General features: G+C 38.9%; 6 protein-coding genes across 7 annotated transcripts; 1 reads left to right on the forward strand and 5 right to left on the reverse strand.

Moving 5' to 3' along the window:
• Positions 1 to 6,427: 6,427 nt before the first annotated feature.
• Positions 6,428 to 6,949, reverse strand: LOC130461658 (uncharacterized). Its single transcript, XM_056829818.1, has one exon. It carries the CDS (start codon positions 6,947 to 6,949, stop codon positions 6,428 to 6,430), a length of 522 nt encoding a protein of 173 aa, XP_056685796.1.
• Positions 6,950 to 15,528: 8,579 nt separating this feature from the next.
• LOC110804081 (uncharacterized) lies at positions 15,529 to 16,455 on the reverse strand. The gene is made up of 2 exons (XM_022009644.2): positions 15,757 to 16,455; positions 15,529 to 15,636 (listed from the first exon to the last, which is right to left on the reverse strand). Exons 1-2 carry the CDS (start codon positions 16,453 to 16,455, stop codon positions 15,529 to 15,531), a joined length of 807 nt encoding a protein of 268 aa, XP_021865336.2.
• A 1,773-nt stretch (positions 16,456 to 18,228) lies between these two features.
• Positions 18,229 to 25,011, forward strand: LOC110804086 (accelerated cell death 11). 2 transcript variants are annotated; one of them, XM_022009649.2, is made up of 5 exons: positions 18,229 to 18,398; positions 19,773 to 19,999; positions 20,125 to 20,297; positions 23,786 to 23,931; positions 24,638 to 25,011. In XM_022009649.2, exons 2-5 carry the CDS (start codon positions 19,808 to 19,810, stop codon positions 24,742 to 24,744), a joined length of 618 nt encoding a protein of 205 aa, XP_021865341.1. In that variant the 5' UTR covers positions 18,229 to 18,398; positions 19,773 to 19,807; the 3' UTR covers positions 24,745 to 25,011. The 2 variants fall into 2 exon arrangements, with proteins under 2 accessions (XP_021865341.1, XP_021865340.1); XM_022009648.2 differs by having other exon boundaries at positions 18,230 to 18,398; positions 19,803 to 19,999.
• Positions 25,012 to 25,034: 23 nt separating this feature from the next.
• Positions 25,035 to 26,382, reverse strand: LOC130461080 (glucan endo-1,3-beta-glucosidase 4-like). The gene is made up of 3 exons (XM_056829005.1): positions 26,271 to 26,382; positions 25,274 to 25,534; positions 25,035 to 25,174 (listed from the first exon to the last, which is right to left on the reverse strand). Exons 1-3 carry the CDS (start codon positions 26,335 to 26,337, stop codon positions 25,140 to 25,142), a joined length of 363 nt encoding a protein of 120 aa, XP_056684983.1. The 5' UTR covers positions 26,338 to 26,382; the 3' UTR covers positions 25,035 to 25,139.
• Positions 26,383 to 26,819: 437 nt separating this feature from the next.
• On the reverse strand, positions 26,820 to 28,039 carry LOC110804084 (glucan endo-1,3-beta-glucosidase 1). Its single transcript, XM_022009647.2, has 4 exons — positions 27,817 to 28,039; positions 27,603 to 27,724; positions 27,223 to 27,486; positions 26,820 to 27,130 (listed from the first exon to the last, which is right to left on the reverse strand). Exons 2-4 carry the CDS (start codon positions 27,664 to 27,666, stop codon positions 27,096 to 27,098), a joined length of 363 nt encoding a protein of 120 aa, XP_021865339.2. The 5' UTR covers positions 27,667 to 27,724; positions 27,817 to 28,039; the 3' UTR covers positions 26,820 to 27,095.
• Positions 28,040 to 62,327: 34,288 nt separating this feature from the next.
• Positions 62,328 to 62,957, reverse strand: LOC110804082 (uncharacterized). The gene has a single exon (XM_022009645.1). It carries the CDS (start codon positions 62,955 to 62,957, stop codon positions 62,328 to 62,330), a length of 630 nt encoding a protein of 209 aa, XP_021865337.1.
• Positions 62,958 to 71,570: the final 8,613 nt, after the last annotated feature.

The raw sequence follows: 71,570 nt of genomic DNA on the forward strand, positions 1-71,570 counted from the left end.
ACCGATTCTATGTATAAGACAACTAAGACTTAGGATTTAGATTGTACTTTGGCATAGCCTAGTCTAGACTCGGATTTATTTATTTTTTATTCGAACATTATTTTTCCTTGAAAACTTTATTTGAACATCATTTTTTGAATACTTTTCCCATGTGACATTCAAGGTCATTTAATCAGCGTGCTCGGTTTAGTGCCGAACATAGTCGTCATAGGAGGCCTAGTGACGACACAAGGAGTTATTTATTTTATAAGTCGTTCTTAGAATCGAGCGCCTTTTTTCATACGTCCTCGTAGAAAATTTGTTACGAATTTTTTATTGCTACGTATACTTTATGCGCGGGTACCGAGGCTGCTGTGCCTGACCAAAAGGCCAGGCAGCAACTTCGGCGCCCAGCTCTGGGCGTTGAAAAAGATTGGTGCCCAGCCAGGGGCGCTGAAAATGCGTCCCTGACTGGTACTCGTATTCTGTTCGCGTATCCTTTTTTGTATATACGACTTAATTTTGTGTGCTTGCCTAATAACGTCCTTTACGCGTTGTGCAGCGTTGTGGAATCCGTTACAGGCCGTCCTGGGCGTCGCTTATTTTTGTGGCGATCGCCCGGGGTTGCGAAACACGTATTTTGGTATAACTCTTTGGCCAATTGGTGTTTATGAATGTTTGGGCAATTTTTAGGGTCGTTGGTTTTCCTGTATTATTTGTCACACACAATCTCAACAAAATCACATAATTCTCTACACATAACTAGCATTACAACATGAAGCAAGAATAATATGTCACGTAGGCTTCTATGGGTAATATTTGCGCCGGCTTGGTACCGCTTCTATCGTAGATCCAACACATGCCCCGGTCGAGGTAGTGCATTCAACAGACGAATTTCGTCCCAAGAGGCCAATCACGATGTAAGCCAAGGGGGCATGCACCAATGAGAGAGACCTAGTGGGCGAGCGATTGGGTTTGGGACAGGTGTACTACTAGCGAAAGTGCCGAGTGGACAAAATTCGAAGCGTATGCACCCCCCGAGTGGCAATGGGTATCCTTAGTCCCAACTCCCGAGATGAAACACACCAAGGGAGCCAAGATTCGTTATGCGGTTCTTTCCGTTCACATTAATATGCTGATTTTCAGGTCGTCCCAACTTGATAAGGAAATAAACGCGGAGTAGGATTGTTTCACCCTTCGGCTATTTTGATTACCTACGAGCACGAGTATTTCATTAACGTTCCCCAGTGGAGTCGCCACTGTGAGGGGGTCGAAAAAGCACGAGGCTAATGCGTGACCTCGTCCCTCGTGGGCGTGACGTTGTCAGATCAAGTGTAATTGGATTTCCTGTGAGTTTACACCCAATCGACTAGTAATATAGGAGTCGCCATTCAGTTTTTAACGACAATGAGAAAAACTGACAAAACCCGGTTATCGTGACATAAAGGGAGTGCAATTATGTTCGACCACGACGGCCATAGGTTCCCTTGTGATCCCTGGTGTGGGGATCGCTCAACGTACACCCGCAGGGCAGAGATTGAGAGTTCGGGGGACTGTAACTACCGAGAGGAGTGCTCATCGATAACTCCAGAGGCAGGTTATCCTTACTAGCTCAGCATAAATAATTGAAGGGACATGCGTTTAAACTATTAAACTATTCTGAATTGATTTTAGCAATATGCAACACATAACACTAAATCGATCGTGATTATCTTATTTAGATTGATTTAAGGTACCTAGCATGATAATTCAATTGTCCAGGGTATTATCTTATTAGGCGTGATAGATCAATCAAGTTAATAGTTCGACATTTTTATAAAAGGGTGATCAAAGCGATTAAATCATATGAGGGACACATTACAACGCACCCTTGAGAGGTGCGTTACGGTTCTCAGAAAACTAACCACTTGGCTTTGCTATTTCTCCTTTTATTTAACGAATCTCGGGTTTCCAAGCAATGTTCCAGTATTTAGGCTTAATTCATCAGCTACAAGGGGCAGGATGCGTTCTGTTCGACTTTTGGGTCGATTGCGACAGAACGCCGGATCAATTTCGCAGCGTGAGGCTAGGCCTAAGGCTAGAGTCAATACTCAGGTTATGGAATTGTGTGCTCTTCACGTCGATTTTGAGGCTGTATTTATAGGAAAAGGGTGTGTGGAAAGATAGATTTTAAGATACGAATCCAAAAAGAATCCAGAAATAAAACAACCCTAGGCATTTTTAGCGCCCAGGGCTGGGCGCCAAAGATTTCGGCGCCCAAGGCTGGGCGTTGAAAATGTGATCTGGGCCGAGTTCTTTGTCAGATTTGGACTCTTAGAATACAGAGCTTTTGAGATTTATCCGAGTCTTTTAATGCGTATTAACTTATGACGGAATCCGTCTGGGCCCGTTACGAACTCTAGGTTCGTTAGGATTTTAATTAATACGTAACTCTTATTTTCGAATTACACTAGGAATGCAAATTCTATCTCTTTTAGGATTTATGTTGGAGTGCAACACCTAATTCTGACAGGTTTCTATCTTTTATGACTTTGCCACTTTTAACAACAACCTTTTACGGCAGTTACTATTTTTAGCGGGTTTCCATAAATAGCAGTTTTGGCTGAAATGAAAAGGGTGATTGAGATTCGTTATTTTATAGGAGATGCGTTGCCAAGTGGAGATTTGTGTTCTCATCATCGAACCTTCCTTTTCGGGAATGGGGACAAAAGTAGGTGTCTACAGTTAGCCCCCACGCATGCCTTGCGGCCCACGCCGAGCGCACAGCGCAAGGACCACTGTCGCAGCCCTATCCGTGCGCGCGCCCAAGCTTCGGCTGGGCCTGGCTTTTGCGCTGGGCCTGGTCGTTTGCTTGGCGTGTGGTTGTTGCGCTTGGCTTGCTGGGCGATGGCCCGGCTTCGTGCTGGGCCTTCTTCTAGCGAGCCTCATCCGATGCTAATTCGTACGATACGCTTCCGATTAAATTCTCGATTCCGGAATTCTTTTCCGATACGAACAATATTTAATATTTCAGATTCCGGAATTAATTCCCGTTTCGAACAAATATTTAATATTTCCGTTTCCGGAATTATTTTCCGATTTCGATAATATTTCCGATTCTGACAATATTTCCGTTTCCGGCAATATTTCCGATTCCGGCAATATTTCCATTTCCAATAATATTTTCCGATACGTACCATGTTTTCGTTTCCGGCAACATCTACGACTTGGATAATATTTATATTTCCGATACGATCCATATTTCCGTTTTCGGCAATATCATCGTTTCCGGAGTATTCATTTCTTGCCTTTGACGATCTCAGCTCCCACTGAAACCAAGATCCTTCGATTCCGAATATCCATAGATGGAGTATTTAATTCCATTTAATGCTTGATCCGTTTACGTACTATTTTTGTGACCCTACGGGTTCAGTCAAGAGTAAGCTGTGGATTTAATATAATTAATTCCACTTGAACTGAAGCGGCTTCTAGCTAGGCATTCAGCTCACTTGATCTCACTGAATTATTAACTTGTTAATTAATACTGAACTGCATTTATTAGACTTAACATTATATGCATACTTGGACCAAGGGCATTATTTCCTTCAGCTTTTAGATTGGGTCTTAGGTTTCCCTTGCATCCGTTTGTGATGGACGTCCTGGAGGGATATGATATTGGCCCTGCTCAGCTGACCCCTAACTCTTGGGCAAACGTCTTTGGGTTTATTGCCAAGTATGCTCTGAGCGGCATCACTCCTTCTTTTCCCGCTTTCCTCAGACTTGTAGATATTTCCCCTTCGTCTCGTTCTCCCCAGGGATGGTTTACCCTCTATAGCCATCGAGGATATAAGACGGTAGTGGGTAAGACCTCTAGCTGGGTTTGGTGGAGGAAAAGGTGGTCTGTTATCCAAATGGAGGACCTCACCCTTTCAAGGCGCCTTTCTAGGTGGAATCAGAGTCCCCACTATTTGTCTAGGGGTGACGCCTACCCCCGCCTTTTGTCAAGGGAGTGGAGGCTCATAAAGCCCTTATTTCAGGCCGAGATGTATCGGCTGTCTTCGAAGAGCCATGCATGGGTGCCTAATGCTAAGCTTCCCCATGTGGGTCAATTTAGCAACATAGTTTTCCTCGCGGCCGTTGGTCTCTTCCGCTATTTGAGTAGAGGCAGTTCATAGTCTTTTTACCAAAGCCTTGTTCTCTTTTCTTTTACTAACTCTCTCGGTTTCGTGTAGATTCTGTCATGGATCGTTTATCCCCCGAGGACAAGGGCTTGGTGGATGTACCTACTTGGTTATCCCAGGTGTATACTGAGGACATTCTCAAGGCCGTGGAGGCCAAGAAGAAGGAGTCCTCCAAAAAGTCTGACGAGGGTGCCTCTGGTGATGTTGCCAAGGTATGTTCTTGTTTACTTTTAATATGCTTCTGCATTCTTCTAAGGTCTAAGCTTGGCTGCCTACTTGTTGCATTTTTTAGGAGCTCGCTTCGTCAGCTTCAAAGAAGCGTCCTGCGTCTTCGACGGTGGTTCCCAAGCCTAAATGACCCTTTTTCAAGAAGCTGAGTACCACTGACGCTGCAACGAAGCCGTCGCTGGTGAAACCGTATGCTTCTCTGACTGGGGGAGAAGTTCCCCCTTCTCAGGCGTCCACTCCTCTTCCTGAGCACAGGGAAGCCTCTCCCCAGGTAGGCACCGAAGGAGATTTCGCAGCCAGGGCGGCCGTTGACGAGGTAGCTGCCGACCAGGCTGATGCTGCTGGAGCTACAACTTCGTCCAGGGAGAGTAAGGGTAAGGGCAAGGAGGCCAAAGATCCTCCTGTTGGTGATGCTTCCATGCCTCCTCCGGCTCCGTCAAGTGGTTAGTGTCTCTGTACCTTTAGGTTGTCATGACCACTTGGTATTGTTGTATGGTATTTGATATTTTGACATTGATTCAGTTAATATGTTCAAACGGATGCGGCATGTTGAAGTAGCGAACATCCCCCCGTTAGGCGGTTTCAGCTCAGAGGAAAAGAATAAGATCCTTTCGGACGTCTATGCTGCCATTCCTGAGGAATATGTGAGGTCGCTTCCCGGGATTGACCTGGGGTACTTTGGGTCTATTCAGTCCCTCGTACTTGATGTGAGATACTTTATTCATTGTCATTATTATTATTATTATTATTATTATTATTCTTATTATTATTATTATTATTATTATTTTAACTAAATCTATTTTGGTCTCGGCAGCTCTTCATCCGTTGTGCCGAGAGTAGGCACTACCGCTTTGATATGCATAAAGAGATGCTCGAGCACAAGGACCAGATTGAGAATCATGTGAAGTATGATGAGAGGACAGCCAGGTTGATCAATGTGGACGCAGACAAGAAGATTAAGTCTGAGACAGACGCCCTGAGGAAGGCTGAGGAGGACGCTCAGAACTATGAAAAAAAGTTGCTGTAGCACGAGGAGAGGTTAGCCGTGCTGAGAAAGGAGTATTCCTCGATCTCGGAGCGGGTGAACAATTTTTCCTCCAAAGTGGACGCCTTGGAGAAGAAGCTCAAGGCTACCCATGATGAGATTGAGGCCGTGCGCGGAGAGGCCGCTAGCTCCTTCAAGCTTGGCGAAGAATCCATTTTGGAGAATGCTCGGCGGGCGTGGGATCAGTCTATGGATGGGAAAGACTTTTGCTGGTTTAAGCGCCGTATCTCCTACCAGATGGATGTCTCAACAGCTAGACGTCTTGGCCTGGATCCCCCTGAGTTCTTTAGCGAGGGGGAAGATGAGGACGTGGAGGAGGAAGAGGTGAATTCCCTCGAAGACCAAGATGTTCAGGACGGGAGCTCCACCGCCCCTCATCCATAAATGGTCTTTGTTTAACTAGTTTAGATGGCGCCGTGGGCGCCTTGTAATAACTTTGGTGCCTTTTGGCAATTATTTGTTTTGGGTTTGTTTGCGCCTTGTGCGCATGTATGAATATTTTGTCCCTCCTGTGCACTTGTTTTTTTTATTCCATTTCCGTTTATTTGCTGATTTCTTAGGAACATTCTTTTTGGTCCATTGATGGACGGTTACCCCAGTGTTTTAGGTGATCAGCCTAATTTGAGGCGCTAATCTAGGCCACTTCTCAGGCCATCAATCGATTAGTCTTTTTAAGACGCCTTCCAAGGAGGAGACTTCATATTGAGTGTCTTCTCTTGTTGAGTCTTACTTTTGCGTTTTTGTTAGTACATGGTACTTTTAGGGCCGTCATGTATAGTGACGCCACCGTTTGGGGGTTGTTTATTGTGGAGTTCTCCACCCCTTAGCGTCTTAAGGGGCTTTATTGAGCCTTGTATTCGTCAGATAAGAAAACATTCATTATTTTACTAAGTAGCAAACCTAAATTCACCGCTTCGTAGGCGGGCATTTACAGGCCGTTTTGTGGGCTCTAGTACGATAGTCAGGCCGTTTTGTAGGCTCAAGTTACATAAGTTATCCTAATGACATTCTATTTTCAGCCACTTTTCTCTATCTTGACTGGTTCTAGTTTGGCTGGTTTACTCTCATTGGCGGCTGGCAGTTCTTCTTCATGCTTTCTTTTGCTTCTGGCTTCGGCCGAATCTTTCTTCCATGCTGACGGGTTGAGGGTTGTGAGGTAACAGTCTCTTGCTTGCTGTTGGTCTCCATGTATGGTTCCTATCGCCCCATCATCGCATACAAACTTCAAAAGCATCAGATGGGTGACGACTACTATTTTAATCTTGTTCAGGGTGGGTCGTCCCAAGATGACGTTGTATGCTGTCAATTCCTTAACAATTAGGAAGTTCACTTCCATCTTCCGTCCATTTTTTCTATCCCCAATTCGAACCGGCAAAGTGATGACGCCTACAGGGTGTATAATGCTTCCTCCAAAACCAATGATGGGATAGTGTATGCTCTCCATGGTTTTGGGGTCATGTGCTAGGCGGTTGAGGCATTCCATGCTCATTATGTCAGACGAGCTCCCCGTGTCAATTAGGATGCGCTTCACCCTCATATTGGATATTTTGAACTCGACCACAAGAGGTGAAGGAAATAATGCCCTTGGTCCAAGTATGCATTCTATGTTAAGTCTAATAAGTGCGGTTCAGTATTAATTAACAAGTTAATAATTCAGTGAGATCAAGTGAGCTGAATGCCTAGCTAGAGGCCGCTTCAGTTCAAGTAAAATTAATGATATTAATCCACAGCTTACTCTTGACTGAACCCGTAGGGTCACACAAATAGTACGTAAACGGATCAAGTATTTAATGGCATTAAATACTCCATCTATGGATATTCGGAATCGACGGATCTTGGTTTCAGTGGGAGCTGAGATCGTCACATGCAAGAAATGAATACTCCGGAAACGATGATATTGCAGGAAACGGAAATATGGATCGTATCGGAAATATAAATATTATCCAAGTCGTAGATGTTGCCGGAAACGGAAACATGGTACGTATCGGAAAATATTATCGGAAATGGAAATATTGCCGGAATCGGAAATATTGCCGGAAACGGAAATATTGTCAGAATCGGAAATATTATCGGAATCGGAAAATAATTCCGGAAACGGAAATTTTAAATATTTGTTCGAAACGGAAATTAATTCCGGAATCGGAAATATTAAATATTGTTCGTATCGGAAATGAATTCCGGAATCGGGAAATTAATCGGAAGCGTATCGTACGAATTAGCATCGGACGAGGCCTGCCAGACGAAGGCCCAGCACGAAGCCGGGCCATCGCCCAGCAAGCCAGCGCGCCACAACGCACCAGCCAAGGCTACGCCAGGCCCACCGCAAGGCAGGCCCAGCGCGCGCCAAGGCTGCGGCAGCGTGTGGGCCTCGTGGCAATGGGCTGCGAGCTCGCGGGCTGCGCGCGCGCGCATGGCGCCCCTCGTGGGCTGCTGTGCGTGCGTGTGTGTGCTTGTGTGCTATACGAATCCTAAAGCTATCAGGTTTCGACATATGATTAAATTCCTAAACCTAAAAGGATGAATTAATTAAATAAGAATTCTATTAAGATTCTAGTTTAATTGATTCGTATCCTAATAGGATTCCAGTTCCTTTTCCATACCTCTATAAATAGGTGCCTAGGGTCATAATTTATATATACAATCGAGTATTCAAGTATTCAAAGTGATTTTTGAGAGCAAAAATTCAGTCATATAATTGCCTACAATAGCCGAAAATTCTAAGTACCTTAAGGGCGATCCTAGTTGGTCAAGCTTAAGGCGGATCCGGACGTGCTGTGGACTATCTACGGAGGGACGACACTTGGAGTCCTAAAGACTTGTTCTTGTTCGGTTCGGGCGCAGCTATGGAGGGCACGCAACAAAGTGTATGCATCTAAACTATGCTAAATGATTATGTGTAAATAATATGCTTTCCTGGCTTTATGGTTTTTCCGCATTTTTCGGCCGAACCCAGAATTCTCAAATTCGAAGCCTAACTATGACTTTTCGGAGTTTTTAGTTTTTCGAATGCAAAATTTCGTAAATTTAAGATGTTAAATTAAATATTTGCGATTCTTGTTGATAAATCTTGAATTTTTTATTGACCTACTGTATATGTTTAACAAGTTTGAATGCCTAGCCTTGTTAATTATGCAATCTAATTTGTAATTATGATTAATTTGTTGAAAATTGGAATAATTTAGAATTAATTTGATTTTCATAATTAGTTATAATTTAATTAGATACCTATGATTAAAAACCACCATAAAAATTGTAAATTTATGTTAAATTTTAAATTTTTATGACCTAGACTTGAATCCATGTTAATCGGAAATCAATTAAATAATAAATTTTTGATTTTTCGCCCTAAAATTATGAAATTAATATTATTTATTAATTTGTCATTAATTTTGAATATAAATTTTTAATTTTTATGCGACTCACTCATATAACTTGCACGCACAAAGCAATGGACGCTACGTGTTACCCTTAAGGGGTGTTGTATAGTGCGGGCATGCGACGACGAGCAAGGGAGCTCGTCGCCCATGCGGTACGAATGCAGCGAGCAAGGGCATGGTGCACGAGCACAAGGCAGCAGCCCTGCCTTGTGTCGTGGGCTGTGAGCAATGGGCGTGTGGGCAGGGGCGAGAGCAAGGCACAGCAGTCGCGTGTAGGCAGCAAGCGTGCTGCGCCACAGCGCGCACTGCCTCGCGCAAGCATGCGGAGCCTCGCGCGCAGCGAGCGCAAGCTCGCGTGCCACGAGCGCTACGCACAGCGAGCGATGGCTCGCATGGATCGAGCGCTGGCGAGCGAGCGCAGCGAGCGATGGCTCGCGTGCATCGAGCGCTGGCGCGCGCAGCGAGCACCAGCTCGCGTGATGCCTTGCGATGGTGAGCAGCAGCGATGCGACGCAGCGCATGGGCTACGCGCACATGGCCAGCGATGGCTGTGTGCGTGTGGCCCTTGGGCGTGCGTTGCGTGGGATTGTTGCGTTGCGATTAGATCGTTTTGAAATTTTAATTTGAAATTTTCAGTTTACGTAATTTTAATTAATTTTAAAATTAATAATTTAAATTATTTTCTTGGATTTTAATTTTGAATATTGTAATTATAATAAATTTTATTTATTCTAATTATTTTACTAAAATTAAAATCATGAATTAATTTAAATACGACTGAAATTAAATTAAACTTTTTTGGATTCATTTATAAATTTATATGAGCTTTAAATTTTAAATAAATTTGTATGTTTCCGGTTAGACTAGAAATACATTTTTATGTTTAAAATTAGTAAAGCATATGAATTTATTGGTTTAAGTGGGAGCCCTTTTTAGTCATAAACTCTTGATTAGGTCTACAAATCCTTAAGGTTAAAACAACTTGATTAGAATTAATAAGGACTGAATAATTTGTAGATTATTGGTGCCTTTGATTAATTGCTGCAAATGTTTATGTGATGCATAATGTGTTTTACTAACCGGCTATGTGGGCCATTCATGATAATGAATGGGTGAATGGTATATATTGTATATGTACTGTTTTGCAGGTTATGAAGTGACTAGTATGGCCCAAATAGGATAGAAAATATGGTCTGCGTACCATTAATTTGAATGTAATTGGTCTAAAGTACCAAAGTTGTTTTTCAATTCAAAAATGGTCTGCGTACCATCAAATAGTTGTAATTAGTTTTAATTATAGCTTATCCTATTTGAAGAAAATGGTGCCTCCCACGGAGATTTTCAAGACGGACTTTGAAGTTAAAACTTCAAGATGAAGTCGGGCCATACTAGATCACATTTATCTTATGCATGTTTTAAGTTATTTATTGATTTTAAATATGTCTTAATATGCATGAGATCAAAGCTTGATTATGTTGCATGATTAAGGGTTTTAGTTCACTTAAAATCTAACCAACATAGTAAGAGCCTTAAGTTCCAAACTTAAAAATTGAGTTAAAAGGTGCCATGCCAAAATATACACTTGCTTGGATATCCTTTACATCAATCTAGTAATAGTTTTCGCTCAGCGAGGTGTTACTTATTGGTCCTAAAGGGGCAAGGTACACAAATAATTGTGAGTACATGTTAGTTTTGGTGAAACTCAACGATATAAGTAAGGAGTCCTTTTATGTCGTGGCAAAATCGATAGGTTTACCTAATAAGTTCTTAGACGTACCTATCAACCAAGAGTAGTTTCTAGACTATTAGCAAAAGGCTTTTGCTTACCTAAAATGTTTTAGAATTGAGTCGACAAACTGTGCTTAATTCTTCAATGGTTTTAGGGTCTTGGAATCATTTTATTCACACCTGCCGGAACACATAATTCGAATAAAATGCTAATGACTTGTTTAAATTGCATGATTGCTTTAATTTTCAAGTTATTACTCATGATAAATGTTTAGACTTTGCATGCTTCAATGAATGTTTTAATTATTGTTTATAATTAAATATCTTGCACTGCAGTAAACCCTTTGAGAAAGGTAACAGTAAATTTCCTCGATTGGTAGTGAATCCAAGAACGATTCACGGAAATGAGAGAAAGTGAGCAATTTAAAATGTACGTTTCTTATAGCGACTTTTATGGTTGTTTTCGAACATCAAAGTCGAATGGCAAACCAATTGGTGCTTGTGAATTCAAAATACACTGTAGTTTTGAGATCATAAAGCATTGAGTTTAATACGCTCAGCTTTACCAATGGTTAACAACCTAATATCTTTGTCCATTTAATTCTCGAAAGAGTCTAGTCCCTAGACATTCGAATAGATCGATGCTTAGAGAACTTTAGAAGCTTCTGGTAAGATCATCTAGTTGAAACTTAATATTCAACATAAATTAAATGGTAAGAACCTTGTTGGGGTGACATTGGACATGTCTAACAAAGTATAAAAGTCAACACTAAAGAATTCAATTCTTAAGACTATAAGAAAGGGTACAAGAAATAGGAAAACGAGGAACAAATGAAAGGAATTTACGATTCCGTTTCTACCTATAAGTTTATGTTTAAAGAGAAGTTACCTAGCAATCAAACTTCCTTGGTATCATATACCGCTTGAGGTTCTTACTTCGGTAATAACTCAAATAATGGAAGCTAGGCTACACTAATGGCCTACAAGTGGGAAATGAAGCATGGCAATGCTACATTAGCTGTAGGGTCATCTAGGTTGTTTTAAGTCCTTTCAAGGCTGGAACTAAATGGCTATTTTGTTCCATAATCAACATACATAAATTTCTGCTTCAAACACAGAAAGACTCACATTCGGAAGAACAAAAACAATTCTTGTTTGTTTGTTTATTTGAATGAAATGGTCATTTACGGGTTGAGTCAATTTGCTTGATTAAAACAAACAACTCTTTAACAATAAAAACTTTACTAGGTTCAAATCAAACCCTTGATTTGAGTTCCACTAATCTTTGGCATTGTTGCTTAGACCATGTCAACAAGTTAACATTCACAAGCTCTATTTTAATGGACTTTTGAAAGTTGGTTGATTTCTAGATCAACTTAAGACAAGCTAGTCTTACTTGTTGAAAGTAACAAAGAATATGAACTATTGTTAGAACGCCTAGACGATAGAGTTCAAAGCTAAAGAAAGGTTTTATGACTTTATTATTTCACATGGATTTGAGTGAATATAGGTTTATTTACTCAAATGTGATATAAGTTGAATCTGTTTGGCTAGTTCAAAGATTCAGAAGTATACAATCCACTTGGCAAGAAATCATAAAGATCTAGGTTAGATCATGTTGATGATTACTTGAGACCAAATATGATCATCAATGAATGTGTGTTGTAATTTCACAATCTAGCTCCATAAGATATGGCATATCTACGTTGGAATGATCGAAGTCAATTAGTACTTGATTCGATCAATGATGAATCATAAAGACTTTTCCTATAATTTCTAAAACAAAATGCTCAACTACCACCAAACTAAACCAAATTCGTCAAAGCTATTGAAAAGTAATTTCAGAATATCTTTTCATAATATATCTAAAGAGTTCCTAAACTCAGTGGGAGCTTAGTGTTTGTTATTCAATAAACTAAGGCCCAAGTATAGATATATGTTTCATTGTGATTTATTCAAATGAGACACAAGGGTATTGTTTCTACCACGAATTTTTGAGAACATAATGTTTGTTTGCTCGAAATAATGTCCTTTTGGAGATTCGTTTCCAAAATGACAAGTGGGAGAAAATAGACCTCGAAAGTCTTCGAGGCGAACAACAAACATAAACGGACATTCCGGAGGCTTTTCGAAGTTCTTTAGAAAATCCGAACACGTATTTTTTAAGGACTTTAGAAGTGGCTTTAAAGAATAGACATCTCTTAGAAGACTTTACAAGTGCTTCAAGGAGAACAGAATATTCAAAGGACTTTCAAGTGGCTATTGATATTCTATTGTTTGATGTTCTATACCCAAGTAGGCATAGAATTCAAATTACTGAAACTATAAGATTCTTCTATTAGATAGTGAAGAAACATGGAGTTCAGGTCACTGAAACTATGCAATTCTTCTATTAGATAGTGAAGAAACCTACAACTTACAGTCAAACTATTATCATGTAGATTAATGAGTTTGTGACCTGTAAGAAAGCTATGACGAAACCCAGATTCCCTAAAATGGTTAGAGGCCATATATAGACTCAAATGTTTTAGATGGTTAGAGGCCATAAAACATACTCAATGTTTTGATGACAAAATTTAAATTTTGTTGATTTGCAAGAATAGTTTCACACCTATTGGTTGCAAGTTTGTTTTAAGGATAAAAACCATCAAACATGGAATTGTGTTCACACACAAAGCTATATTAGTTGCTAAAGGTTACAAGCAAATTCATGGCATGGATTGTGTTGAAACCTCATGCATAATCGTAATGCTCAAGTCTATAACTCAAGCAATGATTGCATATTGGTACATATGACAATTGGATGACAAAACGTATTCCTCAATCAAATGTTGGAAGAAAACTATGTACATGGCATGTCATAGGATTTGTGGATCCAAATAAATGCTTGAAAAGGAATGCTAACTTATGAAATCTAAGTACAGATTTAAGCAAGCAATTGGGAATTGGAACTGTATTTTAGTGAAGCTAATAAGCATTTTAGTTTCATAAAATATACATGATTCTTATAGATATATAAGAAGTTTAGTGGGAGTACGTAAAACTTATTTGGTCCTATGTGTATCACACATATCTCTCTATTGTGAAATAACATTCAAATGCTAATGACTTAGGTTTGAAATTATTCATCAATGATGGACCAAGGCGAAACTTAGTACATACTGGGTATTAAGATCTATTTACAAAGATCTTATGATATTGTTTAGTAATGGCATTTACTAAATCAAACACGAAAGACTCCATTGGAGATATTCGATCCATATGAATAAATCTAAGTAATGAATGTTTGAACTATGTATAAGCATTTACTAAGTTAAACATCAAAGAATCTAATGAGATTCTTCACCTATATTATATGTCAAAGAATTTAGTTGGATTCAGTATCTACTGTAACTGAATGAGCTAAAGTTACATGAATAGAATTCAATTGGGAATTATTCTGCAAAAGAATTTATCATGTATATAATATAATATGAGGATCGCCAAAAACGTATCGTATGACTTTAGGCATGACGAACATATACCAATCTCTATTGATCTAAGTGAAGATCAACTAGATTGAGATCAAGAACACTTATGGTACTTGAAAAGGTACATAGGAATAGTTCTTGATTCAAGGAAATAAAGATATGCTAAATATTGATGCTACACGCATAAACACTGGCAAAGGATCAAGCAAGACCCTTTGGAGTTAACCATTGACAAGGATGAGCTAAAGAGCATCGTGTTTTGAAATGGCAACATGGATTGAAGACCATGAGTTGTTGCGTGGGAAATTAAAATAATAATTTCTATGTTCTAAGATATAGTTGGAGAGTCTTCCACATATCTGTGAACTGCTTGGATAAGTAGATCCAAACAAAGCATCACTAGCAACCTATACAGTTGAAGTAAAAGTAATTATTGCCTAAGAAGCAATAAAATAGAGTTGTTTATATGAGTTCTTCATTGAACTTGAGAAGATCACATGTCTGTTGACTTAATGGTTTTTCATTGCAAAATGCGTAGAACCACTAATGTAGCAAGAAAGACTAGATCACAAAATAAACATACTCAAAAGTTCTTATCATCATATCTAGAAGAACATTCGATGAAAAGGATGTTAAGATTGGCAAAGCGTGATAACTAAACCTATGCAACAAGTGAGAAGCAACACTCACGTTGTAGCACTGGAAATCAAGCATAGCTTTGAATTCCATGAACTGTTTTAAAAATGGGTTTGAGGCCCATGGCTGTAAAACAATGGGGTTGAACATTTATCATATATGAAATGTATTTTCATATTCCATTTAATCTTGGTTTAGTATTAAATGATGAGTCCCTTCAATTTGACGATATATTCAAGATAGACTGTCAGGACCAGTCCTGTGACTAAGAAATGTCTATCAAGTGAACTTGAATGTCAAAAGTTGAAAATGGTCCCTAGTCGGAGTTTTCTATAATATTGGACGCATAAAAAACGTTAGACGACTAGAATGCAAGATGACTAGTAGTTCTGTTTCTTGAACTATGTGGACATGGCAATGTCATAATCATTTGCATAGATTAAATTCCTAAACCTAAAAGGATGAATTAATTAAATAAGAATTCTATTAAGATTCTAGTTTAATTGATTCGTATCCTAATAGGATTCCAGTTCCTTTTCTATACCTCTATAAATAGGTGCCTAGGGTCATAATTTATATATACAATCGAGTATTCAAGTTTTCAAAGTGATTTTTGAGAGCAAAAATTCAGTCATATAATTGCCTACAATAGCCGAAAATTCTAAGTACCTTAAGGGCGATCCTAGTTGGTCAAGCTTAAGGCGGATCCGGACGTGCTGTGGACTATCTACGGAGGGACGACACTTGGAGTCCTAAAGACTTGTTCTTGTTCGGTTCGGGCGCAGCTAGGGAGGGCACGCAACAAAGTGTATGCATCTAAACTATGCTAAATGATTATGTGTAAATAATATGCTTTCCTGGCTTTATGGTTTTTTCGCATGATTTATGTTTTGTCATATGAATCATTACCTAACAAGAGGATCATCATGCGGAGTGGCTACTCGTCCACCATCCGACTCACATATCTCGATCCGTGGGAATGGGTCCAGAGGTGACTTTCCTGACAGCATTACCTGCCCTAGGTGGCGAGCATAATCTTTCTGCCCCCTCATGGTGGGTCCTCCAGCGGCTGGTCCCCCAGATATGACGGCTACAAACCCCCCTTCGCTGTGTTGTCCCTCTGTAGGTGAGACAGGTGACTTGTTCTTTTTAGACTGGTTTTTTCCAAAGCCATGAGCATTCCTCTGTATGTAGTTCTTAAGGTGTCCTTTGGAGGCTAGGCCGTCTAGAGCTCTCTTCAAGCTTCTACAGTTCTTGATTTCATGCCCTATGTCTTCATGGAACTGGCAATACAACTTAGGTTCTCGACTCTCAGCAGGAGACTTCATGGGGAAAGGTCGTTCAAGGTCAAACCTGGTTCTGACGTCTTTCAGTATCGTGAGGAGATCTGTGTTATACTCGAAATATTCCCTTTCTTGTGGACGTTCTCTCTTGTGTCCAGGAGAATTGGTATCATGCTCTTTCGAGAGAGCCCAAGTATCATTTACTCGTGGGGCTTTTCGGTCTATTTTGTCTTTCTTCCTTGAGGAATATGTTGCTTCTACAGTCCTTCCATCTTTTGACGCACTGCATATTTCTGTTGCATGGATAAATGCTTCGGCCTCGTCCAAAACTTCGGCCATAGTCCGCACACTTTTCTTGACTAGGCCAAACTTAAAGGATCCCTTCTTCAATCCCCTAATAAAATTATCGAAGGAGACGCCGTCGGGCAAATTTGGGATCTGTCCGGCCTCTAGGTTGAAACGTTTCACATAGCTTCTTAGTGATTCATCTTTCCCCTGTTGAATTCGTCCCAAGTGCATACTTGTTTTCCTTTCTTCCTTGTGTGCCATGAACCTAGTGGAGAACAGAGTTTGTAGTTCGTTGAAAGAGGCAATTGACCCTGGGGGCAGTCGCTCAAACCACTTAGACGCTACCCCTTTGAGAGTGGCCGGGAAATATTTGCACCAAGTGCCTTCATTGGTTCCTTGAACATACATGTGATGATGGTATGCAACTAAGTGCATATCGGGATCGGTGGTACCGTCATAGGCTTAAATGGTAGGAGTTTTGACCTTGGGCTCTTTCGGGGCGTTCATGATATCCTCGGAGAAGGGAGTACTCATGTGCCTTAGCGTCAGATTATTAAACCCTTGCTGAATGTGGTAAGTTGGTTCACGGCGGCTGGAGAGCAGGCGGGGACGTAAGCTTACCCTATTGGGCGTTATCTGGGTCTGTCCTCGAGTAGAGGGGTAAAAAGGGCGGATCTTCTATCACAGGGGTGGACCCAGTGTCTGATAGTTCAAATACAGCTTCATAATATTCTTGACGCCTCGAGGCGGGCCTTAAGACGACTGGTGGGTTTCCCCTAGATGGTGGTCGTATGACTTGGTCCCTTCGAGGTAGAGAAGTTGGGAGGCCGCGGTCAATCCCCGAGCGCTCAGGCACAGGGCTGATTCCACGGCTAGCCTGTGGACGGGAGCTTTCTCCAGCTCTCCATACATTGGATCTAAGTGGCATTCTGTTTATCCGATTGACGCCCAGACTGAGGGGCCTCTGTGGAGCCGTCCTCTCAGTGCTGTAGATTACCATATTTTTCCGAATTTCATCTTGCAACGTGGTGCTCATCTGCTGTCGAAAGGTTTGGTTCATTTGCTGTTGGAATCCTGCTATGATCTCGCGTAGCGACCCCACCGAGACTGGCAAGTCCAAATTCTCATCTATCACGGCATCTCGGACGCTGGGGCTTAGGTGGGCACTCGGCGGAGACGCTTCCACAATTGGTTCTTCCTCTACGACCACCTCAGCTTCCTGCACCCGACGTGGTGTGCTTCCTGCATTTGCGATTCGATTGGCTTCTTCTATTTGACGTTGACTCCTTTCGAGAGGTTGTCTCTTTTCTTCCTCACCAGTATACTCTCTGTCAGAGTGCGGTTCGGCCATGATACTATACCTCCCCACAGACGGCGCCAAATGTTGTGGGATCTTTTACGGTGATGACGTGTCACGCGTTCCTCGGAGGTATCAAGTATGAGCTGGCACGAACCTCTGGCAACCTGCAAAACAAGAATACTGACTGTGTAAGAACATCTTTAATGGTAAGCAAATTGGTAAGTTGCTTTCATTTGCCACGTCAGATTTTCAAGCTATTATTTTTTCATCGTATTTTGCTTCAATGGTTTGCAAATTGCTTGAATTTTTTTAACCATTTTTTAAATTTTATTTTTATTTTTCAATTCACATGTTTATCAAATAAACAATTTATTTTCCGTTCTTTTTTTCCCAGGCTAATTAACTTTGTAGAGCTAATTTGCTTAACTTGACTAATTGCTTATGAAAATTGACTAACAACTAAAAAATTTATTTTTATTTTTCAATTCACATGTTTATCAAATAAACAATTCCAATAATTGACTAACAACTAAAAAATTTATGAAAATTACAAGCTAGTCCTATAGGTAACATTCGAGATGCTCTAATATTTACTCTAATTAATCGAATTACTGTAGATTTTAACAACTCTAAATCTAAAGTTTATTGCCAAAAAATAAACATACCAAGCGACGTTTGGTCGGTTTGGATTACTTGATTAAACGGTAACCGAAACACTTTTTCATTTTATTTTTCTTTTTCATAAAGAAAAATCCCACTTTCTGTATTCCAAATTTCCAGCCCACTCAAATTCTGTCGCACTTCTCTCTCTTCCCCTGATCTCAAAGATCGTCGATTCGCCATCATCATCATCATCATCATCATCGAATTGCGGTGCAATAGTTTTCATATTATTCCCAAATTGGTATCACTTTTTAATTCATTTTCTCGGATAATATTCATTCAATATTCTGTTTTTATGCTTTTGTTTTTGGCTGCTTAACAAATTGGTATGTCCTTTTATACTCAAACTCAAAAGGGTTTGTGGTTTGTAGTTTGTAGTTTGTATGATGATTTGTTAATAATGTACAAATGATTTGTTTATAAAGGTTTAAACTTTGAACTATAACTATTCATTTTTCAGGGAAAAGAGTTTTTTGTTAAAGTCTAATGTTAGATGTTCAGGTGTTCAATGTTATTTGTTTTGCATTTGACATTGTGTTGAGAGTCTATGGAATTGAGATTTTCTGATTAAATTTCAGGAAACTAAATGGGAACAAAAGAAAAGATGAATTGGAGATATCTCTAATGTTAATATTTGATCTTGTTTATGGTTTTCATGAAGTCCGTGTTCTTTTCATAATTAAGGGTTGTATAATGTCCACAAACTTGGGTAATTTTGATGAAAGTATATGAATTCACCGTTATTCTAATCAGGTTAGACAATGCTGCGCCTAAGTCAAAGAATTCACCCTTGGGGAAGCAATAGAGATTTGTTGGGTTAAACCAAGTTTAAGTCTTTAAGACGTATAACAATGGAATATCACTCGTATGTGTTTTTCGTGATTTTGTTCCCTTCAAGTTTGAATCATATAGTGTTGGATTCTGGGATAGCTTTCACGTGTAAACACGGTTGATATGTGCAAGCCATTTAGCACTACATTGTGGAATTGTGAAGAATCACTTTTGTAAGGGATCAAATTGATGTACACCATTGTTAGGAGTAAAGGCTAAAAGCTGTTAGGTGAGTGATTTAGGTGGGAAGTAGCAAGTGAATATGAAAAGTTTGTGTCTTTGATCAAATTAGTTGGAGAGTTTAATTATGTTAATTTCTCTAGCAATTGTCATCTAATACTGTAATAGCAATTGTTATGGTTTTATTTTAACTGTTTCAGATACTTTTTTACTGCAATTGAAGTGATTGAGATACTTGTGAATTTGTTGTTGGCTTAGTGTTTTCGGGGGGTTTCATTGTGATTTTAGATACCCGAGTGTCATTTCTTCACCAAGGACCAATTAATATGCCTCAAGTCAACAGGAATAGGAACTTAAATTTTAGAGAGGGCTAACTAAAATTATCAAAACGTGTGGCCACCTCAAGTGTAATAATAACAACTTCTTAGCTGCCTGAATATCACACTCGATGTAAAAAGAAGGATAATGCAAATGTGATGGAAAATATTGGCTTCATTCCCTTGCTAATTGCTATTATATGTTTTCTTTTGCAACCGTACTGCTCAAGCCTCAAGGCATAAATTTCTGCAACTTTGAGTATCTTTTTCCCTCTCTTTTTCTTCAGATATAGATTAACCTGTCAGGGTGATTCTAGGAAAAATGGCTGAGGATGGGGGAGAAAAGCCATTGAAGAAGATTTCTGAAGCATTCAAAGATCTAGCCATCACTCTTAATTCCGAGGATTCTGATCTTAAGGTTGCCCCATTTTCCCATGCTTGCTCCCTCGTCTCCCCTTTGTTTGGTTGTCTGGGGTTAGCTTTTAAGTTTGCGGAGATGGACTATGTTGCCAAGGTAAGCCGATTCTCGCACCCTCTATTCTTCCTTGATCCTCAATCCCTCTCGATTGCGGTCTTTTGTATTTTCTTTAAATATTTTGAATGTAGTTGGTGGTCATAACCTTACATGAATATATGTAGGTTAATGATCTTATTGAGACCTCAAACTCAATAACGACATTACAAGTGCTGGTCGATCAAGATATTCAGGCGAACACTGTTCGGAAACAAGGCAGCCATACAAGAAATCTTTTGAAAGTAAAGCGGGGTCTGGACATGGTCAAAGTACTTTTTGAGAAAATCATTGAAACTGAGTATGTTTCACTCTCTCCTGGCCTCTTTCTCAATGTCTTTAAACAATCTCTCCTGGATGTTTGGTACTTTTGCTTGTCCGTGCCTATAGCTGTCCAAAAATGACCCGAAACAAGATGACATGACCTGACTTGACATGACTACTTAGGTATTTGAATGGACATGACTAATTAGGTATTTGACCTAACATGACTTCCTTATCATTACTAGCTCCTGCTGAAATTTTGTTATTTGAGTGAATGTGAATGTATATATTGATGAATATATTTTACTAGAGCTGTTATTGGACATTTTAAGACGAGATGTTAGCTGATGATGCTTCATCCCTCTCGACAAAGTTAAAAGAAGATTGAAGCATTAGAAGTTCTTGCACATTTGAGGAGGGTCTTTGTAAATTCTTCAGAAGGTTTTAAGTACTACCGTTCACTTTAGTTGTGTCAAATGTTCTCAGTTGTAGACCGAGTAAATGTGCTGAAGAATATTTATAGGCTCTGTTGGAATTTAGAGACGTAATGGTAGCATGAAATTGCATTCTTACTTGAGATTACTGGAGAAACTTTGCTTTGGACAAGTTGCTGAATTTGGAGAAGTGCAAGGAAATGGTTTCAGTGTTATGTTCTCTAGAATTTTGTGATAACATTTGAGATTTCTGTACTCCGTAATTGGATTTGTGGTTTTTGTCTGTGTCCGTGTTATTACTGGTTTGGGAAGTAAGAGGAGAGTGAAATTCTTTCAATAATTCAACTTCTATTACTATTGTGGCAATCCTTCTCATTTTGGGTTATATCTCAATCCATTATGGTTCTTTTGCTGCAATATTGAAACTTATCCCATACAAGATTTTTTTGGTGTAGGAGAATTGAGGAGCTTAATGTGTTTGTGGAGGTTCTAGTCCTTCCTGGATTTCTTGTTATGTATGACTTAGGGCCGTCCTTGGTGTAAAAAGTGAATTTTTCAGGAATATTTTCTTTCAAGTTTTTTCACGGGACTTGGGTTCTTAACTATTCCACCTCATTACCCCCTTCCTGTTGCTGATTTCGATTGGAAGGAAAAGTTTATCACTGGGAGGCTGAGACACTTAATTTAATTATTTGCTTCAGAAACAAGGGCCTGGTTGGTTATCTCTCTGGATATTTCTTTGCTTTATTGTGTCTATAGTGAATCATGTTCACATATCTTTCTTAATTGTCACTTGTCAGGTTACTCAATATTTTTGGAGGAAATTGTTCGCTTTGTGTCAGGAGTCTTGGGTTTACCCCTTTGCCATTGTGAAGTCTTGTAGCATGCAGTTTTTATGGGGAATTTCTGGTGCAATTTTAATGTGTTATCTTGTACTGTGTCACTTCATGTTTTTTGGAGAGAGTAACTGCAAGTTAACTGGTAGGTGGTCGAAGTTGTAGCTAAAAATCGAAGGAGTTGCACTTCCTGTTTGTGGGAGAAGGAACTTACTGCTAATCATTTGGTGGATGTGTTAGAGGGAAAGGATGAAGGAAAGGGATCATGCTAAAAGATTTCCTTGTCTAAGTGTTCGAATGAAAGTGCTTTTGCATTATGAGGCCATGTTGAATATTGATCAAAGTTTTTGTTGTACTCTACTTCAATTATTGGCTAATGCCTTATTGGGGTCTATACGTTTGTCTAATGCTTCGGGATGTTGTGTTCTATCCTGTCATTTTGCTCAGTTGTGGCTTGTGGGTGTGATGTTATGTGAGTTGTAGATGTGAGTAGAAAGAAGCCTTGTCCCAACTTTTCTTTAATTCATATTTTGAAGTAGTTTTGGGGGGGTTTTTGAATTGCTTTGCTAAATTTAGTCACTGATGACATGGGAGGGGATGTCGACTCTAGTAATGGGAGTGAATTCTGACTAAAAAACCAGTTGCCAGCTTTTTTCCGAGGGGCATGGTGATCCGCTAGGTCTTAAAGTTAGAAGAGAATCTCTTTAAGGATCTGTTTCTGGGAATGTCTCGTAGTTTCGAGTAGTGAAGAACCTGTTTTAAATAACTCACCAAACTCTTTGGCCATCCAATTCATATTATTCTTTCTTACCTTTTTTTTGTTTTTTCCTTTTTGAAGGTCATCTGTAGTCTTACGATTGAGCTTGCAATTTAGTATCACGGAGTCAGTGTTGACTTCAAATCCATATGCAGGCTTTCTTCCATTTGTAATAATTCTTTTAAGTAGTTAGAGCTTGAAGTTCAGGTTAGTCCTGTTAGGCAATTTTATTTTTTTTGACGAGGAAATAAAAACTAGGTTAGCCCCTAACATAAGACCAACCTAACTCATCCTTTCGTATGATAGAAGAGAACAAATCATTAGAAGATGTGATCCAATAAAGCATGCAGGCCACAAATCATTAGGTATTTGGCTGTGAGAATCAAGACATAAAGATTCTGTTTGTAAAAGTTTTTCTCAACATAAGGAGTAGAAACAAGGCCAATCTAGGGTATATATAGAAGTAGTTTCTGTTTGTATAGAAGCCCAAATCAGTTCCCAAGCCCCCTAGAAACAGAAGCTCCAATTGGTAGCTTCTATTTTTGGTTTCTCGGGTAGCTTTATTGCCCCATTTAATGGAAGTTTATATTGGCAATGATACCCTTGATATCCCCATCTAAATATATTACTGTTCTCTTCGTTCTCATATGGTACTCTTACAGAGTCCTACCCAAGTGGCCAAGTGGCCTTTCTCTCTCACCTCTTCCATGGTAAATCACATCTCTCTCGTAAATCATAATTGACCCCATATATGCACATCTTTGAGTATGGTGAGTACCATCATTCCATCAGATCAATTATCTGCAGTAACAAAATGGTTGAGATCTAACGTACGGAGTACATGTGAAGGGTATTTTTCATATTTGGATTTGATATTATTTTTGAGGCAATTTATATTTGATTATGGGAACTATGTTTGTAGTTACTTCTCCCCATTTTTAGCAACTGGGTAAATAAAATTACTTAATGCAGGAATCACAAGAATTTTAGATAGGATTTTTTAATTCCAACCTTTTTTTTGGCTGTATGAAGTATGAAGAATGTAGAAAATCGATTTCAAGTGTATCTGTTGAGTTTTTTTTCCCCCACAAACAAGATTGATTACTTATCCTTTATCCGACATCACATTTAAAATTTCGAACTGAGAAAGATGGAAGAAGTGAGAGTAAGGAACAAAAGACTGTAAGAGTGCGTCTGTTACTTGAAACACTTCTCAAATTAGAGTGGCTAAACAACCCCAAATTTCAGACTTTCAGTAGAAGATTGGCCAAAGAAGCCCTAACTTCTGTTGGTTCCTTCATGCAATGCGTATTACTTCTGTTTGTTGTTTCTTTTCAAGATACTCTAGTTAATGGAAATTTGAGTTCTTGACTGAGCATATTTTGGGAAGCTGTATTGTTGAAATCTTAGAAGCTTGCCCTGAGGCGTCTTTCTCATTTTCTATAATTGCACTACTGCTGCTGTCATTTATCTTACAAAAAGTATATTCCATCTTCAGGGGTAATTCTTTGAAGGATGCTGCTTCTAATGCTTACACCCAAGTTTTTGCTCCATATCATGGATGGGCTATTAGAAAAGCTGTTGGTGCAGGGATGTATGCATTACCTACTAGGCCGCAGTTGATGAAAAGGCTGAATGAGGATGGTGGGTGCTCCGTCTAAACTATTCTTGCATACATTTTTTATATGGTGATTCATGTGCATGTGGTTGGTTCAAAATTCAACCTGAACTTCTCAGTCCAGAAAGAAATGTGGGCTAAGAAAGAAAGCTTTAGAGGGGTCCCGTGTGATGAAATAGATTAAGGCTCCGTTTGTTTCAACGGAAAACAATTTTCAAACGAAAACATCTAGGGAAAATAGTTTTCCTTACTTCATAGAAGTGGAAATGAAAGGAGAGAAAGAAATGTAAGGGATTAGAGTGGAAAATGTGGCATTTCTTCTTTTCAAAAGAAAAGTTGGTTTTCCCCTAGAGAAAGTTTTCCACCTTTCGGAAAATTGTTTTCAACCCTTAACAAAACAAACAAAGGAAAATGGGATAATCGTTTTCGTGAAGTTGTTTTCTGTCAAAACAAACGGAGCCCAAGTTAACAGTCCGGAAAACACATACAGCACGAGTATGTCTGATGAAATAGATTAAGAAAACAGACACATATAGTAAGCATATGTCTGATGAAGTAGATTAAGAAGAGAATACACATATTATATTCCACTGATTAGCAATATAAACGTTTGTTGTGATTGGGCACGTCTCTTTTGCTTTGTTAAATTGGAGGATCAATTTACTAATTGTTGATTGATCTTATATAATGAAGTTTTGATGTTTATGTACCATTTGATTCATCTTTTTACAGACGATTCTGCCCGCGTCCAAATGCAAAACTACATTACTTCATCAGATGCTGTGATTGGATACATTGACAAGCTGTTCCTATCGAAAGAACTAGGTATAGATTGGTGAATTCTAGTGGAATTCTTTGTAACAATAGACTATACTTATATCTGTATTGTTAATGACATTATGTAAGCATAGGCCTGATACCCTCATCAAAGTCGCCATATGACTCGTGAGGGTTGCTCTAGCTAGGCCTGTGTGACACTATCTGATACTCGCTTTCAGTACCGCAAATGTTACATTATGCGTCCTTAACAAATATGCATCTTGTTCTTGTACCAAAAAATTTGGTAGCACAGTTCAATGCTTCAATGTAACTGATTTCTACAGAAACGATTTATTTCGGCCATTTAATAGAAATTTATTAAATCCGCTGTAAAAACTAAAAGTTACTGTGTAACATATAGAGGTCGATTGAAAGATAACTAGAACAAGTTTGTTCCTACAATATTGAATTCCCTTCAAGGTTTGCAGGAAAATGGGCAATTGTCATGACCTGTGTTGGTCAAAAAAAAAAAAAAAAAAAAAAATTTATTAAGTAAATGCAAAAAAAATTGTGCAATAAAAAAAATTGTGAGTTAGATAAAGGACATACTTGGGTCTTGATGAACCAAAGAGGCGGCACCAAAAATATCACAAAGGGCACCTGGGGAATGCTTGACTAGCTGCCAGTAGTCGTTGAAGGCGGCGGAGGCAACACCTCTTAAGTCATTTGGTCGATAACAGGGTTGTCCTGGTTGTATTCTGGTACAAGCAATAGGACCATAGTTGCATACCCAGTCTAATGATTTTTGTATCACTGCATCTGATGCTTCACTTCTTGCTACACACCAATCCGTGCATTCGCTATACCCCCCTACACATAACATTACGTAATTACTGGATATAATATTACGTAATTATTGGATGCTTCAAGATCGCCATAATATATGTGACAATGCACGATAATTTGTTAACGTTATAATTAATATAAATAAATGAAAAGTAATACTTCTTCCTTTTTCATAATTTTTCTCGCGTTCACTATTCACATGGTCAAAGTTTTTAAACTTTGATCATAATTAATTGTATAAATAACAATAAAAAGTCAACTCGTGTGAACTCATTAGATTTTTTTAATGTAAGCTTTATAAATATCAAATTTAGTAATTTTTAATAATGCGAAATTAAAACTATTACTCCGTCCCTTAATACTCATCCCGCTTTCCTTATAAATCCGTCCCTTAATACTCGTCCTGTTTCTATAAATGACATGTTTTTACTAATATTATATCATTTCTCTCACTTAACCATGACCCACATATATTCTTACCTCCTTGAAAAGCATTAAAAAATTCAACACATACCCACCACCGCCCTTTTATTTGCATTTTTTTTATTAACTATATTAAAAAAAATACCCCACTACCAACTACCATCTAATATATTAATGAGTCAATTAAATTGTCTACAACTCTGTGTGCCGGTCAAAGTGGGGCGAGTATTAAGGGACATAGGGAGTAATAGTCAAAGTAGTAAATGGGAGACCGCGCATAATGAAAAAGTGAGGAACATTATGAAACAAAGGGAAGTACGTAGTATTATTTTGTTACCAGATATATTTGCCAAAATCAGCAACAACAGGCAACCAAGGGAAAATCTCCAGCCATAAGTCTTCATCTTCGAAAATTGGGGTATATGAGTACAAGTTATAGTGTGGGTACGTATTAGATTATGGCATGTGCAAGTATGTTACTATTCTCCTAGCATTTATACTTGATAAACTATAAAGTAAGGTATATACAGATTTAGAAATTTATATTTTAGAATCATCTTATAGTTTCTTTCTTTAAAAGGGTATTTGGTAAGGTATATGCAAGTTATGGAAAAGTTTAATCAACTTCCAAATATACAAAAGTAAAAGATAACATAACAAATCAAGATAATGGCAATCAGATTTTATTGAATGATATCTTGATGTGAACTGAATCATCCTAGCTAAAATCCTAATTATAATAAAATTTGAACATATATTATTTCCTTAAATTAGTTATGTGTATTGTTGATTGCGTTCTAACAGGAAAAAATCAAGGGAAATGGTAAGATTAATGATTCAGTATGTCACACTGTGCAAATGCCAAATCGAATCGTTGACACAATCATATGGAAAATGGTAAGATTAATGATCAAGTATGTCACAGTTTTGTGCAAATGATTCTTAGTATCATATGTCATGCAAATGGAAAACCTGCATAGCACAGCACACTAGCACAGTTCAATTTTGATGAACTCTACAATTGAAGAATACATACAATAGTGTCATAATCGAATCCTAAAAACATTCGTATTTTAATTTCATAATGGACAAATGGCATGCTGAGGATTGTAACTCCGCTCCAATACATATATCTTCAGACTGCTGTTGTCTATCCTGTACCTTAAGGGAGATAATCGTACTTGCATCCTCCATGACCTGTTCGAACAATCATAAAATTTATTAGCTTCAGTTTTCCATGTTCAGCTTACAGTTTGTTATCAACTTATGAAAAAGAATTTGGAGCTTACTAGGATCAACCCCTGTAATCAAAGCAGCAGTTTTGAAATAGCAGTTGCCACCCCTGTGCTTGAATTTCTGGAAGTAGCTATTGAAGGCATACGAAGCGTGGTCTCTAACTGTGTTTGGAAAGAAACAAGCTTGATTTTTCTGAATCTTACTACAGTCTGCTCCTCCTTTCCCACAAGCCCAATCTAGCGCGCTCTGCAGCTCACTGTCAGGCGTCTGCTCGTCTGCAATACACCATTCTTCTAGCTGTGCTTCTATCAGCAACACTGATCCAGATCATACAGAAGCATCATAGATAATTAATTATTAAAATAATAAACAAAAAGACCAGTGTATTGCTACACGGAGTAGTAAGATAAAACATAATGCTATGATTTTGTACCAGATTTGAGGGAGATTAATATCAATACAAGCAGAACAAACAGAGTTCTTTGTGTAAGCAACATGGTTTGAGGGAGATTGATGTCAACACGAGCAAGTTGAGCATCCACCTGCAGGCTGCAGCTGAAAAATCACAGTACAAGTTAAGCACATTCATGCAAATTCTGCTTACATATATACTTGGTTATAATGCTTAAGAAATAAACTATTCGTACAATTTCTTGGATCTAGCACCACTAGCTTTGGTCTTAGGGTATCAGTACACTCGAGATGCCCATAATAATCGCGTTCTTCACTAATACAGGTGATTAATTTGTATGTTTCTATGTTCACTTTAATGGATCTCTAACTCACCCCACTAAATCTTGTCATGTGCTAGATTCATTGAAGCTTCCTTTAAGTAGACAAAGTTAATTTCCATATTCTTCAGCATGATGGGCTGTTAATGAGGATTTTAAAACACTTGTATCTTCGGACAATATACCACTGTTAGAAGAGTGAAATGGAAGGCTCATTAAAAAGGTTTAATGATTTGCTTGAATTCTACGTTTTCTGTAGGTTCCTTCTAGCTAGTTTGCGAAACAGAAAGCTGCAGTTTGATGAGTAAAAAGCTATGATGCTTCCACAATATACCTTTTATTGTAGTTTTTATAGCATCATACTTTGCTCTTGTCTGAGGGAAACATCAAAGACTTGGATGCCTACAAGCTTAATTAATTGGTCAAAGACTTTAGGGTAAAGATGGATGTGGGCCGGCCGGGCCAGATACTGTGAGGGGGTCGAAAAAGCACGAGGCTAATGCGTGACCTCGTCCCTCGTGGGTGTGACGCTTCTTTTTGTCAAATCAAGTGTAATTGGATTTCCTGTGAGTTTACACCCAATTGACTAGTAATATAGGAGTCGCCATTCAGTTTTTAACGACAATGAGAAAAACTGACAAAACCCTGTTATCGTGACATAAAGGGAGTGCAATTATGTTTGACCACGACGGCCGTAGGTTCCCTTGTGATCCCTGGTGGTGGGGATCGCTCAACATACACCCGCAGGGTAGAGATTGAGGGTTCGGGGGACTGTAACTACCGAGAGGAGTACTCGCTCTTCGATAACTCCAGAGGCAGGATATCCTTACTAGCACAGCATAAATAATTGAAGGGACATGCGTTAACTATTAAACTAATCTGAGTTGATTTTATCAATATGCAACATATAGTACTAGACCGAGCGCGATTATCTGATTTAGATTGTTTTAAGGGACCTAGCATGATAATCCAATTTCCCAAAAATATCATATTTATTAAGCGTGATCGAACAATCAGATTTTAGTTAGTTTAACAGTTCATAAAAGGGCGAAGAAAGCAATTAAACCATGGAAAAGGGGCACATTACGACGCACCCTTGAGAGGTGCGTCATGGTTCTCAGAAAACTAACCACTTTGACTTTGCTATTTCTCCTTTTATTTAACGAATCTCAAATTATGGGACAGGATACGTTCTGTTCGATTTATGGATCGATTGCGACAGAACGCGTGATCAGTTTTGCAGCGTGAGGCTTAGGCTTAGGGGTTCAGAGTCAATACTCAGAAATATAATTGTGTGTTGTGTGTTTCACGTCGAACTTAAGGCCTTATTTATAGAAAAGAGTTCGTGGAAAGATAGAATTGCAGAACTCTAATCCACGAGGAATTAGGAAAAAACACGTACCCGGTATTTTCAGCGCCCAGGCCTGGGCGCTGAAGATTTCGGCGCCTAGAGCCAGGCGTTGAAAATAGGATCTGGGCTGTTTTTCTTAGTCAAATTCGGATTCCTAGAATCCGAAGTATTTGAGATTTAATTGAGTCTTTTAGTGCGTATTAACCTTGTGACGGGATGCGTCTGGGCCCGTGACGAACTCTAGGCTCGTTAGGATTTTAATTAATACGTAACTCTTATTTTCGAATCGTATTAGGAATAGGATTCTATCGCAATTTCTATCTCATTTAGGATTTATGTTGGAGTGCAACACCTAATTCTGACAGGTTTCTATCTTTTATGACTTGCCACTTTTAACAACTACCCATTACGGCAGTTACTATTTTTAGCAGGTTTCCATAAATAGCAGGTTTCTATAAATAGCAGGTTTCGGGTGAAATGAAAAGGGGTGATCAAGATTCGTTATTTTATAGGAGATGCGTTGTCAAGTGGAGATTTACGTTCTCATCATCGAACCTTCCCTTTCGGGAATGGGGACAAAAGTAGGTGTCTACAGTTAGCCCCCACTTTGACCGAGTCTTGGAGTAAGACGATGGTCAAAGTATTAGACGGAGTGCGTCGCACAAGCTATAGTGACCCGTTTTGGCGAGGGTCTCACGAGCCCCCGAGTGATAACATTTGACTTAAGGGTCATCACTTGAAGTGTCGACATATCCCTCACGTGTCATTGGGATTTGTCAACGGATAGTATAGAAACTTCCTCACTTTGTCATTGGAAGGATCTAAAGGTGCGTAGAAACTCCCTCACTTTGTCATTGGGAGTAGCTACAGATGTTTTCGAAATCAAAGCTATAAAGTGTAATTGGGCCTGGCCAAGCCCAACCACGAGGTAAAAATGTTTTTAAAGATTCTCATTTTCAGGGCTAGTTAAACGAGAAAACCCCCTTGTTTTTATGGGACGTAAAACGAAGGAAAATCCAGCACATCGCTCTTTTTTGGAAAAAACGGAAAACCAATCCTTTTAATTTTTGGAAAAGGGAAAACCAGAAAAAATTATCGCTGCAGCGACTAAGGTCCTACGCGCCTTGTGACGTAGACCCCGCCGGCTAAAGATGGCGGGCCTGTCCGCTAAGGGTGGACGCCCCGTCCGAAAAAGTGGACGAATCTTGTTTTTGAAATTTGAAAATAAGGACCTACGCGGCTTGTGACGTAGACCCCGCCGGCTAAAGATGGCGAACCTGTCCGCTAAGGGTGGACACCCCGTCCGATAGAAGTGGACGAATCTATTTTGAAATTTGTTTTGTGTTTATTTTTTGAAAATAAGGACCTACGTGGTTTGCGCCGTAGACCCCGCCGGCTGAAGATGGCGAGCCTGTTTCATTTTTGAATTTTGAAAATTTCATTTTTGGAAAATTGAAGACTTGCGCGGCTAGTGACACAGACCCCGCCCGCTGAAGGTGGGCGAGCCCTGTCCGCTAAGGGTGGACATCCCTGAATTCGTTTTTTCCTTGATTTGGAACTTGCGTGGTTCGCGGCGCGATCTTGCCTGATTGAAGTGGGCAAGTCTCTATTTTTTGTTCATTGTGATTTTTTTTTTTTTTTGAGAATTTTTTTTGTCCATTCTTGCAAGAGCGAATTCTTTCGAGGGATGCTCGAATTTAGTTGTAACCTGAACGTGGGCTGACAACGTGTTCAGACGGACCTTTGTCTTGCGACCGTCTGCTTCCGTGGTTTTGAGCTAGTCTTTATGGCTCGATTTTTGCCACTACTTGGTCTTTGATCAGAGGACCATGTACAAATGTCAATGACGACCCTTTTCTGAGGTCGAACCTGTTCTTTTGAGATCATCCAAACATGGGACGTCGTATAGCGCAGCCCGGGAATGTGATTTTCGCGAGCCCCCAAGCACTCGGGCTTTGGTGGTCATTTTTCGCATACTTCATAACGTCTTTTAATCATGTTTGGGGTCGAGCTCGTATGTGCGAGCGACCTTTCATAGTGGTGTGCTACTTTGGCGAAGTCATGGGGTGCGACTTCAGTCTTCGGGCGACAAGTTTTAATATCATTCGGTTTAGCTTGACCCGATTTAATCCTTTGACAGACAACATTTTTTTATTTGAGAAACCAACGACATAACAACATTTTTTGGTGTTTCGAAGAATGACCTTGATATATTTTGTTTTGAAAAGTGTACATATATGTTTCTTGAGACAAGTCTAAGTTTCGACCAAGTTTTACCATTCATTTTTGCTATTTGGGAGCTTAAAGGTGCTTTTGGGCTTGATCTTAATTGTACATAGGGCCTCGTGTCTAGCAACACGGTTTTATGTCTTTTCCTGCTCCGCGTTTTGTGAAAGCTGAGCCTTGGGCTGCATTTTTGGCGCCCAAGGCTGGGCGTTAAATATTTCGGCGCCCAGCTCCGGGCGCTGAAAGTCCCTTCCTGGCGAATTTTGACTTTCAGATTTCTTAACGCGTTTCCGAATGGGATCAGGATGTCACTTGATGCGTTCAGCTATATATAGGGGCTAGATACGTCCCTATTTTCCATCACTCTCAATTTCCTTCTTTCTTTGCTATGTTTTAATTACTCCTTGCTTTCGTCATGTCGATTCCCACTTTCTCACTCCAACGGACTGTTAGGCGTTGGCTACGGGCCCTTAATCCTACAGAAAAGGCTTTGTTGAAAGAATACCACTTAGAGGCACTTTTAGGCTTACAACAAACTAACATTGACTATAATTTTCTGCACGCAGCCCTAAGCTTTTGGGATTCCGATCATCATGTTTTTGTCTTTCGGGGCAACGAAATATGCCCTTTGCCAGATGAATTTGCTGCAATCCTTGGTTATCCTACTAATGCTACCCCTGCCACTCCTGGCACTATTGAAGAGAGTAAAACAACCATAGGGGCTTTCCTAGGACTAGATGCTAATATGCTTGCTGAAGTTGTTGTAGGTGATGAGGTTAATTTGGAAAAACTTGTAAAACATCACTTTAGACCTAGTAAGAATATGACCGAATAGAAATTGAATATTCGAGCCCTTGTATTTTTCTTGTTGAATCATTATTTGCTGTCGAATAACAATGGTGAGTTCGGTGACATAAGGTTGATCCCCTTGATTAGCTAGATGGAAAGTTGCTATTCTATTATGCCATTGGTTGTTGCCGAGACTTTGCTGAGTGCGGATGAGCTGAAGAAGGATGCCAAATCTGAATATTTTAAGGGAAGCCCCCTATTACTGCAGGTAATCGATTTTTTTTCTTTGCGCACGTATACATTTTTTTGCACATATATTTTTTATTCGTCTTGCCTTGGGGCTGAGTTTCAGCGCCCAGGGTTGGGCGCTGGAATTTTCGGCGCCTGGTCCTGGGCGTTGAAACTGCGCCCCAGGAACCGTTTTCTTTTTATTATTATTTTTTTATCGTACCCGTTTTTTTGCAGATTTGGCTCGTGGAACGACTTAGGCTCTTGGAAGCTCCTGCCGATCCTAAACATTATCGCCCTATAGCCTTGGGTAACCGAAAATATTTGCACCAAGGCCAGGACCTCCTTTTTTACTTATGGCATCTGTTCTATTAAGTGGGTGGTACCATGGTGGGGTTTGACTACTATGACGGGGGGTTCTGATGTATCGGTTTATGTTTCTTTGTTGGGGCTATCTCGGCCCATTTATATTTTCCCTTACCGAGTCATGCGTCAATACGGTTTAAGGAAGACTATCCCCTTTTCTGATACGGTACCACCTAAAGTAGCGGCCTTTTCACAAGCACGGGTTCAAGCGTGGGCTAAGTATTATGATGGTCTCCCGCGTTGGGCCGTAGCTACAAATGGCTTTGTGGGTCTTTCTGAAAACTACAAGTTGTGGATGAGCTCCGATGATAAAGCTGTGAGGACCGAGGCTCGAAATGGGGAGCCGGCTGAGCTTTTGATACCTCGTATTCGTGTTAAGTATGAGGGTCCTGATTCTACCAAACCTCGTACCCATGGTATTAAGACTGTGAAAGCTCGTCCTGATCGAAAGCGAAAGGAAGTTCCTCCCCGTTCCAGTTTCAGGCCTAAAAAGATGCCTAACATGAAGGGGCCTGCTGTTGTTAAAAGAAATGCAAGCTCTCGCGGAGATCGTCGCCGGAACAATGTATGGGTTAGGAAGGCTCAGCCGCCTGTAGAAACAGTGACTAGTCTAGTTGATGATAATAATCCTTCTCCCACCATTGTCTGTGCCCTTGAGGCTGAGCGGGCTATAACTGAGAATGTTTCTGAAGCCTTGGCATCTTTGGAAGTTAGTGTCCAGGAGCCGGTTCTTATGGAGATTGATATTGGGGCAGCGTAGAAGACTGTGGGGGTGGATCCTGCGAACATTGCCCTCTACAAGACTTTATTTGATGATCCGGAAGAACTAGAGTAGAGTAGTTCTTGCTAGGGTGTAGGTGCCCTTTATTTATTTCAGTTGTGTTTGTTTTTTCATTTCTTGGCACTTTGTTTTCCTTCTTATTATTTTTTAATAAAGGCGTATTTTTTTTTTCATTTTTTGTTTCTCCTCCTTTTTTATATTTTTATATGTGTAACACTTTTTGCACAATTTATGTATGTTTGTTTTTTTGATTGGACCGAATCTTTGGTAAGGATTGCCTACGTATCTTGTCAGAATCAGGTCGCGCGTAGTTCTAGCTAGAATAAGTTCTAGGATGCCAGATTTTAATAGATATGCCCTGAGGTGGTAGCATATTACTTAATCGTTCAAGTGAGTGAAGTATTATCATTATTTTCGTCTGCCGTTTGTTTGCCGTAAGTCGCGTAAAAAATGAAATTCGACTACTTTTTGTATGGCTATATTTTTTGGTGAGCCTATTTGGATACGTGCTGTACCCCCCAAGTGTTCGTTATTTTTCCGTTATGTGCGGATAAAATGACGAGCACTTCTAAAAAATTTAGGCAGGCAGAGAGTTTCAGCGCCCAGGCTGGGGCGTCAAAGATTTCGGCGCCCAGCCCTGGGCGCTGAAAATGATTTGGGCGGTTGTTTTTGACGCTTTGCTTCACGTGTTCTTGCATTTCCTTTTTTTTCCTCTTTTTTTTTGTTTTAGTGCTTTGATTTTTGCTCGTATTTAAAATCAATTTTGAGGCTATTTCGGAGGCTTTTTGACTGTTAGTGCGAGATGCATTTTTGTCCGGATTAATTTTTTCTATCCGTGACACGAAATGGTTTTGAAAATGGAGTTAGGGTGTGGAAGATATGAAGATCTTTGTGTAGGATTTGAGGTGGGTTGAGGTGCGCGTTGTTAGTGAAGGGTATGATGGAATTATGTTTTATGAATCTGTTTTTTGGTAACATTTGCATTGTTTTGGATTTTGATTTCCTTTGATTTCTTTGGGTTGCATGGATTGACTCTTATGATGACACTGGTTGACTTTTTAGGTTTTGGGGATATGAATGGGATGGTGCGGTTTATTTTGTGGGTTTCGGGAACTGGTTCCCATGGCACTATTTCAAGACCGAATGGGCCTCGTTTGTTGGGCCTAGAGTGGGCCGCCTCTTTATTTTTGTATTTTGCAAGTACATTTGGTGTTTACTTAGTGTTAGAATAAAATTTTAGGAGAAATATTACGCCTTTATTAATTTGGAAAGTAAGGAAAACACACTGAAACAAACTTGACCTATATTCTAAAGGGTCTTAGGACCATTTAAAGTCTTTATTATTTTTCTACCAATCTAAAGAACTACTAGGCGCTTTTTACTACGGTGCTCTATGTGGCTCAAGCCTTGGGGTTAGTCTCGTAAAACTTTGGTCCTTCACCGGTACTCATCTTGAATTCTATTCCTTTTGCATTGACCCACTGATATGTCTTCACCCATCCGTTCTCGATCTCTTCTAGTGTTGATGCAGGAGCGATTAACCGGGTTGGATCGAAACCTTCATCTTGTAAAGCTAGGGTAGTCATCACACTCTCGTCCTCCATAGGCCTCGATTCGTTAAACAATGTCCACAGAGCCTGGTCGTCCAATATTTCAGCTGTTTTAGTCTTGGTGAGGTGGGGTGCCTCATCCAAGGTGTGGCAGTCATGGAAGATTTCAAATCCTGGTTTTAGCAAGCCATCCTGAACGAAGGGTTCAGGGAAATCACAGCATGGGTGTCCTTCTCCTTCCCGAACGAACATCCCGTTAAGGGTTCTTTGATATGGGGGAAGGAGGGTGGTTTGTTTGGCCTTGTTAAGGCGTAGCCCAGACGGGCGGTCAGCAATATCTTCCTCCGTTGGTTCATAGCCTAGGCCAAAGGGAGTAGATTTGTTGGGTAAAGGATGGAATGTGCATTCCTTCTTCCTTATGCCCAATGGGGTTCCAGGGAAATAACCTTGAGCTAACAGCATCCTAGGGATGACTCGGGATGCGTGCGGGTCTAGGAATGCTGGATCATAATCTTCGATGAACTGGATTGTTTCTTCCATTTGAAACCCGTAAAGGTCGTCTGCAGTTTCGGCCGTTCCAACCATAGTACAACTGACGTCGAGAGGAAGGGCGCGGATTTCTAGTATTACCCCATTATGGTTAAGTTTAACCATCTGGTGCAAGAGCCAAGGTCGCCCCAAGAGGAGGTTGAAAGTGGGCTTGATGTCGATTATTTAAAACTCCGTGGTGCGTGCCACAGGCCCGGTTTGTATGGTAAGGTTGATTTTTCCCAATACAGGCCTTCGGGAGTTATCATAAGCTCGTACCCCTTGCGTGGAGGTTTGGAAGTCATCGCTTCCTAGCCCCAAGCAATGGGCGGTTCGCAATGGGCAGACATTAACCGCCGAACCATTATCTACGAGCGCTAGGGGGATGTTTTGTCCTTTGCATCCAACCACTAGATAAATGGCTTTATTGTGAGCGCCCCCCTCTTTGGGCAAGTCTTTGTCAGTGAAAACTATGGCCTTTTCTCCGGCATCTCTCGTGACGTGGCTAACCAATGTGTCAGGTGTGATATATGTAGGTACTGAGATGAGGTCGAGTGAGCGAATAAGCTTTTTGCGATGTTCCTTTGAAGTACACATGAGATCCCAGATGGTAATTTCGGCTTTAGTTCTTTTTAGTTGTTTCAAGAGAGGATTTTCAATGACTTCTGCGACGGTGGCGTGTCGTCCATTCTCAGGAGTTTGCCTAACTGGGATATCGTCCGTAGGAGGTGGGCGAATATCCGGTTGGTATATCCTTCCGGATCGGGTGAGGTTGTCGACCTCGGGCTCCTGAGGGGTGGTGTTAATGAGAGCATACCCGGGCCACGTTTCAGTAAAGAGGTCCTGGCCCGACACTTGAGATTGGTAAATATCTTCAGCATCATCATCCCACACACCGCACACTTCTCTCTCGATTCGATCCATAGGGACCACAGCGGGTGGTGCACCTTGAGGCGTAATGTACACCATAGGGTCGAAGTTCTCATTTTCTGGTTGGTCGAGAGAGATGTGACAAGAGCCGAGTGGACTCTTGTTGTTGTTGGGTTTGCCAACGTTAGGGAGAGGTATTACTTCATCCTCTATCATGTCCTGGATCGTATGTTTTAGATTCCAGCAGTTTTCAGTGTCATGCCCATTTCCTTGATGGAATTTGCAGTAAGTACCTTCGACCCAATATTTGCCCTTCACAGGAGGGTCACGGGTGGGGCCTATAGGTCTCAACTTTCCTTGATTGGTTAGTCTTTCGAAGGCTTGTACCAAAGTTGACCCGAGTGGGGCGAACTTTCGGTCTCGGACCCATCTTCCAGGGCTTCTTCGGGCGGGAGTCTCCTCTACGGCATGGACTTCTTGGGCTTGGGATGTGTTGCCCCTGTTGTAGGTATTCCTTTTGTATGCGGGTTTACTTTGTATTGTTTTTGCGAGATCATCCTCAATCTTTATTCCCACATCATAAACTCTTTTGAAAGTGTCAAGTCCCAGGTACCTAAGGTGTTGTCTGTAGGTCGGGTCCAGGTTGTCAATGAATTTTTGGACCAATTCTGTTTCGGGAGGCCTATTGATTAGCTGGGCCGTCTGATCCCTCCATCTAGCAAAGTAGGTTGTGAAACCCTCATTTTTCTTTTGGAAGAGAACTTCCAGCTCGCGCATGGTGACTTGAAAATCCATGTTCGACGAGTATTGCTTGATGAAGACATTGACAAAGTCTTCCCAAGTGGGGAAGAGCTTAGGGTCCTGGTGATAGTACCATTTGAGCGGCACAGGTTCCAAGGACAAAGGAAAGGCAGGTAAATACATGGACTTGTCCACGCCTTTCAAGTTCATGGCATTCACAAAGCTCAATAGATGGTCACGGGGATTATCCGTGGCTTTAAACTTTGGTAAGTCAGATGAACTAAAATTTTCTGGTAGTTTGCCAGGAAAAGGTTCAGGATCGAGGGAGAAGTACTTGCTCCCCATGGTTTGCTGTAGGACCATTTTTTAAATCCTCTTCTCGTTATCGAGGTCGTTTTTGGCTTGCGCAGCCGCTAAGGCTTCGTTTTCCATTTTCAGTTGGCCCATGAGTTGGGTCATTTGAGCCATCTGCTCTTGCAATTCTTCGATGGACATGTTTGAGGGTGGGAATCGAGGTTGGGGAAGCGGAGATCCTTGAAATGAGGGATGACGGACGGAGCTTGGAGTCACTAAACTTGGTGTTGGCGATGTATCTTCGAGGCGCACTAACCGTTGATTTCCTGATCGGCACCAAGTGGCAGGACCAGTCCTATGCATAAGATAAGCTAAAGTTTAGGTCCCAAAGTTTCAAGTATTACTTAGTCTAGACTTCGGCTCTCTCTATTGGTTTTTCACTCTTTCTTTTGTTGGTACACTTTTTAGTTCTTTCTTTTGGTCATTCTTTGGATTTTCGAAACACTTGCCCGTGTGACATTCATAATTGTTAGCATGTTCGGTTTTGGTGCCGAGCATTGTCGTCGTAGGAGGCCTAACAACGACGCAAAGAGTTATTAAATTTTTATGAGTCGCTTCTAGAATCGAGTGCTTTTCTTACGCCCTCGTAGCAATTCTTTTTACGAACGTTTTTTTTGTGCTACGTATTTTCCTTTTACGCGGGCACCGAGGCTGCTACGCCTGACCAGAAGGCCAAGCAGCAACTTCAGCGCCCAGCGTAGGGCGTGAGAAATTCTGGCGCCCAGCCAGGGGCGTTGAAAATGCGTCCCTGGCTGGTTCTCGTTTTCTGTTTGCGTTTACTTTTGTTTATGCGACTTCGATTTTGCGTGCTTGCCTAATAACGTCCTTTACGCGTTATGCAGCGTTTGTGGGACTCGTTACAGGCCATCCCGAGCGTCGTTGTTTTTGTGGCGATCGTTCGGGTTTGCGGAACACGTGTTTTGGTATAACTCTTTGGCAAATTGGTTTATGAATGTTTGGGCAATTTTTAAGGTCGTTGGTTTTTCTAGGATAGTTTGTCACACACAATCATATATTTCGCTACACATAACTAACATTCCATCATGAGGCAATAATAATATGTCATGTAGTTTATGATAGGCTTCTATGGGTAGTTATTTGCGCCTGGCTTGGTACCGCTTCTATTGTAGATCCTGTTAGGTTATGATTCATATGACTATTCATAAATCATGCGGAAAAAACCATTAAGCCAGGAATACATATTATTTACACATAATCATATAGCATAATTTAGATGCATACTCTTTGTTGCGTGCCTTCCCTAGCTGCGCCCGAACCGAACAAGAACAAGTCTTTAGGACTCCAAGTGTCGTCCCTCCGTAGATAGTCCACAGTACGTCCGGATCCGCCTTAAGATTGACCAACTAGAATCGCCCTTAAGGTACTATTATTTTCGGCTAAAATGGGCAAGAGTTATGGCTGATTTTTCTGCTTAAAAATCCTAGTTTTGAATACTTGAAAACTTATGTATAAATAATGACCCCTAGGCCCTAATTTATAGAGGTATGGAAAAGGAATTGTAATCCTACTAGGATCTGGATTTGTTAATTAGAACTTTATTAGGACTCTAAATAACAAAGCAATTCTAATAAGATTAGGATTTTAATCTTCGCACGAACCCCAATAGAATTAGGATTTCCGGCATACGCATCGCACAAGCCGTGCACCCGCGCAGGCCTTGCGGCCCACGATAAGCGCACAGCCCATGTGCGGTGCTGCGTGCGCGCGCGCGCCCTTGGCTGGGCCTGGCCTTGCGCTGGGCCTGGTCGAGGCGTGCGTTGCGTGCGGCTCGCTGGGCGATGGCCTGGCTTCGTGCTGGGCCTTCGTCTAGCGGGCCTCGTCCGATGCTAATTCGTACGATACGCTTCCGATTAAATTCCCGATTCCGGAATTCATTTCCGATAGGAACAACATTTAATATTTCCGATTCCGGAATTAATTTCCGTTTCGAACAAATATTTAATATTTCCGTTTCCGGAATTATTTTCCGATTCCGATAATATTTCCGTTTCTGACAATATTTCCGTTTCCGGCAATATTTCCGATTCCGGCAATATTTCCATTTCCGATAATATTTTCCGATACGTACCATGTTTCCGTTTCCGGCAACATCTACGACTTGGATAATATTTATATTTCCGATACGATCCATATTTCCGTTTCCGGCAATATCATCGTTTCCGGAGTATTCATTTCTTGCCTGTGACGATCTCAGCTCCCACTGAAACCAAGATCCGTCGATTCCGAATATCCATAGATGGAGTATTTAATGCCATTAAATACTTGATCCGTTTACGTACTATTTGTGTGACCCTACGGGTTCAGTCAAGAGTAAGCTGTGGATTAATATCATTAATTCCACTTGAACTGAAGCGGCCTCTAGCTAGGCATTCAGCTCACTTGATCTCACTGAATTATTAACTTGTTAATTAATACTGAACCGCATTTATTAGACTTAACATAGAATGCATACTTGGACCAAGGGCATTATTTCCTTCAGTCTCCCACTTGTCCTTAGGGACAAATGTGCATTTCCTAATTCCTCTGTCGCTCGATGCTTGCTCTTGAACATAAGGTAAGAGTTGTCATCCTTATTATGTCCAGAGGTGTTTCTCGGTTTCAGAGTTCAACTGATCAAATAGACAGATGATCATAGCCTATGATTCATCCGAGCACGGCCATGCATTTCACAGTTTCTAGCTCTCCGAGTGGCCTTGTACAACTTTTAAGCATCTCATCCCGATTTATGGGAGGACAATCCCAATCTTGCGATCTTGAGATTAGACTTCGTTTGATAGGTGATTACCTGAGCGTTGCCTTTATAGCCTCCTTTTACGGTGCGACGGTTGGTCAACGTCAAAGCAACCAGTTCTCAAACAAGTAATCTCAAATCACTCAGGTATTGAGGATTTAGTGTCTAATAATTTTAATGAAATTTACTTATGACAGATTTTCATCTCTTACAGTAAAGTTTCATAGGTCTTGTCCGATACTAGTCTTCCCAAAGTAAGTATCTATGCAAATGATTATGACATTGCCATGTCCACATAGTTCAAGAAACAGAACTACTAGTCATCTTGCATTCTAATCGTCTAACGTTTTCTATGCGTCCAATTTTATAGAAAACTCCAACTAGGGACCATTTTCAACCTTTGACATTCAAGTTCACTTGATAGACATTTCTTAGTCACAGGACTGGTCCTGACAGTCTATCTTGAATATATCGTCAAATTGATGGGACTCATCATTTAATAAACCACAAATTAAATGAAAAAATGAATTCTTTTCATTTATTGTGAATGATTAACCAATAATGTTTTACAAAGATTTAAACTCTAAAACTTTAAAACATTAAACAGAGACATCAAAGCCATTCTCCAATATGCTTGATTCCCATAGCTGCAGTGTGCGAGTTGTGCTTCGCCTGCGGCATAGGTTTAGTTAATGGATCTGATATGTTGTCATCAGTACCAATTTTGCTTATCTCGACTTCTTTTCTTTCAACGAACTCTCGTAGAAGGTGAAATCTACGAAGTACATGCTTGACTCTCTGGTGGTGTCTAGGCTCCTTTGCCTGTGCAATAGCTCCGTTATTGTCACAATACAGGGCTATTGGTCCTTTAATGGAGGGGACTACACCAAGTTCACCTATGAACTTCCTTAGCCATATAGCTTCCTTTGCTGCTTCATGTGCAGCAATGTACTCCGCTTCAGTTGTAGAATCCGCAATGGTGCTTTGCTTAGCACTTTTCCAGCTTACTGTTCCTCCGTTGAGGCAGAAGACAAACCCAGACTGTGATCTGAAATCATCCTTGTCGGTTTGGAAACTTGCGTCCGTATAGCCTTTAACAATTAATTCATCATCTCCACCATAGACCAGGAAGTCATCTTTGTGCCTTTTCAGGTACTTCAGAATGTTCTTGGCAGCAGTCCAATGCGCCTCTCCTGGGTCTGACTGGTATCTGCTCGTAGCACTGAGTGCGTACGCAACATCCGGGCGTGTACATATCATAGAATACATTATTGAACCAATCAATGATGCATATGGAATCCCATTCATTCGTCTACGCTCATCAAGTGTTTTTGGGCACTGAGTCTTGCTTAGAGCCATTCCATGAGACATGGGTAGGTAGCCTCGCTTGGAGTCCGCCATCTTGAACCTATCAAGCACCTTATTGATATAAGTGCTTTGACTAAGTCCAATCATCCTTTTAGATCTATCTCTGTAAATCTTGATGCCCAATATGTACTGTGCTTCTCCTAGATCTTTCATCGAAAAACATTTCCCAAGCCAAATCTTGACAGAGTTCAACATAGGAATGTCATTTCCGATAAGTAATATGTCGTCGACATATAATACTAGGAAAGCAATTTTGCTCCCACTGACCTTCTTGTATACACAAGATTCGTCTGCGTTCTTGATGAAACCAAAGTCACTGACTGCTTCATCAAAACGTATATTCCAGCTCCTGGATGCCTGCTTCAATCCGTAGATTGACTTCTTTAGCTTGCATACCTTTTTAGCATTCTTTGGATCCTCAAAACCTTCAGGCTGTGTCATAAACACAGTTTCTGTTAAAACGCCGTTTAAGAAAGCAGTTTTGACATCCATCTGCCATATTTCGTAATCGTAATATGCAGCGATTGCTAACATTATCCGAATAGACTTTAGCATTGCAACTGGTGAAAAGGTTTCATCGTAATCCACACCGTGGACTTGCCTGTAACCTTTTGCAACCAATCTAGCTTTGAAAACTTCAAGTTTCCCATCCTTGTCCTTTTTCAGTTTGAAAACCCATTTGCTTCCAATGGCTTATAGTCATCTGGCAAATCGACCAAATCCCATACTTGGTTTTCAGACATGGAGTCTAATTCAGATTGCATGGCTTCTTGCCATTGCTTGGAGCTAGGGCTCGTCATAGCTTGTTTGTAAGTCGCAGGTTCATCACTTTCAAGTAATAGAACGTCATAGCTCTCGTTCGTCAAAATACCTAAGTACCTTTCCGGTTGAGATCTATATCTTTGCGATCTACGCGGGGTAACATTTCTAGATTGACCATGATTCTCACTAGATTCTTCTAAAGATCTCTGAGTTTCATCCTGAATGTCATCTTGAGCATTCTTTAGAGTTTGTTGTTCGACTCGAATTTCTTCGAGGTCTACTTTTCTCCCACTTGTCATTTTGGAAATGTGATCTTTCTCCAAAAAGACACCATCTCGAGCAACAAATACCTTGTTCTCAGATGTATTGTAGAAGTAATACCCCTTTGTTTCCTTTGGATAGCCCACAAGGATACATTTGTCAGATTTTGGATGAAGTTTGTCTGAAATTAATCGTTTGACGTATACTTCACATCCCCAAATCTTAAGAAAAGACACATTTGGAGGCTTTCCAAACCATAATTCGTATGGAGTCTTTTCGACAGCTTTAGACGGAGCTCTATTTATAGTGAGTGCAGCTGTATTTAGTGCATGTCCCCAAAATTCTAATGGAAGTTCGGCCTGACCCATCATTGACCTGACCATGTCTAGCAAGGTTCTGTTCCTCCGTTCCGACACACCGTTCCATTGTGGTGTTCCTGGAGGAGTCAATTCTGATAGAATTCCACATTCTTTCAGATGGTCATCAAATTCATAGCTCAGATATTCACCGCCTCTATCAGACCGCAGTGCCTTTATCTTCTTGCCTAATTGATTCTCTACTTCACTCTGAAATTCCTTGAATTTGTCAAAGGATTCAGACTTATGCTTCATTAGGTAGACATAACCATACCTACTGAAGTCATCAGTGAAAGTGATAAAGTAGCTGAAACCACCTCTAGCATTTGTACTCATTGGTCCACATACATCTGTATGGATTAAACCCAATAGTTCATTTGCTCTTTCTCCAACTTTAGAGAAAGGTTGCTTTGTCATTTTGTCAAGTAAACATGATTCGCATTTACCATAATCCTCTAAGTCAAATGGTTCTAGAATTCCTTCATTTTGAAGTCTTTCTAAGCGTTTCAAGTTTATATGGCCTAATCGACAATGCCACAGATAGGTGAGATCTGAATCATTCTTTTTGGCCTTTTTGGTATTTATGTTATATACTTGTTTGTCGTGATCTAATAAATAAAGTCCATTGACTAATCTAGCAGATCCATAAAACATCTCTTTAAAATAAAACGAACAACTATTGTCATTTATTAAAAAGGAAAATCCCTTAGCATCTAGGCAAGAAACTGAAATGATGTTTTTAGTAAGACTTGGAACATGGAAACAATCTTCCAGTTCCAAAACTAGCCCGGAGGGCAACGACAAAAAGTAAGTTCCTACAGCTAATGCAGCAATCCGTGCTCCATTTCCCACTTGTAGGTCGACTTCACCCTTGCTTAACTTTCTACTTCTTCTTAGTCCCTGTGGATTGGAACATAAGTGTGAGCCACAACCTGTATCTAATACCCAAGAAGTTGAATTAGCAAGTATACAGTCTATAACGAAAATACCTGAAGATGGAACGATTGTTCCGTTCTTCTGATCTTCCTTTAGCTTCAAGCAATCTCTCTTCCAATGCCCCTTCTTCTTGCAGTAGAAGCATTCGGATTCAGAAGTGGGTTGACTGACCTTCCTCTTTACAGACTTGGCGCCAGTTTGCTTAGTTGGGCTGGCCTTGTCGCCACCTTTCTTAGCATTCCTCTTCTTTCCAGATTTCTTGAACTTGCCCCCACGCACCATAAGCACATCCTGCTTATCACTTTTGAGCGTCTTTTCAGCGGTCTTCAGCATACCGTGAAGCTCAGTGAGCGTTTTGTCCAGACTATTCATACTGTAGTTCAGTTTGAACTGATCATACCCGCTATGAAGAGAATGGAGGATGGTGTCTATAGCCATTTCCTGAGAAAATTGCTGATCCAGCCGACTCATATTCTCAATGATTCCAATCATTTTGAGAACATGTGGACTTACGGGCTCGCCCTTCTTAAGCTTGGTCTCAAGAATTTTCCTATGAGTCTCGAATCTTTCGACTTGAGCCAGATCTTGGAACATGTTCTTCAACTCACTGATGATTGTGAAAGCATCTGAGTTGATGAACGTTTTCTGCAGATCCGCACTCATGGTGGCGAGCATTAGACATTTCACATCCTTGTTGGCATCAATCCAACGATTGAGGGCTGCCTGAGTGACCCCGTCGCCTGCGGCTTCGGGCATCGCCTCATCTAGGACATACTCCTTTTCTTCCTGCATAAGAACTATTTGCAAGTTCCTTTGCCAGTCAAGGAAGTTTTTCCCGTTCAACTTCTCCTTTTCGAGAATTGATCGAATGTTGAATGAATTGTTGTTTGCCATATTAAAAACTACAATTGAAAAGAATAAACAAATAAATAACCATTCACAGTTTCTCTTAATAAACTTAAATTCTAGCCTACATGCATAATTCAATGTTTATTAAGCATTTTATTCAAGTTATGTGTTCCGGCAGGTGTGAATAAAATGATTCCAAGATCCTAAAATCATTGAAGAACTAAGCACAGTTTGTCGACTTAATCCTAAAACATCTTAGGTAAGCAAAAGCCTTTTGCTAATAGTCTAGAAACTATTCTTGGTTGATAGGTACGTCTAAGAACTTATTAGGTAAACCTATCGATTTTGCCACGACATAAAAGGACTCCTTACTTATATCGTTGAGTTTCACCAAAACTAACATGTACTCACAATTATTTGTGTACCTTGCCCCTTTAGGACCAATAAGTAACACCTCGCTGAGCGAAAACTATTACTAGATTGATGTAAAGGATATTCAAGCAAGTGTATATTTTGGCATGGCACCTTTTAACTCAATTTTTAAGTTTGGAACTTAAGGCTCTTACTATGTTGGTTAAATTTTAAGTGAACTAAAATCCTTAATCATGCAACATAATCAAGCCACAATCTTATGCATAATTAAGACATATTTAAAGCAATAAATAACTTAAAGCATGCATAAGATAAATGTGATCTAGTATGGCCCGACTTCATCTTGAAGCTTTGACTTCAAAGTCCGTCTTGAAAATCTCCGTGGGAGGCACCATTTTCTTCAAATAGGATAAGCTATAATTAAAACTAATTACAACTATTTGATGGTACGCAGACCATATTTGTATTGAAAAACAACTTTGGTACTTTAGACCAATTACATTCAAATTAATGGTACGCAGACCATATTTTCTATCCTATTTGGGCCATACTAGTCACTTCATAACCTGCAAAACAGTACATATACAATATATACCATTCACCCATTCATTATCATGAATGGCCCACATAGCTGGTTAGTAAAACACATTATGCATCATGTAAACATTTGCAGCAATTAATCAAGGGCACCAATAATCTACCAATTATTCAATCCTTATTAATTCTAATCAAGTTGTTTTAACCTTAAGGATTTGTAGACCTAATCAAGAGTTTATGACTAAAAGGGCTCCCACTTAAACCAATAAATTCATATGCTTTACTAACTTTAAACATAAAAATGTATTTCTAGTCTAACCGGAAACATACAAATTTAATTAAAATTTAAAGCTCATATAAATTTATAATTGAATCCAAAAAGTTTAATTTAATTTCAGTCGTATTTAAATTAATTCATGATTTTAATTTTAGTAAAATAATTAGAATAAATAAAATTTATTATAATTACAATATTCAAAATTAAAATCCAAGAAAATAATTTAAATTATTAATTTTAACATTAATTAAAATTACGTAAACTGAAAATTTCAAATTAAACATTCAAAACGATCTAATCGCAACGCAAACACCCTACGCATCGTACGCCCATGGGCCACACGCACACAGCCATCGCTGGCCATGTGCGCGCAGCCCATGCGCTCGTCGCATAGCTGCTGCATCTTCCATCACAAGCCATCGCACAAGTGGTGCTCGCTGCGCGCGCGCCAGCGCTCGACGCACGCGAGCCATCGCTCGCTGTGCGCGCTTACCAGCGCTTGCTGCGCGCGCTCCAGCGCATGATGCACGCGAGCCATCGCTCGCTGTGCGCGAGCAATTGCGGGCGATCAATGCTGGGCGCAGCGCTCGTGGCACGCGAGCTTGCGCTCGCTGCGCGCGAGGCAGTGCGCGTTGTGGCGCAGCTCGCTTGCTGCCCACACGCGACTGCCATGCCTTGCCTTCGCCCATGCCCATTCATCCATAGCTCGTGGCCCACGACACAAGGCAGGGCTGCTGCCTTGTGCTCCTGCACCATGCCCCTGCTCATTGCATTCGTGCCGCACGGGCGACGAGCTCCCTTGCTCGTCATCGCATGCCCGCACTATACAACACCCCTTAAGGGTAACACGAAGCGTCCATTGCTTTGTGCGTGCAAGTTATATGAACGAATCGCATAAAAATTTAAAATTTATATTTAAAATTAATGACAAATTAATAAATAATATTAATTTCATAATTTTAGGGCGAAAAATCAAAAATTTATTATTCAATTGATTTCCGATTATTATGGATTCAAGCCTTGGTCATAAAAATTTAAAATTTATCATAAATTTACAATTTTTATGGTGGTTTTTAATCATAGGTTTCTAATTAAATTATAATTAATTATGAAAATCAAATTAATTCTAAATTATTCTAATTTTCAACAAATTAATCATAATTACAAATTAGATTGCATAATTAACAAGGCTAGGCTTTCAAACTTGTTAAACATATACAGTAGGTCAATCAAAAATTCAAGATTTATCAACAAAAATCGCAAATATTTAATTTAACATCTTAAATTTACGAAATTTTGCATTCCAAAAACTAAAACCTTCGAAAAGTCATAGTTAGGCTTCGAATTTGAGAATTCTGGGTTCGGCAGAAAAATACTCTTTTTGTCAAAATTTTAGAATGCCTTTTACATGCGGAATTGACACAAAAATCACTCGATTTGGATGAGTAACGAAGAAACTGCCGAAAAACTGCGTACGTATAATTAAATAAACGCAATTTGCAATTAATTAACAATTACGAAAATTAATCACCCCTTTTAATTCTTGCAAATTTTTAATATTTAACCATGTTCATGCAATTTAGATTATGAAAATAATAAGAGGCTCGTGATACCACTGTTAGGTTATGATTCATATGACTATTCATAAATCATGCGGAAAAAACCATTAAGCCAGGAATACAGATTATTTACACATAATCATATAGCATAATTTAGATGCATACTCTTTGTTGCGTGCCTTCTCTAGCTGCGCCCGAACCGAACAAGAACAAGTCTTTAGGACTCCAAATGTCGTCCCTCCGTAGATAGTCCACAGTACGTCCGGATCCGCCTTAAGATTGACCAACTAGAATCGCCCTTAAGGTACTATTATTTTCGGCTAAAATGGGCAAGAGTTATGGCTGATTTTTCTGCTTAAAAATCCTAGTTTTGAATACTTGAAAACTTATGTATAAATAATGACCCCTAGGCCCTTATTTATAGAGGTATGGAAAAGGAATTGTAATCCTACTAGGATCTGGATTTGTTAATTAGAACTTTATTAGGACTCTAAATAACAAAGCAATTCTAATAAGATTAGGATTTTAATCTTCGCACGAACCCCAATAGAATTAGGATTTCCGGCATACGCATCGCACAAGCCGTGCGCGCGCGCGCCCTTGGCTGGGCCTGGCCTTGCGCTGGGCCTGGTCGAGGCGTGCGTTGCGTGCGGCTCGCTGGGCGATGGCCTGGCTTCGTGCTGGGCCTTCGTCTAGCGGGCCTCGTCCGATGCTAATTCGTACGATACGCTTCCGATTAAATTCCCGATTCCGGAATTCATTTCCGATACGAACAACATTTAATATTTCCGATTCCGGAATTAATTTCCGTTTCGAACAAATATTTAATATTTCCGTTTCCGGAATTATTTTCCGATTCCGATAATATTTCCGTTTCTGACAATATTTCCGTTTCCGGCAATATTTCCGATTCCGGCAATATTTCCATTTCCGATAATATTTTCCGATACGTACCATGTTTCCGTTTCCGGCAACATCTACGACTTGGATAATATTTATATTTCCAATACGATCCATATTTCCGTTTCCGGCAATATCATCGTTTCCGGAGTATTCATTTCTTGCCTGTGACGATCTCAGCTCCCACTGAAACCAAGATCCGTCGATTCCGAATATCCATAGATGGAGTATTTAATGCCATTAAATACTTGATCCGTTTACGTACTATTTGTGTGACCCTACGGGTTCAGTCAAGAGTAAGCTGTGGATTAATATCATTAATTCCACTTGAACTGAAGCGGCCTCTAGCTAGGCATTCAGCTCACTTGATCTCACTGAATTATTAACTTGTTAATTAATACTGAATTGCATTTATTAGACTTAACATAGAATGCATACTTGGACCAAGGGCATTATTTCCTTCAGATCCAACACATGCCCCGGTCGAGGTAGTGTCTTCAACAGACGAATTTCGCTCAAGAGGCCAACCCGCAAGTGCAAGCCAAGGGGGCATGCAGGCGAGAGGGACCTAATGGGCGAGCGATTGGGTTTGGGATGGGTGTACTACTAGCGAAAGTGCCGAGTGGACAACATTCGAAGCGTATGCACCCCCCGGTTGGCGATGGGTATCCTTAGTCCCAACTCCCGAGATGAAACACCAAGGGAGCCAAGATTCGTTATGCGGTTCTGCCCGTTCACATTAATATGCTGATTTTCAGGTCGTACCAACTTGATGGGGAAATAAACGCGGGGTAGGATCGTTTCACCCTTCGCCTATTTTGATTACCTACGAGCACGAGTATTTCCTTCACTATCCCCAGTGGAGTCTCCACTGTGAGGGGGTCGAAAAAGCACGAGGCTAATGCGTGACCTCGTCCCTCGTGGGTGTGACGCTTCTTTTTGTCAAATCAAGTGTAATTGGATTTCCTGTGAGTTTACACCCAATTGACTAGTAATATAGGAGTCTCCATTCAGTTTTTAACGACAATGAGAAAAACTGACAAAACCCGGTTATCGTGACATAAAGGGAGTGCAATTATGTTTGACCACGACGGCCGTAGGTTCCCTTGTGATCCCTGGTGGTGGGGATCGCTCAACGTACACCCACAGGGTAGAGATTGAGGGTTCGGAGGACTGTAACTACTGAGAGGAGTACTCGCTCTTTGATAACTCCAGAGGCAGGATATCCTTACTAGCTCAGCATAAATAATTGAAGGGACATGCGTTAACTATTAAACTAATCTGAGTTGATTTTATCAATATGCAACATATAGTACTAGACCGAGCGCGATTATCTGATTTAGATTGTTTTAAGGGACCTAGCATGATAATCCAATTTCCCAAAAATATCATATTTATTAAGCGTGATTGAACAATCAGATTTTAGTTAGTTTAACAGTTCATAAAAGGGCGAAGAAAGCAATTAAACCATGGAAAAGGGGCACATTACGACGCACCCTTGAGAGGTGCGTCACGGTTCTCAGAAAACTAACCACTTTGACTTTGCTATTTCTCCTTTTATTTAACGAATCTCAAATTATGGGACAGGATACGTTCTGTTCGATTTATGGATCGATTGCGACAGAACGCGTGATCAGTTTTGCAGCGTGAGGCTTATGCTTAGGGGTTCAGAGTCAATACTTAGAAATATAATTGTGTGTTGTGTGTTTCACGTCGAACTTAAGGCCTTATTTATAGAAAAGAGTTCGTGGAAAGATAGAATTGCAGAACTCTAATCCACGAGGAATTAGGAAAAAACACGTACCCGGTATTTTCAGCGCGTCGAAGATTTCGGCGCCCAGAGCCAGGCGTTGAAAATTGGATTTGTGCTGTTTTTCTTAGTCAGATTCAGATTCCTAGAATCCGGAGTATTTGAGATTTAATTGAGTCCTTTAGTGCGTATTAACCTTGTGACGGGATGCGTCTGGGCCCGTGACGAACTCTAGGCTCGTTAGGATTTTAATTAATACGTAACTCTTATTTTCGAATCGTATTAGGAATAGGATTCTATCGCAATTTCTATCTCATTTATCTCATTTAGGATTTATGTTGGAGTGCAACACCTAATTCTGACAGGTTTCTATCTTTTATGACATGCCACTTTTAACAACTACCCATTACGGCAGTTACTATTTTTAGCAGGTTTACATAAATAGCAGGTTTCTATAAATAGCAGGTTTCGGGTGAAATGAAAAGGGGTGATCGAGATTCGTTATTTTATAGGAGATGCGTTGTCAAGTGGAGATTTACGTTCTCATCATCGAACCTTCCCTTTCGGGAATGGGGACAAAAGTAGGTGTCTACAGATACCCGACCCGATATGACACGTCATGGGCACAAAAAACACACGGCCCGACACGGGTACAAAGTCGTGGACAAGGCATGGGTCGCATTGTTTGGGGAAAATGACACAAAACACGACGACACAGCCAGACCTGTTAGGACAAAACACGTTAAATTGGACTTAGACACGATGGTCTAACCCGGTACGAGGGCCTTTGTGCATGGGCCATTTGAAATTTTCGGGCCCGAAACGACCCAATACAAGCGGCTTTGGCGTGGGCCGGACCCGAAGTACCACCCGGCCCGGTCCACAACCTCTTACCTGAGGGTGATATACTCGTGACTTGGTATCTAATCTCGTCTACGAGTACATTATGTGCATTTTGTGATTCTTTCTACACCCAGAAAGCCATTATGTCCCTCATTGCTAAAAGCTTTGTATTGTCATTGGCTCACCTTGAGACTTGAAGTTAAAAGGTAGAAAAGGCCTTTTTTTTTCTTGACAGCTTAAGCATTAATTCATTACACATTTGTCGGTATAATAGTTGTATAATTTAAATTGACCATGTCACAACTAAATTTGACGAAGGTACTCCCTCCGTTTCTTTTTGTTTGTTACGTTTGGACTTTTACACGTTTTAACGTATAATAAAGATTTTTTTTCTTTTTTATTAAAAATATAAACCCAAGTAAATCAATCCACTAATCCTTACAACAACCAATAAGATTGTTTTATTTATCAAAATAAACCAATAATGGAAAAGCACAAAGATTGCTAACTTAACATACTTGGGAAAAGCATAAAGATTGCTAACTTAACATACTAGGCAACTTCTTGGTCGACGCAGCAGGAGACTTGCCAAGCGAGACAGCCGACGACGACGCCTTAAACGGCTTAGGAGGAGACGATGATGCAATGGGATGAAAACCCTTGCCACCAATAACGACCGGCGTCTTAGGACTCGCACCAATCTTCGAGTAACAAGCGACGACCGATAAACTCTCCCCACCAGAAGTAGCAGAAGACCTTAGTCGCTTCCTTAAGCGTTCCATCATTTCGGCATGAGACATCCTAGCCACGAGCTTAGACGACAAGGTATATTCTGCACAAACAACATCACATCACAAAAATTCATTCCAAAACCTAAAACACATCAAAAAATTAAAAAAAACGTACCCGAAGTGTCCGCCATCTCGCCTTCTAAATTATCTTTCCCTTCGTCGGATGACGCATTAGCAACAACTTCCTCAAGCAAATCCCTCCTTTTTTGTCGACGAGTCAAATGATCCGACTCCTCTTCCGCCTCTTCCTCGTCGACGTCACCTACTTCCTCAACTTACTGACCTTCCAAACGACTCGCGTCATGACGAAGCGCCCTGTCCTCGACGGATTACTCCAAAAACTTGACGGTCTTGTCGTATGAATCCGCGTTCAGACCCACCAGCGACGTGTTAATAACTGCAAAACAACACCAAGTAAGGTGACGTTCAGTAAAATAGAAAAATCCAACCAAAAGAAAAAAATTACCTTCCTTCATCCACCCTTCGACCAAAAAACCACCCGACTCCCCTAGAGACTCCTTATTCACGAAGAAGAATAGGCTCTACCAACCCCTGTCGTTCAAAGTCAAACCGATACCTAAGTTGCTAATCCCCTTCTTCTTCTCAACGTATAACGATTGTAGTCTTTCATATTTAAATCATATGTGTAAAGCAGGTCGGCCAGATCAAACGGCTTTCTCTAGTCAAAGGTAACCCTGTTCACAACGGAAAAGATCCGCTAGATCTAGGGCATCAACTGACTCGGACTCAAGTTGAGTACCTCGATGAAAGACCTGGCCAGCGGGGTGAAAGAGAAGCACAACCCAATCACAAATGGATACTCATAAAATACCTCATACCCTACAGGACAATGAAAATCCTCGTCCTTAGGACCGGAGATCATCACCTCCGCCGACGGTGGTAAACCGGAGAGCTTAAGGAACACCACCGGATCCTCGATCGAAGAATAAATCGGGTTGTTCGAACTAACCCGACTAGATTCGGCCCCATCCTTCTCTTTAACAACTACTACTTTAGATCTAGCCATTACTTCTAAGAATTCAACAGAAAAACGAAGGAAAACAGTAGGGATTTAACTAAGCAGCAGTGAAATTCAGCAGGAAGTCGATTCTTCTCTCCTTTTTCTCTCTATTGTTTTTTGATTTCGGATCTGAAAGATTTTTCGAAATATTTTTCCAAGTAATTATTGGATGTAACAATTTCTATTTATTGGCTTTCAATCTGTTGCAGTTCCCCACGTTTTAGGCAGTTGAGCAGTTTATTTTTCAAAATTTAAATTGTTATTTTTTGCTTCGGACATTCGCAAAACCACAATTGGGGGCAAACTGTTATCCCACTTTTTGTACTAACGAAATAACTGCTTTGACGTTTGATCATGTCGTGTCGCTAGGTACTGTCGTGTCCACAGGTTATGACGCGTCGGATGAACAGGAAGAACGTGAGACCAGGCAACGGACGACGATACGTAGGCGACGAACGACAAAGATCGAGAGACCAAAGATTAGGTTTAGATCGAAGCCCAAGGCTCAAGATCTAGCGCTGTCAAGAAGGTTGAACTAGTCAAGGAAAAAACCATGGATTACGTGAACCGTTGGAGACAGGCGAGAGATGTGGAGTTGTTGGTAACTAACAACTCCCTACTTCTTAGGGATTATCTCAATCTTCCTATCCATTGGACTCAAGCTATATAAACATGAAGTCACAATCAACAAAGGGACGTGAACTCAAGCATTCAAGAAATACTAGAATAAGATGTTGTAGACACATTGCTAATGTAGGCTTTGTTGGCTATCTTTGAAAATGAAGGGAACGAAGCGCTAGGAAACTGAAACAGGGACTATTTTTTTTATCATCCTATACCTTTCTTTGATGATATGGTAGCACCAAATCTTTTAGATTTGATGAGTTATTTTCTCCACCATGACTTAGGCAAGAGCCTCATCAGAAGCGCCAGAATTTTGATATGGGGTGAGAAAATGGCAGAAGTAAAAAAGACTAACAACATTTTTTTGTCAAAAGATGGTCAGATGTCCTCAAGGCTTCTTAATTATAATCAGTCAGCAACAACAACTGTATTATATTTACATTTGTCCAAAATTCAAGTGTTTAAGTCTCAAGTTGCATGGGCAAAATCAGCACTTCATATATTTGTCATTATAGTTAGAAGTATTAGATTGGTTGTGTTTAGCCTTTAGAGACTTGTTGTTCAGTTCAATTCTGATATGCTTTGATGTTTATTCTGTTCTGATTCACTTTGCTGTTCAGTTCCGTCTTGATTTGCTTTGCTGTTCAGTTTAGTTTTGATCTTCATTTTTGTTCAATTCTTTTCTGATCGGTTGCTTGTTTAGTTCCGTTTTGATCTGCTTTTCTCATTTGTGTTTCTTTCAGTGCAGCTCTGTTGTGTGGTTTCTAGTTGTTGTTTTGCAGAATTAATCATATTATTTCATTGTAATTACATGCATTAATTTTCTTATTATATTGACTATTATTTTTCTGTTTACAAGATGGTAGATAGAAGGATAATGGTAGAAAAAAGGATGGCATGAAGGGCATATTGAAGTTCTTTTGGACTGATTTGGACAAATAAATTAAATACTAGATAGATTTTAGATTGATCAAACTATTAGTTGTTTTTGGAGATTCATTAGTTTTCTTAATTGATTTTTTTATATTACAGCAATGCATGGTTTTTGTTATAAGAATGATTGTTATGGATATTTTATATTAATAATAAGTAAAACTTAATTCGAAATAAATATTTTCTATTTGTAGTAGTTAGATTATTTGGTATAATATTTTCATTTAATGAGCTATTAAATAAATACGTATGAAACTGTTTCTATAAGCTTACATTAAAGTTCCGCAGTAGTTGTATAATGAAACGTTGCTATAGACTCGCATAAAAATGTCGCAATATTGTTGCAAGAAACGTTGCTATAGGCTCACGTAAAAGTGTCATTATAGTTGTATCAAGAAACGTTGCTATAGGCTCATGTAAAAGTGTCGCAATAGCGGTGTCAAGAAATGTTGCAATAGACTACAAAATTGTTGCAATATTAGAGCAATAAATGTTGCCATAGACTGTTGATAGTGTTGCTTTAGATAATAAAAGTGTTAGCCTGGACCCTAAAATCGTTGCTTAAAATCCTAAATAATTGTTACTAAAACTTAATAACTGTTGCCTTAGATATAATAAAACTGTTGGCAAATTAAAGTTAAAAGTCGCTGCCTAAGAAAAGTGTTGCTAATGATAACTATGGCATCAGTTTTATAATGTTGTTGCCTAAGGCATAACAACTATTGCCATAGAGTTATAGCAGCGCCACCTATTGGCAACGCCATATAAACTGCTGCTATAGGTCTATGTCAACATTTAATGGATCTTTGACAACACATTTAGGCCGTTGCTATAGCCCTATTTTATAGTATACCCATGTTTCCCTCAACTACCCACTAACTGTTACTGCTCAGTAACATGGGCATAGTTGAAGAGAAACAGGGGAGACCAATTCAAACACTAATTGCACGTTTAATTGAAAAGTACTGAGGAGAGTTTTAAGGATCATGGGAAAATCTTTTGCTTGGAAAACAAGGAAAATGTAATTTAGAATCCTATGTTTATATTTATTAAATTGATTTTATTTATGAACAAAGATTTTCTTGTTTAAACCTCTTTTATAATTACAGTTAATATTTTTCAATTAAAACATACCAAAATACTTATGTTCCTTTCGTTCCAAACTACGTATAAACAATATTAAATACTTACATAAATCCTAAACATAATCTCATATGTTATAGTCTACATCCTTGCACCTTTATGAAGCTTCACTCGAAGTCTTCACAGTTTGTTCCTTCTCTGCAACATCGAGGATCCACAACGGCCTAATATATGAGGATCTCGCCTTAGGAACTCGCCTAAGGATCTCGCCTTTGTAAACTTGTCAAATGATTAATTCTTCAACATAGTGTCTGACATGGATCAAGTGACTTGCATATATTCCACTTTGCTTAGTTTATCCAACTCAGGATTTCCCTTACTTAGCATTATCCCTCAAAGGATCTCATAACCTAATTTGCAGCATAACTTAATCAATAGTCAGGAGTTTGCTTTGTTATCATCAAAACTTTAGGGTCTACACTCCGTAATTAAAGATTATCGCCTTCAACCATAAGATGAAGGGCACGAACAGAAAATCCCAAAACATTTCTCTCTAATAGAGGATATTAAGGGCACTCAATTCTACTAATTGTATAATGTACATATGTTATCTCTATTATATAAGCCAGCTCCTGAGGGTAATTTGGTAAATTAACTTTTCGTATCCCCAAACTAAATGACGAAAATTCCCTCTTCTGCTATCAAAAAACTTCGTGTACAGCCCATGTTCCATTCCTCCGCCGCTCCCCTATCATTCTCACATACTTTCTCTCTCCTTCCCTCAAACCCTCAAATCTTCGATCACTCAAATCTCCATCTCCTTCGATCTCCCACAAATTTCCGATCTCCTTCCCTCGCAAAGGTCTTCAATCGCCTCCACCCTCAACCGCCGTCGCCACCATCATTTCCCCAAATTGTCGTCATCGGAGGGTGTCTCCCTTTCTCTCTCGCCTCCATCGTTCGCTTCCGATCTCTGCCGGTCACCGCCGTCGCCACCATTATTTCCGAAGGTGAATTCACTTTTCCATTTTTGTTTTGGTGTTCAATTGAGATTTATCTTGATGATCATTCTGGGTTTGCTTTGATCTAATTTGTTTGGTTTTATTTGGATTATTTATTCGTATTTTGATAATTTTGGACTATTTATTCGCCACGATTGTTTGTAAATCATAGTTAATTGGCCTGATGAATATTAATTAGAGATTTGTTTGGTTTTATTTGGATTATATATTCGTATTTTGATAATTTTGTTCTTGATAGGTTGTTCTTGAAAGTATAGTTCCTATTGCTAAAGATAGGATTACTAAAATGCCGCCTTCGACTCCCGGAAAAGCGTAGTTCCAGGGTGTTCTCTATCCTCTGTGATTTGAATTATTTTGTTTTTATTTTTTAAAATTATGATACTGAAAACTATTTGTTGTATTTGAATTACTCATTTAATTGGGTGGTTTTTGTTGGTTCTTCTTTTGGTAATTTGTTTGATTTTGATGGAGTTTGTATTGTATTGAAACTATTTGTTATATTTATGTATTACAGGTATTGAATTTTTGAATTAATTTAGTTGTTGAATTAATTTTCTACATTTTTGAATTAATTCAGCTGTTGAATTAATTTGTCGAATTGATTAATAATTCTCATTAAAGTTCTGTCGAATTTTTGATGCATACCGGCCAAGAGAACCAAGGAGGTCGGCATTGTCGGGAAATACGGTGAGTTCTGATGTGATGATGGATGTCATATTGCATAAATTTAATGCCATTTGTTTTGAACTAATGTCTGTGACATCAGTTAGAAAAACAATAAATCATATGGCATTTTTTATTAGTACGCAAATGTATTTTTGTCTAGAACAACTCGAGTATAACGTAGGATTTACAAGTCAAAGCATCTGACTAACACAAGAAAAATAACCAACTAGATAAACCAGGTTTTATTCCTGCCTAAGCACCTCAAATTGTTTCTTGGTGATGTAAATTGGTTCCATATGGTTCCTATCATTAGTCTTTTAAATCCAGATCCAAAGTTACCAAACTGCTTGAAACATATAGTAACCATAGTAAGAGACATAGCGAGGAGAGTAAACCTGATGGTGGGATGAGTGTTTTGGTGAGTATGAAATACTTAGTGAAGTTCTTGCACTTTCTATGGTGTTGGGTCGCAATGTGGTTCTTTGACTGTGGACTGTGGTTACCAGTTCTTCGGCTCTAGGTCGAGACAGACTGATAAAGCTCTCAGCTTTATCGTAGGATTTCAATTCTTGATCCTGTCGCTTGAGTGCCTCTTACAACCTTTTTCGCAGTACGTTTTGGTTATTATGTAAATCTGCTTAGTTTGACTCATTGTGCATGCTTATGTCTACTGTCTAATCCTCAAGTTTTCTTAATTTGACTCATTGTGCATGCTTATGCCTACTGTCTAATTCTTCAATCTACAGACTTTAGAATGATGCAATTATGCAATTGGTAATGTAGATATATTGAAAAACAGTGCACAATTTATGATTGTTAATTTCTTTAAGTAGCAAACTACGATAGTGAGTAACAATGTGTTTTATCGGTGTCGTACTTACCAGCTCTTAGGCTTAATATGTTTTGCAGAGTATGCTTTCATTTCCCAAGTTTTCAGCTTGGATCAACCCACTAAGGTACCTTCATCATTTGAAACTTGGTTTTTTCACTCTATATTTCTTTCTTTTCTGGTTATTTCATGTCTGAGAACCTGATACATCATTTTCTTTCTCAGACCTTATAGTTTTAACCAAAAGACCCTCTTTTTTACCCTTAACCAATCTCTCCCATAGAAATCTTATAAAGTAACGAGCAACAACTCCAATGTTCTCGAATATAAATACGAAGCTGTGTTTTCTTTTCTGTTTGAATCTGATTGTGATTGTAGTGGGGCCCTCCTCCTAGGTGGAGGTCTGTACAGTGTACTGGACAGAGTTTTCCCTACCACAATGGTGATGTAGATATTTGGAGTTAAAATATATGATAGCTAAGATAGGAGACTCATGGTTCAATTGTCAGAATTTGAAGGTACCTAAATGTGAATAATTATTGTTGATTTTTTATTATTTTCATGGGTTAGTATGAATAATAGGATTTGGGTTTCCGGATATGAATTCTAAATGCAATATGGGTCAATTGGGTGGTCTTTTGGTGCAACTCTTGGTTATGCTCAAGTTGTTCCTGAGAATAGGGTCCTTGCTTTCATAGGCTAGATGGAGTTGTTTGAAATGAATGGTAAGATAGCAGCAGAACACAGCAGCTGCTACATCATTAGCCAGCAACTCTGGGAAAAACAGAGGAAAACAGCAACACCTGCAGATTGGTTCAAGTTTCGCCATTTTTGTATTCTTATATTCTCTCTCCTCTGGTGCAGGACTTGCGGCTGAATCATCCTTCAATTTTCACGGCAAAACAAGAGATGGTAATGAAAGAAAAAGCTAAAACACTTGGGTAGAGTTTTGTATTCGGGTTATTGGTCTTTTTTGTAAAACTTCTTTGTTTGGGCCCAATATTTAAGCACAATCTTTAACGGGTTTACGTTAGCATCATTATGTTAAGTTTATATCCCTGCATAATTACTTTTATTCAGCTACATAATTTATTCGTATGTGATATAGATATTCATGGGTAGTGTAATTTAATGTTATTTTGTTTGTCTCTTCCGAGAAATCTAGAATTAACAGCAATATATTGTGTAACTTAATATAATTCTATTTTTATTTTGAAATGTTATTATGTAAACATTTTTTTTATCTAAAATTTATATTTAGTGATTGTAATTCAATTTTAAGTTTTTATATAATTCCGCACGCATCGCGTGCATATAAGACTAGTATATCTATATATGAGGCCAAACATCTGTATTAAGATTAGACCTGGTTATCGGGCGGGGCGGGTCAGGGTCGGTGCGGGTCAAAAGAGGGTCGGGTATTGAAAGGGTCATTTTTAGCGGGTCGATAATGGGCGGGTCAAAAGCGGGTCGCGGGTCAATAGCGGGTTATTAGTGGGCGGGTCAATAAACGAGCAATGAAAAATGAAAAACAAAAGAGCCATGTGCAAGTACAAGTAAATACGAAGCTATACACGTAATTTTTTGTATCATTACTATTTTAATTTTCAAAATAATTGTAGTATAAGTTTGACCCTATAATGACCATGTCCAATAAAAGCCCTGTCCAATAAGAGCCCTGCCCAATAAAAGCCCTATTAACTTGACCCTAACTCAATATCCATTGGACTACCCTATCCAATAACCAGGTCTAATTAAGATAAGTCGTATAATCATTTTTACCCTGCCTACCAGTGTTATTATTAGCACTAAGCTAAGTACGAGCAGTACATTAATAAGGGACGACATGCATCATGATGAAAGTCCAACAAATGTAGTACTACTACGTATTTATCTACAAATTTCGAAAGAATAAAAACATAAAAAAGGGGGAAAAGAAGATAAATATGCAGATGAAAGTACAAGTATGTGATCCAAGAAGATTACAAAGCTCTAACAGCTACGACACTCACATCACCTAATAATTATAGTACGTATACTACTTATATGATTACAAATTTTGATGATAACATGAATATATTCATGCTTAGCAACTTAAATTAATTATAATTATTATTAACATTTCTTTTCGAATGAATGATTAGGTGAACTAGGATATGATTATCAAAATCCTTTTAGTCACATGCATTACTTAACCTAATTAATAACACAAATTCTTATTTACATGAGTTGTACGATAAATATTGTACACCGAAGTTAAAGTTGACGTAAAATGCTTAAAAGTCACGATTATATATGTAAAAGTTATCTACTTTTTAGTAATAAAAATTTTCATTTTAATGAAAAATATTTATTCAAAATCACTAATAATGTATAAAACTAATCATTTAACACTTTAAAATGTTTATCTATTAACTTTTTTTTAAAGTATAAAAGTTAGAGAAAACTGAGTAAAAGTTAGAGAAAACTGGATTAAAGTTATGTTAGTGCACAATAAATTTATTGTACAACTTGTGCACACAAGACCTTTTGAATTAATAATCAAGAATGATTAGTCACAGCACCGTACCAAACAATCACAACCTAATTTTATCATCTACACAAATTAATTCTTCATTTTGGTCTTATAATTATAAATATAAAATTACTAACTAATCTAACCCAATCTATTGCCAAAAAAGGCCGGTAATGTGTAGGCTTTTTAAAAAAAAACTGAAGGCAATAACCAGAAAAATAAAACCATGCACCAAGGTAGTGTTTCATCTGGTGTGAAACGTTTTTCTGAAAATGTTTTTCCGTTTTCAATAATTTTCCGTTGCCTATTATGACAAGGAATATATATAAAACAACTTTTCAATAACTCTCTTCAAGGTGAAAAATATTTTCCATTTGAAATGAAGAGAATCACTTTTTCATTTTTCCCCTTAACTCCCTCCTCTTTTTTCCCATCAATCTCCACTTGTCTACTTCCATTTTTCTTTATATTAATTTGCTCCGTATTTGTAAGAAACCAACCAATGAACCAAAGGAAAGCAAGTTTAGAATTGTATCTTCCCTTGAAAAATATTTTCCATTACAAATCATTTTTCACTGATAAAGTTTTCCGCCAAACCAAACAGAGCGTGATACTCTAAGAGGTTGTTAAAGGGATCAAATTGATAACCAAATTAAATTTCCCATATATTTGAACTGGGACTAGTATATATTACCGACAATCTTGTACTTCGTACTCCCTCCGTCCCTTAATACTCGCACCATTTTGACTTGACACGCTTGTCAATGCACAACTTTGACCACCAATATCTTTAACTACATATTATAAAAACTTATAAAAATATTAATATTTTGAAAATATATATTAAGATGAAGTCAATAATAATATTATATACTAACATTTGTTTTCATATATTAGAAATAAAATAGGGTCAAATTGAATATGTGAATAGTGCAAAAAGTCAGAACGGTGCGAGTATTAAGGGACAGAGGGAGTATTAAATTGTCCACCGTATCCTATCATTGCGATAAACCTAAAACGGAAGCAACTCTTATACTTCCTCCGTTCATAAATACTCGCACCATTTGTTACTTTCACGCATGTCAATGTACAGTTTAGATTGTCAATATCTTAAATTTCCTTTAAGCAAAAATTATAAAAAGTTGATATTTTGAAAATACGTATTGAGACGAATCTAACAAGATACCACATGACTATGTTTTATTTGACATATAAATCACCAACAATAGTCAAAGTAGAATATGTGAATAGTGTAAAAATATCAAACGTTATAAGTATTTATGAACAGAGGAAAAATTACTTAGTAATGTAGTATTATGTATAATAAGTATAACACATCCACCCAAAACTCGCCCCAAATTCAAACTAGCTCTAAGAATGAACCGGTACTACCATTAAAAAAAATAAGTTATCCAGTTTCCAATAAAAGTAAACCATGCAATATATTGTCATATTACTTTCATGGTACGTAGCTATTACTCCGTATATCATTATAATTACTTAAGCTAATGCTACTACTTAATTAATATTACAACAATGTTACGTACGTACGTCCGATCCAGTGAAGGAAAATAAAACAAAAAAGACGTAAACTAATTTTTAATTAATTATCTTAATTAATGAAATTAGCTCACAGTTCACAGATGAAGAGTAGTATCAACATCTGAAACATGGATATCCTCGAATTTATAAACACTCGATACACAAGAAGAAGTCCTACTAACACTCATCGTCGACATCGGTGCTTCGATCTTTGCTCGTCGAATATGCTCAGCCGCCGCCGCTGCCGCAGCAACCGCCGTCGTACTAGTAGTACTACTAGCATTGTTGTACGTGGACATGGTCGAAGAGGGCCAAAGAGACAGGGATATCTCATTTAGATTATTATTACTACTACGGTAATTATGATTATTATTATTATTATGAGATAACAACAATGACGACAACGAAGACGACGATAATGATGATGATGACGAAGAATAGGAAGATGGCTTACGACCGGTATAATAATAATTAGGTGGTAGAAAAATCTGAAGCTCATCATCATTATCATCATTATCAACATCAACAACATCACCATCATTATTAGAAATAGGAGTTCCATAATTATTAGGAGTATTAATTAGGTTATTATCAGAAAATATGGTAAGAAGCTCTTTTTTCTCTCTCATTTCTTTCACTCTTTGAAGCTCCTTGAACCTCTCTTGCAAAAGAGCAATTGAGGATTGAATCACACCATGCCCAGCTTGATTCTGCGTACTCATCATTTTTTACCGGAACTGAATAAATAATAAATAATACAGAAAGAACAAAAGGAGATAGATGGATAGAATTTGGAGTTTGTTGTCAAGGAGAGTGAGGATAACGAATACAGGAAGAACAAAATGAGACGGAGAGAATTTGGAGTTCGTTGTCAAGGAGAATGAGGAGAGGGGTATATATAGTAGTAACCGTACCAAGAATATAATGATAGTAGTAATAATAATAGTATAAGTGTAAATTGTACGATTTTGGGATTTTAAAAAATAAATTGAAAATAAATTTTGTAGGTTTTCAAAAATCATTCTGAAAATTGATTTGATGTGGGTTTTTATGAAAAGAAGAGAAATAAAAGGGAGGGAGAATCGGGGGATAAGTAAGAAAAAGCCAAGAAGAAGAAACTTGGAAAAGGGGTGGCCAAATATTAAGGAGTGGAAGTTTTGCTTTGGTGTTTACAAAAGAAAACAAGAGAGATTATAATAAAAGAAGTACTTCTTTACTAAATGTCCAAATTACAACAAGCCAAAATTATGTTAGAAACTAGCATTTTGGAAGGGCATGTTTGGAGGAATAATTGGTTTTATGAATGGAAACTCTTTGCTTCATTCCAAAACTTTTCCACCCTTTTTCTTTTTCATTTTTATTTTTTTGCCTTTTACATTTTCCTCCTTAGATTAAATTAGAGATATTGAATGTGAAAAGTGCCTCCCTTTTTCTTAGGGGTAATTACTTTTTTAAAAAAAAAAATCCTAAGTAGTGCATTCCTCTGTAACAAAGTGTTGTTTAAAATATTCCCCGTCCTACTTCATTCTTCTTTTTAATCTTTACGATTGGTATCATGCACGTGATTTACAAAAATTAATTTGGATAAAGTTTCCTTTATGGTTTTACTTAAACAATGCAAATTACGTTTATTAATAATGTTTTTCATTTCGATTCAAAATCATCTCAGTAAATTTGATTAATTAAACAACTATTTGGCACAATTTTTTTATAAAATATTAATTAGAGACTGTTATGTTATAATATAAAAAGAAAACATAAAGATTAAAAATGGATTCCCAAAACGGAATAAGTAAAGAATAAAATAGAAATTATAGAATACCCCTGTTTCATAATTTTCTTAAGACAAATGATAGATGAAGTGTAAAACTAAAAAGGTATATGGGGTAAGAAAAAGATGGATAAAAGGTTATGGGTCAAAAAAAAAGTGAAACGGATAAAATACAACAATATATTAGTGAAATTGTATGCGCAAAAGGATAAGAGAGCACTACAAGAATTTGTATCTTTAACGACAACCTAATTACGACGGGTCAAAAATCCCGTCGCAAAAGCCTTTTGCGACGGGGCTAACAACCAAACAATGACGGGAATAACCGTCGCAAATGTCTTTTACGACGGGTTTACGACGGATTTATGACGGGATTTCTATTAACGACGGCCCCCTTTTGTGACGGGTTCGCGACAGGAAATCTCGTCATTAATCAACGATTATTGGCCTTTCGCGACGGGATTTCCCGTCGTTAATAGTATAATTTTTTGTAGTGGAGGTAAGATACTGAATTTTTCATGTCTGAAAATACTAGAATAGTACAAATCACATTGTTAAGAATTGAAATTATAAAACAAAATAAAATGAAAAGTGCTAAGAACTTTATAAAATGGGATAATAATAATAATAATGAGAGGCCTTCTTCAAAACTAAAGCTCTTGTGTATTGTATATATATATGGATATCTAGATATATGATCATGGTCTAATGAGTAATCATATATATAATATTATAATGGAACACCCTAGTTGATTTTCCATGCCTTCTTGAATACCTTTGTTTGTAGGGATTAGAATTTGTAATGCTTAATTTTGAATTAAGGGTTTCCCCCTTTGTATTAGTGATTGAAGAGTTAAAGTTTGAAGTGTACTCTAGCTAGTTAACCCATGTTTTATTAATAGAAAAATTAGAGAAAATCAAGTACCTGTGATTAAGGTAAAATGTTCAACTAAGATTAATGTTGATATAACTTATTTCAAACACACTATATATATGTTCATGATACGACATGATCTAGATATCTAACTAATATATACTATAGAGCTTAATAAGCATGCATTGAAATCAAATATGAGTGGTCACTTCACATATATGTTGATTTTAGGTCAAGACAACCATTTTAGTTGAAATTTGAATGAAGTTAATTAATTCAAATTATACGCCAAACCTATTTGAATTCAACGAATGGAGCCATATAATTAACTTGATAACCTACGAAGTCTTTCTCAATAATTTTTGTTGAGTATATCTCTATCTCGAATGAGACTAGCTATAACACAGTGTTTAAGTGCGATCAATTATAAACATTATTCAATGTTATGGTAAGAATGTTAATTAAATGATCGAATACAATGAATGAACCCATTAATAATTTCGTACAATACACAATCTTTTCAATATATGATTTTTATATTGAAGTAATGTCATATATAATGTGTGAGATAAATCAGATTAACACATACTGTATTATAGTACAGTACGGGAATTGAACTTATTTTATCAAGAGGGTTAAAGTTACATTCTATCAACACCGTACCACAAGTCCGGTCTTCAAAATTGCATGCAAGACATGCCATGCAAAATGATACGCACCCTAGTGTTTGTTTTGCCGCAGTAACCGGAATACAAAGTATACTTAAACCATTTTCTGTCCCACAATTGAAATAGTATACTTAACATTGGAAGCATGAGTACTTAACATTGGAAGCATGAGGAATAGATATGTTGATCAATAATTGTAATCAATCTTTGACTGCACCCTTGAATGTATTTTCCCTTTCATGATTCTCTCTGTTGTTGTGATTTGCAAAGTGTAATACATAGACAATGACAAGCAATAAATTAAACAACTTTTGTATAATTGTTTCCTTGAATCTAAATTAAAGATAGAATGAATGATGGGATAAAAGAAAAAATAATAATAAAATAAACAACAAAAACATTCCCTCCTTTTTCTCTCTCTCCAACGCACACCATATTTGTTTGAGAGTGTTTGGATGTTAATGGCATGCAGGGATGAAAGCTGCAGATGCTACTGGATGCTTCCTTTTGTACTACAACATTTTAGCTTTCCATAACCTATATTGGAGCCTCCTTTCTTCTATTATCTTCTATTATTGTTGGGCAGATGATGATATATGCATCTCTAAGGGCTGTATATTTAAGAATTTAACGTATGATAATATTTATCTCTTTATATAGGGATGTTAATTGGGATGGGATGGGATAGTCGGGTGTGGATGATGGTACATTTGCAATTATACCCGCCTAAAAAACTCACTCTCATCCTCGCCTCACCATCCGTGGCGGGTACAATATTAATAACCATTCCCGTTCCAATAGGTACAAAAAAAATTCATCTTTGTCCCACCACACATCTGAATTGTTTTTATTTACCAAATATTTGATAACATATCTATTGATTTTATTTTTGTAAATTTATCTAACAACTAAAAATAACATAGGTATAATAGGTTGTTTGGTTAGACGACATCTAACATCTTGTTTAAATCAACACCTATAAAAAGGTACCTCTTATAAACACACATTATTTTTTTACAGTAAAAATTATATACTGGGGTATGAATGATAATTAAGTTGGTTGGGTAAGTAGGTATTCTGTGGGTAGGGTCTGGGGTCCAATATAAATACACACCCGCCCCATCACCTATAACGAATACAATTTTATATCCATCTATCACCCGTCAAACCTTCACCATCCCTTGCCTACTTGAAGCAAATGAAGACCATGTTTTCATGTTGTTATTATTACTGTCGATTATGATATGTTATTATTGATTGTTTTAGGTAGGTTTGTAATTTAGTTATGGGTGTGTCGAGAAGTTGATAAAGTGTATAATGGTTAAAAGGGAACAAGCTAGGGCGTGCATTTGAGAATTCCTATGAAATTGCCGTCCCAATTTGTATGGAGTTTTACATACTTCTAAACATATATCATTAAACTACATAACTCTGCTTTGATTCTTGTGTGGCTAGAGGACGTCTCCATTTCCACTAACATTATTTTTTTTCTTTTTCTCCTCGCGTGTTAACTTTTTTTTTTAAGGTAAGAAAAAGTATATTAGGAGGTCCTCCGCACGTGGGTAACTCTTAAGTAATCGTTTGTAACAATAGAAAGTAAACTAGGGCTAGCCCCTGAGTCAATATACATATTGTCGGGAATCAGGTGTCTTACATTAGCAATTCAATCAGCTGTTTGATTAGCTTCTCTATAGATGTGAGATATGTCCCAGAACTCAAATTGCTGAAAAAGATCCTTTCTGTCTTTGATAATCGTGGCAAGCTTCCATGGGGTTGCCAAAATGCCTTTAACTGCATTAATGACTAGGAGATTGTCCCCTTCTATATAAAGTCGATTAATTTGTAGGTTTACTGCTTCTTGGATTCCTTTATAGAGGGCAGTTGCTTCTACCATGTACACTTGGGTACTCACGAGATTGGAGGTCGAAGCACTCAAGTGTTGGCCCCCGTGATTTCTGATGAAGAAGCCTGCTGATGCAGAGAAATTTTTGCAGGAACCGTCGAAATTGAGCTTGTAATGATCATTAGGAGGAGGGTGCCAGCGGATTGCAAGAGTAGTGGTGGGGGGTGTAGTGGTGATGGTTGGTGAAGTTGAAGGAGGACCCGTTTGAAGGATCCACGTGGTTCCTGGCAACCCATTCGGAGGGGGTAGAGTGAGCTACAATGTAGATTTTGACTGCGTTGAAGGTGGTATTGTTGAATACACATTTATTTCTTTCTTTCCAGATTGCCCAAATGGTAAAGATTACCTTTAACAGAGTTTGAGGGTATTTTCGTAAAAAGCTTAGGAGATCTATAAGAGAATGAATTGGAGATACAAAGTCCAACCATCTTTTCAAAAGGTCAAAATTCCATGCGTTTTGAACAATCGGACAGTGAGGAAAAAGATGATCAATAGTTTCGGCGTAAGTGTCACATAATGGGCAAACGTCGGAGGGTACGATGTGTCGAGAGAAAAGGGTGTGGCGAACAACAATGCTTTTGTGACCAATTATCCAAAGAAAAATTTTGATTTTTGGGAGTATGTCTAGTTTCCAGATCCAGTGAAATTCCCACTTTGAAGTACTTTGTGGGATTTCATGGGCCAGCCAAGTTGCTGATTTAACAGAAAAACATCCTGAGGTAGTGGGCCCCTAAATCGAGGTATCTTCCATTGGATTTAGAGGAATGCGAAGGCCCTTGATTTTCCAAACAATGTGTTCGGGTAGGAGTGTCGCTAGGGAAGGAAGATTCCATTCTTTTGTTGGAAAAATAAAATTAGATACCAAAAGTGTTGTATCCACTCATTGAGGGTTTAACTTCATTGACGAAAGCAGGTTTCATGAGATATCTAGTTATCCAGCCAGAATAGAACAGACTTTCCATTGCCAATTTTCCACCTTGTTCCTTTACGGAGGATATCACGTTGGCAAAGGATATGTTTTCAAATTTGAGAGTCTTTTTGTTTTGGTTTGCATTGAAAAAAAGGTGTGTTATTGAGGTATTTTTTGGTGACGATCGAAACCCAAAGGTTCGAAGGATTTGAAAGTATTTTCCAACCCAGTTTTGCCAGGAAGGCTCTATTTAGAGGTCGGGTCTTGCGAAGACCCAGACCTCCTAGTGCTTTAGGTTTGCAGATTGTGTCCCAGGCGATGAGCGGTGTTGATTTGAACACTCCTGTTTGTTTCCAGAAAAAGTTTATGTGAGTTGCATCAAGTTGACTGCAAATCTTCTAGGGGAGGAGGAAAGATGAGCATACATAGGCCGGAAGAGCCTCTAAGTTACTCTGTACTAAAGTTAATCTCCCAACTTTAGAGAGATAGTTTGCATGCCACATATTAATTCTATTTTTATTTTTCTGCATTATGATATTATAGTTTGTCTTAGTTAGTTTATATGTTGAAAAGTGGGCACCCAGGTACCGTCCGAGTGACATTGAAGTATGCATGTTGAAAATTCCCGCAATGTTTTGTCTTCTTGTGTTGCAAATTTCTTTCGAGAAAACGATCGATGATTTGTGAAAGTTCATCTATAACTATATATACTAAAATACATGTCAGAAATGACAGGTGTTATTTTCTGATGGGTGAGTCTTTAGTACTACATTCGTTCCATAATGTTCCTTACTTTTCCATTATTCAAGGCTTTCAATATAGTACTTTGAGCGTTAATAGTTTTAATTTCGCACTAGAAAAAAAATTAAATATAATACTTAGAAAATTTACATTGAAATGAATCAAATATAATCCTATAAATATATATACTACTAATTAATTACAGTCAAAATTTTTAAACTTTGATTATATGATTACTAAACCTGGGAAATGGTATGGAACAGAAGAAGTATATTTATTTATTTATTTATTTTACTTTTTTAATTTTTAAATTGTCTATTACGAAAACTTTCAAAGATGACAAGAAATATATTCCTTAATTGTAAACTCTTAATGTAGATAATTAATTATATTACGTATTATATTTCATCTTAGAAAAAATAAAAAATAAATCACCTAACTTTAGTAAAATATCGGCTGGATTATACGGAAAAAGATTAAAAACAAATGCCACACTAGAACACTACTACCTCTGTATGCTTTAGCGTTCGTTCTATTCAACTTACCCGATCCGAACTTATCTGAACTTGTTGGAACTTATTGGATTTTCTAAACTTATCTGAACTTATTAGAACTTATTAAAATTGATGACCTTATTAGAACTGATAGGACCTTATCAGACCTGATTGAAACTTAATGATAGTAATAATTAGTATTATTATTAATTAATAATAATAATTATAAGACGATGAATGATAAGGCTTACCGATGTGTGTTGTGTTACTGGTTGGGGGGTTCCTTTGTTCTCTGTTACGGCGCCATGTTCCGCTTGCTCCAGGGTCTTTGGGGGAGACATCTTTGGTGATCATGCGGTGTCATGTGTTGGCATCGTGGGTATTAAACATCGGCATAATGTGATTCGGGATACCCTTGTTAATGTGTGTTATCGGTCTGGGATTTCGGTGCGGAAAGAGGTTGATATTGGTCTATCTGGAGGGAACGATGGAGCTCTCCGACCAGCAGACGTGTTTCTCTACTCTTGGGATCGGGGCTGTGATGTGTGTGTTGACTTGACGGGATCATCTCTTTTGACACAATCTGGGTTGTCTGGCTTTGCCCCGAGCTGGGTTGTGACTGATGCGGCTATTCGGAAGCGGGTCAAGTACAAAGCACGTTGCAGGGCCATTGGTTATGGCTTTCTTCCGTTCTCTTTCTCTTCTTTGGGGGAGCTGGATAAGGATGTTGTTGCGTTGCTGAAGCGGATTCAGAAGTTTTTTAGGACACAGAACATTGGGGCTCGTGCTGCTGCTCATATTTTCACCGTCCTTTATACCTCAAACTTCCATCTTCGTGGACCTTAAAATCAATCTCCTTCCCTTGCGAAATCTTTTCCTTGATTCGCTCTAACTTAACATCACCAGCCTGATTCTCCCTGATTTCATCAAACACCGACGACTGGATGGTTAAGGCATTCATCATACCCTCAAGGCATTCTCCACTCACTATCTCTAAATTCAATCGCTGCATGTCCTTACACAACTCTTTAGCAACTACTTGAAGGAAATAATGCCCTTGGTCCAAGTATGCATTCTATGTTAAGTCTAATAAATGCGGTTCAGTATTAATTAACAAGTTAATAATTCAGTGAGATCAAGTGAGCTGAATGCCTAGCTAGAGGCCGCTTCAGTTCAAGTGGAATTAATGATATTAATCCACAGCTTACTCTTGACTGAACCCGTAGGGTCACACAAATAGTACGTAAACGGATCAAGTATTTAATGGCATTAAATACTCCATCTATGAATATTCGGAACCGACGGATCTTGGTTTCAGTGGGAGCTAAGATCGTCACAGGCAAGAAATGAATACTCCGGAAACGATGATATTGCCGGAAACGGAAATATGGATCGTATCGGAAATATGAATATTATCCAAGTCGTAGATGTTGCCGGAAACGGAAACATGGTACGTATCGGAAAATATTGTTGGAAATGGAAATATTACCAGAATCGGAAATATTGCCGGAAACGGAAATATTGTCAGAATCGGAAATATTACCGGAATCGGAAAATAATTCCGGAAACGGAAATATTAAATATTTGTTCGAAACGGAAATTAATTCCGGAATCGGAAATATTAAATATTGTTCGTATCGGAAATAGATTCCGGAAATGGAAATTTAATCGGAAGCGTATCGTACGAATTAGCATCGGACGAGGCCTGCCGGACGAAGGCCCAGCACGAAGCCAGGCCATCGCCCAGCAAGCACGCACGCCACAGCCCAGCGCGCACAAGGCCGCGCATGCGTGGGCCGCGCTGCGTGGGCTGCTGCTCGCATGCGTGGGCAGCCCTTGTGGCTGCCGTGTGTGTGTGAGTTTGAGCTCATGCGAGATTCCTGAATCTGCAAGAGTCAGTGTATGATTAAATGTCTATTCCTATTGGATAAATTGATTAAGTAGAATTCATGTAGAATTCTAATTCCAATTAATTCG

This window comes from Spinacia oleracea, chromosome 5 (genome assembly GCF_020520425.1).
Source record: "Spinacia oleracea cultivar Varoflay chromosome 5, BTI_SOV_V1, whole genome shotgun sequence".
NCBI lineage: Eukaryota > Viridiplantae > Streptophyta > Magnoliopsida > Caryophyllales > Amaranthaceae > Spinacia > Spinacia oleracea.

Bases quoted from the DNA above. Each gene is read 5' to 3' on its own strand.
- LOC110804081 (XM_022009644.2), bottom strand. From the start codon at position 16,455: ATGGCACACAAGGAAGAAAGGAAAACAAGTATGCACTTGGGACGAATT. The intron at 15,637-15,756 runs GTCTCACCTACA...CACCTAGGGCAG, and splicing joins CTAAAAAGAACAAGTCACCT to GTAATGCTGTCAGGAAAGTC.
- LOC110804082 (XM_022009645.1), bottom strand. From the start codon at position 62,957: ATGATGAGTACGCAGAATCAAGCTGGGCATGGTGTGATTCAATCCTCA.
- LOC130461658 (XM_056829818.1), bottom strand. From the start codon at position 6,949: ATGAGGGTGAAGCGCATCCTAATTGACACGGGGAGCTCGTCTGACATA.
- LOC110804084 (XM_022009647.2), bottom strand. From the start codon at position 27,666: ATGTTGCTTACACAAAGAACTCTGTTTGTTCTGCTTGTATTGATATTA. The intron at 27,487-27,602 runs GTACAAAATCAT...GATCTGGATCAG, and splicing joins ATTAATCTCCCTCAAATCTG to TGTTGCTGATAGAAGCACAG. The intron at 27,131-27,222 runs GTAAGCTCCAAA...TTGTTCGAACAG, and splicing joins GATTACAGGGGTTGATCCTA to GTCATGGAGGATGCAAGTAC.
- LOC130461080 (XM_056829005.1), bottom strand. From the start codon at position 26,337: ATGAAGACTTATGGCTGGAGATTTTCCCTTGGTTGCCTGTTGTTGCTG. The intron at 25,535-26,270 runs GTAACAAAATAA...TGTTATGTGTAG, and splicing joins GATTTTGGCAAATATATCTG to GGGGGTATAGCGAATGCACG. The intron at 25,175-25,273 runs GTATGTCCTTTA...TGACCAACACAG, and splicing joins TTTGGTTCATCAAGACCCAA to GTCATGACAATTGCCCATTT.
- LOC110804086 (XM_022009649.2), top strand. From the start codon at position 19,808: ATGGCTGAGGATGGGGGAGAAAAGCCATTGAAGAAGATTTCTGAAGCA. The intron at 20,298-23,785 runs GTATGTTTCACT...TTCCATCTTCAG, and splicing joins GAGAAAATCATTGAAACTGA to GGGTAATTCTTTGAAGGATG. The intron at 23,932-24,637 runs GTGGGTGCTCCG...ATCTTTTTACAG, and splicing joins GAAAAGGCTGAATGAGGATG to ACGATTCTGCCCGCGTCCAA.